Source organism: Coloeus monedula (assembly GCF_965178545.1).
Source record: "Coloeus monedula genome assembly, chromosome: W".
NCBI lineage: Eukaryota > Metazoa > Chordata > Aves > Passeriformes > Corvidae > Coloeus > Coloeus monedula.
In genome coordinates, this window is record NC_138821.1 from 27,490,602 (window position 1) to 27,562,690 (window position 72,089).

Here is a 72,089-nt window from a genome sequence, read left to right on the forward strand (position 1 = left end):
CTCTTCTCCATCTTATCTTCCATTCTCTGCACATGTGTTTCCACAGCTGGGTTTCTTGCATGTGTTGGGCCATGCACAGAGTCTGCATATGCTCGGAGCTGCACTGCCATATCCTGCATGGTCTCATTTGCGCCGTAGTTCGGTTTCATTATTGCTAAAGCAGAAGCGTATTCTTGTGGCCCAAGTTGTATGAGTTTTTGCCACATATATGGAATAACTCTGGCCCAGTCTGGACTCCTCAATCCTGGGTCATTTGCCAAGACAATCTCTACCACCCCTAGTTCTCTCAGGCGTTATATCCCTTGTTCTATGGTCTTCCACGGGGTTTGCTGCATGTAGAGATCATCTCCGTACGTATATCTTTCGCCCGCGCCTGTCAAGACCCATCACAAACACTGGCAGAGTCAGCATCCCTTATCATCGCTTGGTCGATCACTGGATCACATGACAGGGATCCCAAATGCCTCGCTTCAGCACTGTCCAGCATCACATCATCACCTGCAGCATCCCAAATACGGACCATCCAACTTATTATGGATTCATCAGACCGTCGGGTGTAATCCTTTCTTAGGCTGTGAAGGTCCTTTATGGACATGGACTCAGTAATGGTTTCTGTGCCTGAGTGCGTTGGTGGTTTTGAGGTTCCTTCCCCTGCATTATCCACATCTTTCACTGGACTATCAGTTTTGGTTGTGTGTTTTTTCCTCGTGACAGGAGCCACTGTCAGTGGCTTAGACTCTCCATCTGGTTTGGGCTTGCTGTCTGGTTTGGCTGCCCTCTGAGTGACTGCAGGGGTGTCTGCAGGCTTTGCTGATTTTTCTTCCTGCCCCTCTACCATTACCTGATGCAGTGTGCGATAGGCATATGCCAAAGACCAACATATTGCAAGGAGCTAGTTCGCATTAGAATTGTCACTGTATTTCTCTTTTAGATGTTTTGACACCTCAGCTGGTTTCTGAACTTGTTCAGGGGGAAAATTGAAAACCAGTGGGTTGATGCTATGAAGATTTTTGCCTTTTCTTTTATACCCCTGTTATACCTTTTACAACTTCTGTATTCCTAGTGCTTTTTGCCTACATTCTTGGACTTGTTTGTCAAGCTAAGAGACTAAACATTTTAGAAGCTTCGTAGCTAGGGATCAGTGTGCCTCAGACCCCAAGGTCCTCTCCAGAACATATTCTGTAAACCAAGATAGAACCATCCAGGGGAAGGTTCCTTGGGGAGGGGGGGCTCACTTGAGCCTCTCATTGGGGAATCTTTGATAGATATGCTAATTAGTAAAACCTATAATGTTATACCCAATGTTGGGGGGCAGGAAGAGAGACACGGACACAGAGATAGATTCGGCGGGGTGCATCTCGATGCATATGACCTAGACGTGTACACCTAAGGATCCTTAAAATAAATACCAAGGTAAAATCCCTTTTCCCCTTCTAACCGTGTATGCCTCTTGATTTTCAGACCACGAAAAGGCATCAGTTGCTGGCGACCACGAAGGGACCCTAAAGACCTTGAAACTCGCAGTCTTGGGTTGGAACACATCTTGCTTTGCCCCTCTCTTCACCAGCAAATTACAGAGGGGCCGGAGCAACAATCTAAGACTGTGACCAGGACTTTAGGACCCAGCACGGAAAGGCAGAAGCACGGAAAGAGGTGAGTGAAAAGGGGATCAGTACCAATGAGACTGTGCTAGCACTAGGGAAGGAGATCTCCGATGGTTTGGAAAGGCTGGGGGCATAAAAGCCCACAAAAGGGGAAAGCTTAAACTTTTCCCCTGCAAACTGTGGAAAGGAGGGGACGCCCTCCGTGGAGTCCACAGGAGCCCAGAGGCTGCACCCTACGCAGCCGCAGGAGTGGCTCAGAGGTTGTCTGGTGGATTGGTTGGTTGGTTGGTTGGTTCAGACGTCAGGAGTTGTGGGTTCGAATCCTGTTGAGACCAGATTTTCGCGCGTGCGCATTTACTGCTTGCTAAAACTAGTTGCTTTTTAGTATTTTAAAGTGCTGTTTTGAAGTGTTAGCGTAGTAACCTAGATAAACTGCCTGAGAAATCGTAATTCCAAGGCCAGATTGCAGGCTGAATTCCAGAGTTAAGAGCTTTCCCCTGGCAGAGTTTTCCTGTCTGTGAGAAAACATGGGTGGTGTGAATGAAAAAATCCCTCCTAACAGCCCGTTGGAGCTGATAATAAAACACTGGAAATGGCTGACAGGGCGAAAAACTACTTTAGACACCCGAGAATTGATTAGACTGTTCACACATGTTTGGCTGACTTTAAAATTAAGTCAAGGAAATTGGCCTCGCTATGGGAGTTTGGAAAATAACATCATTAATGACCTGATGGTAGAATTGAGATCATTATGTAGGTTTGATGAACGAAGATATGCAGAACTTTTTACTATGTATTTGAACAGGGAAGAAGCATATGTGGTAGACAAAAGTAATATGGAAATGACTTTGAGGAAGAGAAAGGGAAAGAAAAAGCCGCAGCAAGCTGACTCGTATGCTAATACGGACAGAGAAATTGATACGACAGATACAGATATGGTAGCACCAGCTTTGCGCAATGGGGGGGGGGGGGGGGTCTTCCCTCCCTGTTCAACCGCCGGGGCAGCCCGCACAGGAGGGGGTGGGGGATGGGGGAGTGGTGGCTCCCCCACCACCGCTGCCTCCGTCTCCGCCGCCGACTCCACCGCTGGGGCAGCCCACACAGGTGGGGGATGGGGGAGCAGTGGCTCCGCCGCCGCCGCCGCCGCCTCCGCTGTCCCCGCCACTGTCCGAGCGGGGGTAGGGTAAGGAGCAGGCGGCCAGCTCCAAGCCAGAGGAGCGGCGCTGGGCCCCACCACCCCCAGCCTCGTCAGGGGCGGAGGGTGGGCGCGGAGGCAGGGAAGGGGTGGATTGGCCACTGCCCCCTGACCGCCCCAGAAGCGGAGAAGGGGTGGATTGGCCACCGCCCCCTGGCCGGTCCAGAGGCAGAGAAGGTGCAGATTGGCCGCTGCCCCCTGACTTTTCCAGAGGCAGAGACGGGGAAGGGGGAAGGGAAGTTTCCGAGCCAGAGACAGGAGGAGCCGCTCGCTCTCCTCACCCTGCGGCATAGGCAATGTTAAAGCTGAGGGCAGATGAGATGGCCCCAACCCAGGCGGCTCTTACAGAGCTAGGGACGGGAGAACCTGCTTGTAGCCCCTGCCTCCCTACCCCTCCACTGCCGCAAAGAGCGAGATGGTTCCTGATCAATATTTGCCTGGAACAAGTTTTAAAACCAATGAACCAATTTCAATTAAAAGTGATTGGGATGATTTTGATACAGATGGTTCTCACGGGGAGGGAGATAGAAGGAGGGGCAGGATAGCCCGAGAAGCTATGAGAGCAGTCAGTCCTGTCGCTAAACACACAAGGTCCAAAGCAGGTAAAGGGGGGGAGGAAGAACTTGCATTAGAAGCACCTCTGAGACAGGCTGTGGGAAATCAAGGAGTCATTTATATAAAAGTACCATTTTCTCTCGGAGAATTACAGCAGTGGAAAAACTCAATTGGGAAGTACAGGGACAACCCAGAGAGAGTAGCTATGCGTGTAGAAATGGCCATAAAATCTCAAAACCCAGATTGGGGTGATCTAAATGTTATGCTAGATGAATTATTGGATAAAACAGAGAGGGAAATGGTCAACAAAGCTGCTATATCTGCTATAGAAACTCAAATTGCAACTGGGAGTCTTCAAGGGTCAGTTAATGACATCTATCCCCTAGCAAACCCTAACTGGGATCCTAATGTCCCAGAACAGATGGAAAAGCTGAAGCGATACCAAAAATGGGTGGTTGTTGGGTTAAAATGTGCCATTCCTAAAGCAGTGAATTGGGCTAAGTTATATGAAATTAAACAAAATCCAAATGAGACCCCCACAGAGTTTCTAAATAGGCTTAAAGAGGCTGCACAAAAATACACTACCTTAGACCCTGACTCACCTGAGCAGCAGATCCACCTGGCCTACCTGTTTATAGGTCAATCTGCTAATGACATCAAGAGAAAGCTGCAAAAGATAGATGGGCCACCGGACATAAGTAAATTGTTGACTGTAGCCTGGAAGGTATACCAGAACAGAGACTTAGCAGATGAACATCATAAACCCCACTACAAGAAGAGGTATGATAAGGAAAAGTCATCTGAGACATCAAAAAGGGGTCCCCCTTTTCCCCTTTCTGAGGACCAATGCGCAATTTGCAAAAAGCGGGGGCACTGGAAAAATGAGTGTCCATTGCGAGCAGAAAAGAAGCCCCCAGTTTCGGAACTAACTGTAAATACAGACTGACGGGGACCGAAGGTAACTACCCCAGCAGAACCTTCGGTTGTAGCTAAGCTGGGGAATGATGATGTTGAATTTCTGGTTGATACAGGGGCAACATATTCTGTGTTAAATACTTTAAAAGGTAAACTGAGTCAAGACAATGTGGATGTGATTGGAGCTACAGGGGTAAGTGAAACAAGGCCTTTTTTCCAACCTTTAAAATTTAAATTGGGAAAACACTGGGTCACTCACCATTTCCTGTATATGCCAAATTCCCCAATGCCGTTATTGGGCAGAGATTTATTGGAAAAGCTGGAAGCAGAAATTAAGTTTTCAAGGGAAGGGGGAGTGAAAGTTATAATCCCAGAATCTAAAATTATCAAAACAGCTGCTGTACTTGTACAGGAGTGCCATAAAAAAATTCCCAGAGAAGTTGAAGAGGCTGTCATTCAAATAGTGTGGGCCAATGATTCTCCTGGGAGATCCAAAAAAACTGAACCTGTGAGTATCACACTCAAAGCAAAGGCTACACCAGTAAGGCAAAGACAATATCCTCTGAAAATAGAAGCTCGTAAGGGATTAGTACCTGTGTTTGAAAAGTTTCTCAAATTTGGGTTGTTAGTGGCATATGAATCCAGGTACAACACATCAATCTTGCCAGTAAAGAAAGCTGATGGTAAAAGCTATAGGTTGGTACAGGATTTGAGGGAAATCAACAAGATAACAGAGGACATACACCCAGTGGTAGCAAATCCTTACACACTTTTGACAACACTAACAAATGAATTAGGGTAGTTCACTGTTTAGATCTCAAGGATGCCTTTTTCTGCATTCCTGTGCATAAGAATAGCCAAGAACTCTTTGCTTTTGAGTGGGAGAATCCTGAAACAGGGAGGAAGACCCAGCTCACCTGGACAGTTTTACCACAAGGATTCAAAAACAGCCCGACCATATTCGGAAACCAGCTGTCAAAGGAGCTTGAGGACTGGAGGAAACAAGAACCAGGAGGAGCAGTTCTCCAGTATGTTGATGACATCTTGATAGCGGCCAAGACACGAGATGACTGCATAGAGCTCACTGTAAGTCTGTTGAACTTCTTGGGCTAAAGTGGGTATCGGGTCTCGAAATAGAAGGCACAGTTTGCCAGGGAAACAGTAGTATACCTGGGCCTGGAAATTTTCCTTGGACATCGCCAACTCAGCAGAGAATGGAAGGAAGCCATCTGTCGACTTCCAGACCCCCATACCGTAAGGGAGATGCTGGCCTTCCTGGGAATGGTAGGTTGGTGTCACCTGTGGATATCAAACGATGGTATACTGGTGAGACCTTTATATGAGGTCCTTAAAGTAGCTGAAAAGGGGACAGTCATGTGGACAGAGAATGCCAGTGCTGCATTTAAACAGCTGAAACATTCCTTGATGTCAGCCCCAGCTCTGGGGCTGCCAGACTTGACTAAACCTTTTGAACTCTTTACACATGAGCGACTGAATGTTGCTCTGGGGGTACTGGCACAGCACCTTGGAGACCAGTGAAGAGCTGTGGCCTATTTTTCAAAACAACTAGACAATGTAGCCCAGGGTTGGCCAGGATGCTTGAAAGCTGTGGCAGCAACAGTCCTTCTGATACAGGAGGCCCGTAAATTCACCATTGGGCAGCACATTGTCGTGTATGTACCCCATGCAGTGATAAATGTGCAGGAGCAAAAGGGGAGACACTGGCTCTCCCCTAGCAGGATGCTCAAATACCAACCTGTGTTGTTAGAACAGGATGATGTTACTCTAAAGACAACTTCTGTGGTAAACCCTGCGATGTTTTTATCATCCACATTACTTGACAGTGTGCCTGAGCATGATTGTTTGCAGACAATAGAGGAAACTTATTCCAGCAGACCAGACCTGAAAGATGTTCCTTTGAAAGATCCAGACTGGGAACTGTACACTGATGGAAGCACCTTCATGAGAAACGGTAGGAGGATGACCGGTTTGACTGTAACCACCTCAGATAAAATCACTGAGGCAAAAGCCTTGCCTCCAGATGTATCATCACAGAAGGCTGAACTCATTGCACTAAAGAGAGCTCTAGAACTGAGTGAGAGGAAGAAGGTGAACATATGGACTGATTCCAAATATGCCTTCAGTGTTGTTCATTTCCATGGAGCTATTTGGAAGGAACGTGGCCTGTGGACTGCTCAAGGTAATGAAGTTAAGCATGCTAAACAGATTCTTGCACTTTTACAGAGCTTTTGAAAGCCTACGGAAGTGGCTATCGTATTGCAAGGGTCGTCAAAAAGGGAAAACAGCCCCCGAACTGGGAAATCGTTTTGCTGACAAAACAGCCAGGGGGATTGCAGAAAAAGGCATTTTTGCAGTGGTACCACAGAAAGAGATAGATTTGTCATCATTTACCCCAAAATACAATCAGAGGGATCACAAATTAATTAAGTTCCTTAAGGCTGAAATCAAAGAAGGTGGGTGGGCTGTTACCCCAGTAGGACAAGTCGTAGTTCCACCCCTGCTCCTCTGGGAAATAGCCCAATGAGAGCATGAAAGTACCCACTGGGAAACAGAAAATCTTTTAAAACATTTGAGGAAAGTAGTGATAGGGAAAGGAATGACTGATATTGTACAATCTGTAACAAGCAAGTGTGAAACCTGCTGTAAAAACAACCCTGACACAAGCAAGAGAGTTGTGTTAGGAGTCACAAAGACAGGAGATCTCCCAGGAGATTATTGACAAATAGATTTTGCTGAGATGCCACGCAAAGAGGGATGCAGGTATATACTGGTGCTGGTTGACACCTTCAGTGGATGGCCTGAGGCTTTCCCCTGTTGCACTAACACAGCAAAAGAAGTAGTGAAAGCTTTGCTCAATCATATAATACCAAGATTTGGGGTTCCTTTAGGAATGTCATCAGATAGGGGACCACATTTTGTTGCAACAGTGGTTGGAGAAGTTAGCAGGATTTTGGGACTTACCTGGGACCTGCACACACCATACAGGCCCCAGGCAAGTGGCAAAGTTGAACGCATGAATGGGACCCTCAAAACCCAGATTTGCAAGATTTGTCAAGAGACATCCATGACATAGTTTCAAGCCCTGCCTATAGCCTTGCTGAGAGTACGCATACAGCCAAGGCGAAGGGACAACATCAGTCCCTATGAAATATTATATGGCAGGCCATACCAGGTTCCACATATCCCAGGGGAAATTCATATGAGAGGTAAAAATGATTTGCAGAAATATTTAATGGCTCTGAGTTCCACTTTGCAGAAGCTCCAGAGATTCATCGTGTTATCCAAACCAATAGGATTGGACACACCTGCTCATCCATTCCAGCCTGGAGACTGGGTCTACATCAAGTGGTGGGACAGCGACCCCTTGCAAGCCAAGTGGAAGGGACCATTCCAAGTTTTGCTGACCACTTTTACTGCGGTCAAGGTTGCTGGCAAGGGACCGTGGATTCACTACTCCAGGGTGAAGAAAGCTTCTGCTCCTGAAATCACCAAGAAGACAGAGACTGATACAAATCAGAAAGATGCAGTCTAAACTGTTTTTTACATGTTTGCTGTTTGCCCAACTGGTAACCATGGTTCAGGGTTCACCCCATGATTTACATAAGACTGTGGTCCAAAATATGTCCAAAATTCTTAATAAGAGCGATTCCTGGATCTGTACTCAGTTACCGCCCCTAGATGGGAAGGGTCACTGGCCATTGATTGGCATTTTAATGGAAGAATTAAGAAAGATTTGGCTGAAATTTGGAAGGGAACTCAAATTCTACATGAAGTAGCTTCTAGAAATAACACCTTAAAATTTGATCATATTTTTGATACCCTCACCTCGTGGTTAGAAAACTGGGCCTGGGTAAAAGAAATATTCATCATAGCTGTAATTGTAGTTATTATCTGTGTAATTGCCTGTGGAGCAGCCGGTTGTGTAAACCAGTTCTGCGGGGAAAAAATAGAGTAGAGACTAGACAAGATAGAGTTTTGTTAGTCTCTAAAAGCAGGGAAATGATGCCATGAAGATTTTTGATTTTTCTTTTATACCCCTGTTATACCTTTTTACAACTTCTGTATTCCCAGTGCTTTTTGCCTACATTCTTGGTCTTGTTTGTCAAGCTAAGGGACTAAACATTTTAGAAGCTTCGTAGCTAGGGATCAGTGTGCCCCAGACCCCAAGGTCCTCTCCAGAACATATTCTGTAAACCAAGATAGAACCATCCAGGGGAAACGTGGGAACCAATTAATAGCACCCTTCTGCCTCCCATTACCCTGAGTGGCCTGGTAGAGTGTGCAAACTATAAGGTTCCTTGTGCAATTGTAAACACCACAGGAAAAGCTGTTCTTCCTTCATATTGTCATCAGATCTATTTCAGAGAAATAATAGACCCAAGAATTGCGGCCAAGATGAAATCGACAGGGTGGAGACTGCCTTAGCCGTTTGGGACAGGGTTGTATTGGATATGTGGTGATAAGGCCTGGAAAGTCATGCCCGTGAACAAAGACCAGGCTTGTGCTACTGGGGCTGTGGTCCCAAATATAACAATATTTGACCATCTTGAAAAACCAAATGAGAGGAGAAAAAGATCTCTTAATCCCCTCATTGAACGTCCCACAGTTTTTCATAGCATAATCAGAGCCCTTGTACCCGCTTATGGAGTAGTTGAACTGGAGAGAGCAATTGTAAACATCTCGGCTGTCATTGAACGTATTGAGCAGCATACTGCAGATGCAATTTCAGCCTTACAGGAGGAAGTTGACAGTCTGTCCCATGCAGTTATGCAAAACAGGATAGCTCTCAATTTCATACTTGCTGCACAAGGAGGTGTATGTGCTATTGTCAATACCTCTTGTTGTTCTTATGTGGACCAAAGTGGAAGAATTAAGAAAGATTTGGATGAAATTTGGAAGGGAACTCAAATTCTACATGAAGTGGCTTCTAGAAATAACACTTCAAAATTTGATCATATTTTTGATACCCTCACTTCTTGGTTACCAAACTGGGCCTGGGTAAAAGAAATATTCATAATAGTTGTAATTTGTGGGAGTGTGTCTTGTTTGGTTCAGTCTGGGTCTCCCCTTTGGGTTTCGTGTTAATGTACCTTCCCAGTTTATACCTTCCTGGTTTCGTGTTCATAACCCTGCTTTCTCTATTTGTCTCCTCCCAGACCCCTGCCAATCGCTCCAGCACCCCTCCCAAGCTTCTAGAAAGTTCTGGCAGGGGCGTCGAGTGATTGGTCTTGGGGGGAGGATCCCTCCCTTCCTACCCAAGATAGGTTCCCTTGTGTGTCCCTCATCCCGCAGACCCATCCTTCTCCTTCCCTGATTCGATGCCGTTGTCATCCCTCCCCTGTCGCCACCCCCCCATAAAACCCCTGGCAGGCGTGTTCAGGGTTGCTCATTGCTGGACAGCCCCGGGGGGCGAGGTCCCCTGTTCGGAGACACAATAAACCTTCCGGATTTCATCCACAATTGAGCCTGCCTCCTTCTTCCACCACCTGCCTCTATTGCCGCGGTCCTGTGGAAGGACCCACGAGCCAGAACACTGGTCTCCCAGATTCCGGAGGCTGGCCCCCGCAGCCTCCTGCGTCCAGAGCGGACCAGGCAAAGTGGGAACTGCTCCAAAAAGGACGCAGAGGCAGCTTGGCGCCAAATGTGGGGCCCCCGCTTCCACCAGACCCCACGGAAGGGACTTCCAAGTGCGTCCTTGGGACGTCAAGCTACCCCAGTTGTAGCAGGCTCCGTTTTAGTGAGCTGCGCTCCTGGGGAGGAGGACGGTAGCTCCGCCCGCGCCAGCAGAGTTGTCCTCGGTGGAAATCGGGACGCCTGGAGCTCACCTGGACACCAGCAGGTAAGTATTTCCCCGGGGGGGGGAACTTACCGTAAAGCCTTTCGAGGCAGTTCCCGCGTGCGGGCGGAGCCACACGAGCCGCAGTGTCGGCGGCGGAGCGAGGCGCGGCGGGAGCGGCGGGACCCGGCGGTGCCCGCCCGGCCGCGCGCAGCGCGTGGTGGACGACTTCGCACGGTCCGCGGCTTGTAGGAGCCCAGGGTAGGATGCGCAGCCCCGGGACGAGTGTGTTGCTTGCCTCCGGTTTGTTTCGGGGAATCGGTGTCCGAGTGTTGGTTTATTTTTAAAGCTCCAGACATCGTGCTGTGGATTATGGGCACAAAATTGTCCACAGCACAAAAGGGGGTATTTTTCCAAGTTGCGGGACTCCTGGAAGGGGGGGGGGGGGGGGGGGGAAACGTTTTTCTAAAGGGTGTTTAAAACGGTTTGTGCGGTGGCTGTTCCAGCACTTCCCTCAGTGCTCCCACAGTTCGGTTTTAAGCGATCCCTTTTGGAACGCCGTGGGAGCAAAAATAGCTCAGTCTCAATTGGCAAAAGAAAAAGATCTAGATAGATTTTCTTTATTATACCTACAAATTCGGGCTGCTTTAAATCAAAAAAGGGAGAGGGAAGGACTGCCTGCCCCCGGTTCCCCAGTTACCCCTAAGCCTTCTCCTAAACCCGTGTCCCCTAAACCGGGCGTCCTGAAGGAAACAAACCGCGATGCTGCGCAGGGTTGCCACCGACTCCCTGGCTCTCCTCGGGATTCTCGGCCCCCCCACCCAGACAGTCCTGGCCAGAATACCCGGGGCTTATCCCGTTCCCCAACTTCCCCAGCTGCTAGACCCCGGGTTCGCTTTAGTTATATTGAGAACTTAGAAAATGGATTCCCTGCCCGACGAGGACAAGATGTCGGGTGCCACATGGCAGAAACCCCCTCTTGCCCTCCCCCCGTTTCTTCATCCCAAAACCCCTTTCTCTCAAGTCCCAACCCCTTTCGTCATGACCCCTCCCAGTACCCTAACTCCTCCCACACCCAAGCTGGGTCCACCCCTGTTACCCCTCCCACCTGTCATCAGTGCACGCCCCCGTGCTCCGCCCCTAGAAGTTGTTGTAGGTCCTTGTCTGGTTGCCACCCGCTTCCTGCTTCCGGTTCCCACGCTTGGCCTTCCGGTTCCCACGGTGAGTGGCCGGAAGGGGAGGGGCCTGAGGACTGGAACCCGGAACTGGACTCCATTCCTTCGGCCGCTCCGTTTTTTTATCAAAGGTCCAGGAGAGGGGGAATGACCCACACCAACTGGGAACCCCTCTCCCACCAAACGATCAAAGAACTCTGCAAGGCACAGAAAGAGTTCGGGAGAGAAAGAGAATATTTTCGTGTCCTTTTAAAGGCAAATCTCTCCGGAGCAGTAATGACGCCTTTTGACCTGCGTCAGCTTTTCTCGTGCTTGCTTTCCTCGGCAGAGTTTCTGCTCTGGAGGGCGGCATGGGAAAAGGAGCTCTGCCGACTCCTTCCTGCGCTTCTGCAGAGCTCTGATACGGCTGTTGATGCTGACAACCAGGCATTAACTATGGACCATTTACGCGGCGAGGGAGAATGGGCATTGGCACCGAAGCAGGCCCAGAGTCTGCCCCTAGAGGTGCTGCAGCAGGTCAAGGAACTGGCCGGTAAGGCAATCCTTGGCCTGAGACCGGACATGCCCATGGAAAGTTACTCACGGGTCCGACAGCAGCCCTCGGAGTCGTTCCTCCGGTTTGTAGAGAGACTAACCCGAGCAGTAGAGTTGCAGGTCAGGCAGCCGGCGGACAGAGAGGAGGTCATAACAGAGATGGCAATGGCAAATGCTAATTCCCAATGCAAGATAGCTATCCTGAGCCTCCCACTGGACCCCCCACCAACAATCCAAGCCATGTTAGAAGTCTGTGCTGCGAAAGCACCACACCTGCAACCTGCCAGCTCGGACAAGCAATGGTCCCGAGGAGCGGTCTCGGTGGGAACAACAACACACCATCCTGCTCTAGACCAGAAGAGGACCACGGGCCGAAGCAGCGGACAACCTCCATCGAGGAACAGCCAGAAGCGGGCCCAACAGCAGACCCGAAACACCTGCTTCCTTTGTGACCAACCTGGGCACTGGACCAAAGACTGCCCGCTCAAGCGGCAATTTCATCAATTTAAACAGGAGCAAGGGTCTGGGGGATTAGGGAGCCAGTTACAAAAAAACTGAGTGGGGAGCGCGCACCCGACCCGCGTGATGATATAAAAAGGTCGGGCCGCGAGGGGGAGGGGGAACAGAAAGGGGCCAAAAAAGACTGTGCAAAATTACCAGATGTGACTTTTCAGCCTGACTTCACTTCTCCTGCTGATAGTTCTTTCAGGTTGCAGCTGTCGACACCACTCTTCCTGAAAACCAACGAGGGGCGCGCCACACCAGTAAGTGTCGGTGGTGAGCTGGGGACGTGGGACCCAAGCCCTAGCAGGTATGTCATTGTTGGAGATGTTAAATGCACACCACCAGAGATCGAAGTCGCTCCGGGACTCATGACATCCAGCCCCGAAGGACCCGTTCTCTGGCTGCACTGTGTCCGTCCACCTCTGTTTCTGCCTAGAGGGCAGATGGTCGCCCAGGCTATCCCTGCAGAAGGGCCACACCCGACGGTGTGTGCCACACATGTAATAGGAACAGGGAAACCGCGGGTAGACTGTAAGATCAACAGAGGGGAAGAAGTCCTACATTTCAAGGGGCTTCTGGACACAGGGGCAGATGTGACAATCATTCCCACACGGGAATGGCCGGCACATTGGGAATTGCAAAATGTGACAGGACACGTGCAGGGTGTTGGGGGCATCCAATTAGCAAAACAGTCCAAAAACGTCGTGCAAATTAAGGGGCCGAGTGGACAATTGGCGAACATACGTCTGTTGATATTGGATTACAAGGAACCCCTCTTGGGGAGAGACCTCATGCAACAATGGGGAGTCGCAATTGACATACCTGACCCCCCGATAAATTTTTGCGTGGTGGCCACTGAAGAGCACCCTACCCAAAAACTGAATTGGAAAACGGACCGGTCGGTGTGGGTAGAGCAGTGGCCGCTCTATAATGAGAAATTAGAGGCGCTCGAGAATCTTGTGGAAGAACAGCTTAAGAAGGGGAATATCGTGGAGACCAACAGCCCCTGGAATTCCCTGGTCTTTGTCATCAAAAAACCTAACAAAGACAAATGGCGGCTCCTCCAGGACCTTCGCCAAATTAATGACGTGATAGAGGACATGGGCTCTCTCCAACCGGGAATACCATCCCCAACGATGCTTCCCCAAAATTGGAACCTGGCAGTAATTGATATTAAAGATTGTTTTTTCCAAATTCCTCTGCACCCTGACGATGCCCCACGTTTCGCCTTCTCGGTTCCGGTTATCAACCGGGAAGCCCCGAGGAAGAGATACCATTGGAAAGTGCTGCCGCAGGGCATGAAGAACAGCCCAACCATCTGCCAATGGTATGTCTCTTCCTTGCTTGCCCCAGTTCGCGCGGCCGCAAAAGAGGCCATCATCTTTCATTACATGGATGATGTCCTTGTATGTGCCCCCGACAATGACATGCTTGCAAATGTGCTTGACCTGACAATCAGTGCATTGGTTGCTGCAGGGTTCGAGCTCCAAGAAGAGAAAATTCATAGGATGCCACCTTGGAAGTACCTGGGCCTGGAAATTACAAAGCGGACCATTGTGCCACAAAAATTGGCTATCAATACAAATATGAAGACCTTAGCAGATGTCCACCAACTGTGTGGGTCACTAAATTGGGTAAGGCCGTGGCTGGGTCTATCTAACGAAGACCTAGCCCCCCTTTTTGATTTACTAAAAGGGGGAGAGGAGCTTAGTTCTCCCCGGACACTTACCCCAGAGGCGCGGACAGCCCTGGAGAGGGTGCAACACCTGATGTCCACCAGGCAAGCAAGCAGGTATAGACCTGACTTGCCATTTAAGTTCATCATCCTGGGTAATCTGCCACACCTGCACGGGGGTTGTCTTCCAATGGGAGGACAAGAGGAAGAGTAAGGAAGACCAGTACCAGAGGGACCCCCTCTTGATAATAGAGTGGGTGTTTCTCAGTCATCATAGGTCCAAAAGAATGACACGGCCACAAGAGCTGATGGCTGAACTGATCCGGAAGGCTAGAGTCCGGATCAGGGAGTTATCAGGATGTGACTTTGACTGCATTCACGTACCAATCAGGACACAAACAGGCCAAATTACCAAGGCAATGTTGGAGAGCTTGCTTCATGATTGTGAAGCTTTGCAGTTCGCTCTGGAGGGCTACACAGGCCAAATTTCCTTACACAGGCCAGCCCACAAAATTTTTAATTTGGAAATCCAATTTGAATTAAGCACAAAGAGTGTTCGGAGCAAGGAGCCTTTAAAGGCCTTGACCGTTTTCACTGACGCGTCTGGGGCGTCCCACAAGTCAGTCATGACTTGGAAAGACCCCCAAACTCAGTGGTGGGAGGCTGATATTAAGGAGGTGGAAGGAACACCTCAAGTTGCTGAGTTAGACGCAGTCGTCAGGGCTTTTGAAAGATTCCCCGAACCCTTTAATTTGATAACTGACTCTGCATATGTAGCAGGGGTAGTCTCCAGAGCTGAACATGCCATATTGCGAGAGGTCTCCAACACAGCCTTGTATGAGTTGCTCTCAAAATTGGTTAGCCTAGTCTCCCACCGAGAGCAACCATTTTACATGATGCACGTCAGGTCACACATGGACCTGCCTGGGTTCATCGCGGAAGGCAACAGGAAGGCAGATGCCAGCCGTGATGGCCCCGATTCCAAATGTATTTGAGCAGGCCAAAATCAGCCATCAGTTGTTCCATCAGAATGCGCCTGCCCTGGTTCGGCAGTTCAACTTGAAGCACGACCAGGCCAGAGCGATCGTGGCAGCGTGTCCTGAATGTCACCAATTAACTCTTCCCGCCATTGGCACCGGCGCAAACCCCCGTGGCCTTAATAGTTGTGAGGTGTGGCAGATAGACGTGACACATGTCGCTTCTTTCGGCAGAATGAAGTATGTACATGTGTCAGTAGATATCTTCTCTGGAGCCGTCTTTGCCTCTGCCCACACAGGGGAAAGGGCTAGCGATGTCATAAGGCACCTAGTGCAGGCATTTGCTACCCTGGGCATCCCCAAAGTTATTAAAACTGATAACGGCCCAGCCTACACCTCCAAGGAGTTCAGGAGCTTCCTACAGCAATGGGGAATAGAGCACAAGACAGGCATCCCCTATTCCCCAACAGGTCAAACGATAGTCGAGAGGGCTCCCCAAAATATCAAGAGGATGCTACAAAGGCAAAGGTCCTCAAAGAAATTAGAATCCCCAGCTGTCAGGCTCTCAAGGGCACTGTTCACGCTAAACTTCCTCAACTGTGCCTTTGAGAACCTGAATCCACCGATCGTGCGGCACTTCGGGCGGTCTCAGCAGCTGCAAATGAAAGAAAGGCCTCCGGTGTTGGTTAAAGACCCGGAGACTCGGGAAATACAGGGCCCTCATGAACTAGTTACATGGGGGAAGGGATATGCATGCATATCCACCCCCAAGGGCCCCAGGTGGATCCCATCAAAATGTGTGAAACCGTGTATTTCCCAGCCCACCGGAGGAAGGAGTCAAGCACCCCCTAAAACCGGGGTGGGTTAATCCTACACCCCTTTGGACCCTAAGTTCGCCCCCAGGTATTCTTCCCAATTTTGATATTCTTCCTTTTGAGTTTGTACTAGTTTGGAGACATCGGAGATGAGTCCTGCCTCGTCCGTCCGAGCCATCGCCAGAAGCCTGCAGCTTGTCATCATCCTGCGGCTGCTCCCATGGCCTGCGTCGCCATGGATAGTTCCCCAACCGGCAGCAAAGGTGTGGTCAGTCCTGGCGCAAACCATGGGCCAAGACCACATATGTTTATCTACAGCCACGGCCCAAAACCCTATGGCCACGTGTCTGGTGGGGATCCCTCTTGAGCAAGAGGAGTATGCTTCTCTTTTCGAAAGGCTCAAGCCCATGCAGGCTTCGACTACGTCTGCCCAAAATACCAAATCATCTGAAATGGGTAAGGCCCCTGTCGTCAAGCCGCCTGTCAGCTCGTACCATCCCCAGGTGCCCTATCAGGGACGGCCCCCATTTGGCTGGCACCGCAGGGGGAAACGCGACTTTGACAACCCCCTTGAGAAATGGCTGCCCCAACTCCCGAAGACTAGTAGTGAGCCCCAGGAGCTGGATCTCTTGGGATCGTACCCAGCTCACTACTGTGTCCAATTCCAATTCGGGTTGTCCCCGGATCGGGAGTTCTTTAAGAACACAGCTCCAAGCCACCGAGAGTATAAGGCAGCCAAATGGTGCCTGACCGTCAGTAAGGTGACCACTGAAAATCCCCATAGGTCACGTCCAAAAGGGTTACCCAGGGGACTGTTTCTCATCTGCGGTGACAGGGCGTGGGCAGGCATCCCCTCTCGCCTGTTAGGAGGCCCTTGCACCATAGGCCGCTGGACGCTGTTGAAGCCCAACCAAACCTTAGTTAATAATTGAGAGAGAAAAAGAAATAGGACTTCCAAATTGGCCATCCAGAAACGCGAGCTCTCTGATTTGGATCAAAATTGCGACTCGGAAGTCATTCATTGGTCGAGACCAAAAGGGGTTGCAGTCACCGTGCTTTTGCCGTGGGTGGCGGCAGCCAAAGCACTAGGGGAATTGGGCCATTTAGAATGTTGGGTTGTGAAACAAGCAAATCTTACCTCAAGCGCCCTAAGCGACCTCCTAAAAGACGAGGAACTGACCAGGCAGGCCACTCTGCAAAATAGGGCCACAATCGACTTCCTACTCCTACTCCACGACCACCGGTGTGAGGAGTTCAAAGGGCTGTGCTGCCTTAACTTAACATCAAGGGTGGAGAACATCCATAGAACCATCGACAAGATGCAGGCCATGGTGATGCAAATTCGGAAAGAAACTGGTGACTGGCTCGGCGACATCTTCAGCAAACGGGGACTATCAGGATGGGCAGGATCTATTTTCCGATCTGGACTGATTTTTCTTTTTGTTTTGTTGGTTGCCCTAATTTTGTTTGGACTCCTCAAGAGAATGTTAGTAAAGTTGATTACAAGCTCCCCCTCCCCTACGGATATTGACCGAGCCGAGGTACTCCCGGATGCAGAGACCCTGCAAGAACCGGAGCTCGAACCTACGGCTCCTGAGCTGCAAGAGTTCGAGGTCTTTTATCCGGACTCTGAATATTACCCCCAGCCGAACTTTAAACCATCTTAAAAAACAAAAAAGGGGGAGATGTGGGAGTGTGTCTTGTTTGGTTCAGTCTGGGTCTCCCCTTTGGGTTTCGTGTTAATGTACCATCCCAGTTTATACCTTCCTGGTTTCGTGTTCATAACCCTGCTTTCTCTATTTGTCTCCTCCCAGACCCCTGCCAATCGCTCCAGCACCCCTCCCAAGCTTCTAGAAAGTTCTGGCAGGGGTGTCGTGTGATTGGTCTTGGGGGGAGGATCCCTCCCTTCCTTTCCCAAGATAGGTTCTCTTGTGTGTCCCTCATCCCGCAGACCCATCCTTCTCCTTCCCTGATTCGATGCCATTGTCATCCCTCCCCTGTCGCCACCCCCCCATAAAACCCCTGGCAGGTGCGTTCAGGGTTGCTCATTGCTGGACAGCCCCGGGGGGCGAGGTCCCCTGTTCGGAGACACAATAAACCTTCCGGATTTCATCCACAATTGAGCCTGCCTCCTTCTTCCACCACCTGCCTCTATTGCCGCGGTCCTGTGGAAGGACCCACGAGCCAGAACACTGGTCTCCCAGATTTGGGAGGCTGGCCCCCGCAGCCTCCTGCGTCCAGAGTGGACCAGGAAAAGTGGGAACTGCTCCAAAAAGGACGCAGAGGCAGTAATTGTAGTTATTATCTATGTAATTTCCTGTGGAGCAGCGAGTTGTGTAAACCGGTTCTGCGGGTAGAAAAGTAGAGTAGAGACTAGACAAGATAGAGTTTTGTTAGTCTCTAAAAGGGGGGAAATGATGCCATGAAGATTTTTGCCTTTTCTTTTATACCCCTGTTATACCTTTTACAACTTCTGTATTCCTAGTGCTTTTTGCCTACATTCTTGGACTTGTTTGTCAAGCTAAGAGACTAAACATTTTAGAAGCTTCGTAGCTAGGGATCAGTGTGCCTCAGACCCCAAGGTCCTCTCCAGAACATATTCTATAAACCAAGATGGAACCATCCAGGGGAAGGTTCCTTGGGGAGAGGGGGCTCACTTGAGCCTCTCATTGGGGAATCTTTGATAGATATGCTAATTAGTAAAACCTATAATATTATACCCAATGTTGGGGGGCAGGAAGAGAGACACAGAGATAGATTCGGTGGGGTGCATTTTGATGCATATGACCTAGACGTGTACACCTAAGGATCCTTAAAATAAATACCAAGGTAAAATCCCTTTTCCCCTTCTAACCGTGTATGACTCTTGATTTTAAGACCAGGAAAAGGCATCAGGGTCAGAGAATTTCTTCAGGATTTGGCCTATATCCTCCCATTCCCCACACCACTCAGGATTTTCCACCTCTGGGTCAGGTGTCTCGGCAGTCGCCCGGGAAATCTGGGCTCTCATTCTAGACAAGCTGCGAACCACATAGAGGAAGCTTACCAGATAAAATACCAGGAAGGTGGTCTCTTTAACATCCAGGGGAAACCGAACACTCTCAAAAGATAACCTATCAAATTTAAAGGGAAGGGAAACCCCGTCTCCTCCTCCTCTAACAATCTGGGTGCAATTACTAATAAATTCCCAAAACAGGCTACTGAAGCTAGGACGGGGGTTAGGACGGAGAAACCATTTATCATATACACTTCGAACAGCTGCCTGTACCTCTGTTAACTTCTTATAAATCATTATTACTGAGCACAGGAAGATAGAAATCCGAATTCGTCTCCCTTCTCTGTAAAATTTACATATCAGGGAAAAGATTGAAGCAAGTTGTGGATAGGCAAACAACCCTAGGGACCAAAAAAGCACTAGTACCTCAATGAAGCCTAAGGACCAGAAAGACATGAGTACATCAAGCCAGAGAGACATTATGAACTCAACCAGCATGGTGACTACTTTACCCCAACACAGAATAAGTAAATTCAAACCAAAATGTAATTACTACAGGTTTTTTCACGTTCCTTCGAGCCACGTAGTTGGGGACCACTAAATTTGTTCCGGTTTGGCCAAATTTAGAAATATATCCTCTGAGAGATGGCACAACCACCCCTCCCCCACCAGGTTCGGGAAAAAAAAATATAAATTCCTTGAAGGAAAGTGAAAGAGATAAAAACTATTTATTTAACAAACACACCGGAAAAGGAAAATAATGCAAAATAATAAAAATCTCTCGCTGTGGAGAAAAACCTGGGACAAGTGTTAGAGTCCTCCCTTTGGTCTCCTTGGAGCTGGGGCTTGGCCCAGGGCCAGGCCCTCTGCGCTGGGTGGAAAGTCCTCCCAATGTGTTCTAATATTGTAGCAGTCCAGTGGAAAAGGGAGAAAATCCAAAATTCCAGGGAAGGGAAAAAAAATTCAACTCTCAGTCTCTCTCCGGAGAAGAAGAAGCTGAACCACTGGCCAAAAGCTGACTCAAAAAAACCAGCAAGCCGGGTACCTCCTCCCTCCCCTGCCACAGCTGGAATAAAACTGCTATCTCTGTGTGACCTTGAACAAGCTGCAAACTGCTTTGAAAAAGTTTTGCTCAGTTTTTTCCTTCCCTCTCTCAGGCTCAATTTAGAGGCATAGAAAGGCACAAAAATTAATTTCTGGGCATAGGCAGCGATATGGGATACACATCATAAGGTCACCCCAAGACACTCCCAGAGATAGTCCTAATGATGAAGTTGAGGAAGACCCTTTGCTCCCAGGGAAGGAGAAGGGCCTCTATTCTTAGAGATGAAATGCTCCCAGAGATAGCTGCAGAGAACTTTTGTTTCTGGACGGCTCAACCTTAAAATTGCACCCCAGTAGCTCAAGACTGGACCCTCGAAAGCAGTTGTGGGAAAAGCTGGAAGTTGTGGGAGGGGGACTCTCACATGTTAGCAAAGAACCAACCCGGGCGGCTGTCTCATTGTGATAATGTTTTCATAGCATGGGCGGGAGAGACTCCTCTTCCTAAATGGACTGAACAAGGTTATTATGGAAGTGGTAAACAGACTGAACATCTCAAGGGTTGTCTTTTTACATTGTCAGTGGGAGAAGGGAGAAAGATGGGGGGAAGGAGAAGTGTTCTGAAGGTGTGGTATGATTTTTTTTTTTCCCCCTTCTTTTAGGTCTGTTAATAAACTTCTTTATATTCTTTCAAGTTTGGTGCCTGCTTTGCGTTTCTCCTAATTCTTATCTCACAGAAGGTAAATAGTAATGAGTATTTTAGACCAAACCACTACACTAAATTGGTGTTTCCGCCCGGTTACAAACCAAACCTGCTACATAAAGTTACCCCAAGACAATCCACAAGAAAGACAAAGCAGAGATTGTTCCCTGGCTGAGTTTCAGGTGGAGAGACCACAGCCCACGGAAGCCAGGTTTACACAGACTCCCACCCGAAACAAAGGGGGATGGAAATAAGTGATGTATATTTAAAACAATATGCGGCCAAGATACTGTCTCTTGTGAAATCTCTTCAACAGGAAACTCAGCTGGCACAGACCCTGCCTTTGGACTTAGCTGTTCATAACATCCAACCAGGAGATGGGGTCCTAGTTAAAGGGTAGAAAGAAGCACCATTGGTGGCGAAGTGGCATGGGCCATTGCAAGTGTTACTGACCACAGAAACAGCTGCCCAGACAGCTGAACATGGGTGGACCCATCGCACTCGGGTCAAGGTCTCTGAGGCCTCAGAGATTTGGACATCTCAGCTGGAGGAGAAGGACAGGAGGCTGTGACTGCAGTAGCCAGTGCGTCAACATCGGGGGAAGCCTCGTGTGCCTACCCACAGACTGTCTGCTGGAATAGTCTGTATAGGCATCCCTCCTTTTGAATGCCCAGTCATTGGGGGGCTAATCCTTGCTGTCACTGTTTTCTTTATGTTAAGCTGTTTCTGTGCCTTCACTCACCACAGGTGGTGTGGAACACAATGTGAGAATTAGATTAGGTGATTAGATTACACCATTAGAATGGTTTTCTCAATAATCTTACCTTTATATTGTCAGTTAAGTTCAGGCCAAAAGTGGGAGAATCATATCTTTGATCCTAAGGGAAGAAGTAGCAAAAACCTTCAACCTTAACAGTTGTTGAATCTGCAGAGGGCCAAGAAAATCTGAGGACTGGTCATGGGTTGCCAGCCCAGTCGAACCTAAATGGTGGGTCAGCACCCTGAGTGAGGTCCATAATAAAACAGAATTTTGGAGTGAAGAAGAAAGTCCATGGCTACTTCATTCTTCTGAAAGAGGCATTTATTGTCTAAATAGAACAGGAGGTGTATACATGGAAAAATTGTTTGTGACTGGACTTTATCTTTGAGTTTATCTATTATCAGAAGTAGGAAGAGTATGTACAGTTATAAATACAAGCTGTTGCAGTCATACTGATTTAAATAAGTGAATAGAAACAGATTTGCAGACAATTCTGGACAAAATGCAAACATTGCATCAGATTACCTTAGATGACACTTCTTGGGGGTTGAAAGAGATATGGGATAAACTTACAGCATGGTTACCCAACTTATCCTGGCTTAAACAATTGTTTGTAATAGTTATTTGTGTTATTACATTGTTATTTACTGTTTGTATTAGTAGTTATTTTTGTATGATATTATGTACTTAGAAACATGATGCTTGTGCTCAATGGCTGTCTTGGGGTGACTTTATGATGTTGTATCCCCTATCGCCGCTCTATGCCCAGACATGAATCTTGTGCCTTTCTGTGCCTTTAAAACTGGGTGCGCGAGAGAGAAAAAAAGCCAGATGAACTTTTCAAAGCAGTTTTGTGCTCCAAGGTCACACTATCTACTACTCGGTGTGCTTCTGCAGCAGCAAGAGCAGAGGAAGCATTCTGCTTGCTTTTCAGCCAGCTTTTGGCTCGGTTTTCTCCAGAGAGAGACAGAGAGTTCCTTTTTTCCCTGGGACTTTGGCTTTTCCCTCTTCTCTTCTGGAACTGTTTGGCAACACCAAAACATATCCAGGAGACCTTAAATCTCTGGCCCAGAGGGGGCTATGCCGAAAACCCAGCTCCAAAGAGGAGGAGAGAGACCACGCCCACAGAAAGGACTATAAATCTTCCCAGGTTTCTCTCCATAGCGAGAGGTTTAATTATTTAGCACTATCATTCTTTTCCTGTGTGTTTGTTAAATAAATAGTTTTTTTCCCTATTCACTTTCCTCCAAGGAATTTTTTTTCCCCAAACCTGGTGGGGGAGGGATGGCTATAACCTGCCTTCTATCAGAGGATATTTTCCTCTGAATTTGTCTCAAACCTGCACAATCGCAAAAGCACAAACTTAAAAGCAAGATAGAGAAGGGTACTTACTTTCAAGATATGTAAGATTTGTAAAGAATTAAAAATAAAATGATCAGAGAAAAGGGGGGGGTTGAGAAAGGGGTTGATCAATAGTTAACTCGTTGTAGCGGGTTGAGTTTGAAACTGGGCAGAAACACCAATTAAATGTAGTGGTTTTGGTTCAAAATATTCATTACTTACTTATTTTCCTTCTGTGAGATAAGAATTAGGAGAAAAGCAAAGCAGGCACAAACCTTAAACAGTTGCAGTACAATGAAAGAGCTTTATTACTAATAGAATTAAAAGTAAAGAGAAAATAACAAAACAAAATTAAAGCAAATCCCCCCCCCCCTTTTCCAGCACTTCTCTCCTTTTACCCAGCTCACACAAGGATAACAGAACATGGGATGTTAGTCAGTGTTACAGTTCTTGGAAAGTCTCTCTCTTATGCTTAAGGAAAAAAGGGTTTTCCTTCAGTTGCACGTGGTTCCTAAACTGCTACTAACAGCAGACCCGCCTGGAAACAAACAATCTGCTGTGTGTAGAACATCTCTTCCATGAAAAATCTCACAGCTCCTTCACACTGCAAAACGTGGGCCATCACATGGGGTTATTAATCTTTTTAAGGATAAGTTCTTTTGGCCTGCACGCAAAGGCTTTTCTTCGCCACAAGTCTCTAGCAGCCTCTTACTACTTCTACATAGCCTGGCATAGGCACTCTTCACAATCTTCACAGGCCACACGAGGATTCTCCATCCCCCCATGTTCTTCAAATGGATTAAAGAGACAAACAGTTTGTGGTATTACAGTTTCTTACCACGGCATGCAAGAAGGTTTTTTAAGCTGCGCGCCAGAATCGCGCCCTCTTTTCTCCCGTCGCCATGCTCAGCTCCGTCTCACGTGACTCACTTTCTCTTTCTCTCTGACTCTGAAGCCGCCATGTTGAAGAGTGTTCTTGTTCAGGCTTTACGGTGGGGAAAGCCTCGCTCCCTCTGTGCTGCTGGCTGCATGGTGTCTTCTTCAGTTCAGCATGAAATGTGCTGGCTGCAGACAGGAGGCTCTGCCGGCTCCCGTTGACTCCGCCGGCTCCGCATGGAGAGGAGACGGACCCGCCTGTCCCCAGAAGCCGTGCTAGATGGGTTTAGCTGTGAGCAGTCCATGGCTGGTTTTAGCTGCCTGCGGCTCTGGGACAATCCCCCCGCAGCGACCCAGGGTCCGTGCCGCAGCGTTGGGAAAGGGGGAAAGGGGCAGTGGCCCCGGCCCGGCCCGGTGGGGCCGGGAGGCTCGGAGCCCCCCCCACCTTCCAGCAGGCGAGCTCCGACAAAAAGGGGCAGTCGCGCCTTTCTGTGCGGTTTAAATATGTAAATTTTGAGAAGCATAATTGGTCTTAATGACTGTCCATCAACTCAGGGTCAACCCAATACACTCGTGTAAGCACAGTTAACTATTAAGAGACAGCAAATGTTAATCACAAAACCTAAGAAGCAGGATTCGCCTTAATCTTGTCAAGATAAGAGGAACAGGATCTGTTGAAAACCAGCACAGAAACCGCTGAATCATCCAACGAAGGACTGCGCATGCTCCAGAAAGAAAGGTGAAAAATGCATTGTGATGATGACTACTAATCTTCATCAGAAGGACCCCTGAGGAAGGAGCCTTCCTCAGTGCGGCCACCAGGATACACAGCGCATGCGAGGCACGTATGCTAATGATATTAATGACTCCCGAGAAGCAATTTGTATAACCACTCCTATCCCAAGGAATGTGATGAATATTCATCAATTTTACCCATAATACTGTGTTGTAGGAAGTGCCAGGGTGTGTGTTAGGAGGAATGATCTCCCATACACCCAGTGCCGAATAAAGCAAATACCCCCTTCTCTGACTCTGTCTCTGAAGTGTCTCTTGGCATGGTTTGGGGTGATTCAGGGGGATGGGGATGGGACAGGGAGAGCCACAGGGATTAGGCAGAAACACATCACCCTTCCATGGATCCCAACAATGTCTCGTTGATCCCCTCCATCTGGTCTTCTTGGTGGTGAGGGTCCCCAGCCACCATGCTGCTGAAAAAGTATATAATTGAAGTAAAGAAATTCAGCCAAATTAAATTTAATAAAGAAATAGATTTTATTCCGTGACTGAAAGATCTGTCACACAGAAAGCCACGATCGAGAAAAGCAGCTCCGAGCCTGGGGTCGGAGCTGGGTGAACACACATAGATCTGATCTCTATCGCACCAGACCTCCCAAGTTCATGAATGCTGCTTCGGCTGGTCCCTTCTTATACAGTTTTTGGACAGAGTCCGAATTAATTCTATTCTTGTAGTAATTTTAGCCTATTCATGAAGTTTTCTTCTCCCGGAGTTGGGCTGCACAAAGCCTTTCCTGGGTCTGATGAATTGTCCATCCTGGGTGATGAGTGGGCCATTTCTGGTGATGGAAGGGCCATCTCTGATGATGAATGGGCCATCTCTGGTTCCTGGAACAGTTTTTTTTAGTTCCCGGAATGTCCTATTCCTTATCAGATGAGATGTAGATATCAGAGTGTGGTAATCAAGTCGTCATGGTGCAAATGTCCTGGTGATAAGATCCAACCCCACCTAGGTGGAATCCTCACTTATTGTGAGACAACTTCTTTTAGTACTTATTGTGAGACAACTTCTTTTAGTGTTGTGAAATTTTTCTCTCAGCCAGGCTGGTGGAGGGATTTTGAAACTGTCTCTACATGGTCTGATTACATTCCAGTTTTATACATAATAGCACGAATTACATACTTTATTTATAACAGAATCCAATGGATTACTATATGTTTGGGCCAGGTGGGTGTCTTGGGGTGACTTGATATTGTATTCCCTATCGCTGCACAATGCCCAGAAATTGGTATATATGCCTTTCTATGCCTTTAAATTGAGCCTGAGAGGGGAGAGAGAAAAGTGTACTTTTTCAAAGCAGTTTGCTTTCATGTTCCAAGGACACAGAGATAAAACCTGTCTGCTTCTTCAGAGCGAGGGTGGGGAAGCAGCCTGCTTGCTTTTCCAGCCAGCTTTCGGCCAGTTTTTCAGCTCCTTTTCCTACGAAGAGTTGAACTTTTGTTTTCCTGGGACTTCATTTCTTTCCCCTTTTTCTCTGCTGGACTGTTTCAACATCAGAATACATTGGGAGGAATTTCCACTGAGGCCTGGGCCCTGGAGGGGGGCCCACCACCCCATCCCAGCTCCAAGGAGGGGGAGAGAGAGACTACGGAAGGACTCTGAAATTTTCCCAGGTTTTTTCTCTCCACAGCAAGAGGTTTTATTATTTAGCATTATTATTCTTTTCCTGTGTGTTTGTTAAATAAATAGTTTTTATCTCTTTCACTTTCCTTTGAGGAAAATTCAATTTTTCCTGAACCTGGTGGGGGAGGGGTGGTTTGTGGCCTGCTTCTCTCAGAGGATATATTTCTAAATTTGGCCAAACCGGCACAGTGGGAATGCCCAGGTGCCTCCCCTGGGGAGGGCAAGTTTGACACTGTCCCTTGCAACACTGGATTTACTGCATCATGTTTGCAGTGCTCTGGTGCAGGGACCCCTTTGGGGAGGGCCTTTGATGGGCCATGACACCCCCTCTGCTGTCCTTCACATGGATGCGGCTTTTTCCCAAGATGAAGGGGCCCCACAGTTGAGCTGGTCTGCACAGCCGAGGATGTGTGTTAACTGCCTCTGACCAGAGGCTTTTTCACTACACACCCAGAACCTCTCCTTCCCCTACCCTTTGGTGTGAGGGTCTGTTCAAGCCTGGCAGCTGATAGCCCTTGGGCTGCAGTCTCCACCCTGAAGGTGCTAAGCTTGATCCCTCTGTGAATGTATTCTTCACCCCCATCCCAGACCTGAGTCACTTAATCTTACCTCCATCAACTTGAAGTCCAGGGCCTCAGTCAGGAGGCCCATTCAGGGTGTGGTGGTTTTTCATGCAGCTTTTGTTATGCAGTTTTGCTATTGATGCCATGATGATTTTTGCCTTTTCTTTTATACCCCTGTTATACCTTTTTACAACTTCTGTATTCCTAGTGCTTTTTGCCTACATTCTTGGACTTGTTTGTCAAGCTAAGAGACTAAACATTTTAGAAGCTTCGTAGCTAGAGATCAGTGTGCCCCAGACCCCAAGGTCCTCTGCATAACACATTCTGTAAACCAAGACAGACCCCTCCAAGGGAAGGTTCCTTGGGGAGGGGGCTCACTTGAGCCTCTCATTGGGGAATCTTTGATAGATATGCTAATTAGTAAAACCTAAAATGTTATACCCAATGTTGGGGGTCACACACACACACACAGAGACTCGGCGGGGTGCATCTCGATGCATATGACCTGGACGTATGCACCTAAGGATCCTTAAAATAAATACCAAGGTAAAATTCCTTTTCCCCTTCTAACCGTGTATGACTCTTGATTTTAAGACCAGGAAAAGGCATCAGTTGCTGGCGACCACGAAGGGACCCTAAAGACCTCGAAAATCACAGTCTTGGGTTGGAACACATCTTGCTTTGCCCCTCTCTTTGCCGGCAAATTACAGAGGGGCCAGAGCAATAATCTAAGACTGTGACCAGGACTTTAGGACCCAGGACGGAAAGGCAGAAGCACGGAAAGAGGTGAGTGAAAAGGGGGCTGATACTACCAAGACTGTGCTAGCATTAGGGAAGGAGATCTCCGAGGGGTTTGGAAAGGTTGGGGGCATAGAAGCCCACAAAAGGGGAAAGCCTAAACTTTTCCCCTGCAAACTGTGGAAAGGAGGGGACGCCCTCCGTGGAGTCCACAGGAGCCCAGAGGCTGCACCCTACGCAGCTGCAGGAGTGGCTCAGAGGTTGGCTGGTGGGTTGGTTGGTTGGTTGGGATGCTGGGAAGCTGTGGGTTCGAATCCTTTTGAGACTAGATTTTGGCGCGCGCGCATTTACTGCTTGCTAAAACTAGTTGCTTTTTAGTATTTTAAAGTGCTGTTTTGAAGTGTTTGTGTAGTAACCTAGATAAACTGCCTGGGAAATCGGAATTCCAAGGCCAGATTGCAGGCTGAATTCCGAAGAGCTTTCCTCTGGCAAAGTTTTCCTGTCTGTGAGCAAACATGGGTGGTGTGAATGAAAAAATCCCTCCTAACAGCCCGTTGGAGCTGATAATAAAACACTGGAGATGGCTGACAGGGCGAAAAACTACTTTGGACACCCGAGAATTGATCAGGCTGTCCACACGGGTTTGGCCGACTTTAAAATTAAGTCAAGGAAATTGGCCTCGTTATGGGAATTTGGAAAGTAACATCATTACTGACCCGATGGTAGAATTGAGATCATTATGTAGGTTTGATGAACGAAGATATGCAGAACTTTTTACTATGTGTCTGAACAGGGCATTGGTAGTAGACAAAAGTAATATGGAAATGACTTTGAGGAGGAGAAAGGGAAAGAAAAAGCTGCAGCAACCTATCTCGTATACTAATACGGACAGAAAAATCAATATGGCAGATACAGATATGGTAGCACCAGCTTTGCGCAATGGGGGGGGGGGGGGGGGGGGGTGTCTCCCCACCCCGTTCAACCGCTGGGGCAGCCCGCACAAGTGGGGGTGGGGGCGGCTCCGCCGCCGCCGCCGCCACCGCCTCCGACAATGTCTGAGCGGGGGCAGGGGAAGGGGCGAGCGGCCAGCTCCAAGCCAGAGGAGCGGCGCAGGGCCTCCCTGCCCCCAGCCTCGTCAAAGGCGGAGGGCGAGCACAGAGGTGGGAGAGATGGGGGTATGCCACCACCCCCTGACTGCCCCAGAGGCAGAGAAGGGGCAGGTATGCCACTGCCCCCTGACTTTTCCAGAGGCAGAGACAGGGAAGGGGGAGGGGAAGGGGCAGGCTGGCCGCCTTTCCCCGAGTACCCTGAACACAGACGTAAAGGCAGAAATGGACACAGGCAATTGTGGCGGCATTCCCCAATACAGACAACTGCAAGTTTACAAGCCAGAGACAGGAGGAGCCGCTCGCTCTCCTCACCCTGCGGCGTGGCCAATGTTAAAGCTGAGGGCAGATGAGATGGCCCCGACCCAGGCGGCTCTTGCAGAGCTAGGGACGGGAGAACCTGCTTGCACCCCCTGCCTCCCTACCCCTCCACTGCTGCAAAGAGCGAGATGGTTCCTGATCAATATTCGCCTGGAACAAGTTTTAAAACCAATGAACCAATTTCAATTAAAAGCGAATGAGATGATTTTGATACAGATGGTTCTCACAGGGAGGGAGGAAGAAGAAGGGGCAGGATAGCCTTAGAAGCTATGAGAGCAGTCAGTCCCATCGCTAAACACACAAGGTCCAAAGCAGGTAAAGGGGAGGAGGAAGAACTTGCATTAGAAGCACCTCTGAGACAGGCTGTGGGAAGTCAAGGAGTCATTTATATAAAGACACCATTTTTCCTCAGAGAATTACAGCAGTGGAAAAACTCAATTGGGAAGTACAGCAACAACCTGGCGAGAGTAGCTATGCGTGTAGAAATGGCCATAAAATCTCAAAACCCAGATTGGGGTGATCTAAATGTTATGCTAGATGAATTATTGGATAAAACAGAGAGGGAAATGGTCAACAAAGCTGCTATATCTGCTATAGAAACTCAAATTGCAACTGGGAGTCTCCAAGGGTCAGTTAATGACATCTATCCCCTAGCAAACCCTGGCTGGGATCCCAATGTCCCAGAACAGATGGAAAAGCTGAAGCGATACCAGAAATGAGTGGTTGTTGAGTTAATAACATATTCTGTATAAAATACTTTAAAAGAGAAACTAAGTCAAAACACTGTAAATGTGATCAGAGTGTCATACATGAAATCCCTATTTGTGCTTGGTCTTTGCATATTAAGTGCTTTAAATAATTAATTTTGAGTTAATTATTTTTAAATTGAATGTTACAATTAACCCATCAGCCCAGGTACAAAAATCCAGTTCCATTATCAGTGTTTCTATTTGTTTAAAGTTTATTAATAGAGTTGCACCCTTCCCAGTTAAAATTTTCCCAGTTAAAAATCACAAACTTGCCCCTTTTCAAGCTACAAACCACTGGTACACCATAAGAGTTACCTTTCCTGTGTTTACTGTATACTTTTACAAGTGTTCTGAGGTGTGTTGGATGTATTTTAATACTTTTTGTAGGTGTTTCACTTGCATTTTGATTCCAAGGCCAAAACCCCCCCACCCAGTCTTAATAGCCAGCAGCTATTTCTAGCTACAGAGCCATTACTCTGCAGGCAAGTTCCATGGCAACCTGAATACCTGAATTTTAATGAAGGTATTGTATTCCCTTATCTTTAACTGATACCACCCCCCCTTGACAACGATGAGCCATTGGTGGACGGAGATGATCCATCAAAGGGAAAGCACCAATCGCCTTGGACCGAAGGGGCGGGCTGTGGGCGGATTGGGGGCGGAGCAAAAACTATAAAAAGGACGAAGCCGAGAGGCGGTCTCTCTTCTTTCTTCTCTCTTCCCCTCTTGCTCTCTCCAGACTAGCTGTGGGAGACATCGGTGCTGGGCATTAAAAGCCTTACCCCTTTTAAGGGGCTTTTAGTAATTTTTTTAAGTCAACCCAGCACTGCAAGTTTTTTTCTCTATCTGAGGTCTAGTGCTGTCTCAGCCAGAAGATCTCAAATCCCTGCGCTCCTGGGGCATACCATCTACCGAGCCATAGGATCCCAAATTTTTATATTTTTCTGATTTCTGTAATTTTTCAATTTTTTCTGTTTTCAATAAATTAATCTTTTAAAGACTTGTCTCATTTCTCACAAGAGCTACAGGGATAAGTGAAACAAGGCCTTTTCTCCAACCTTTAAAATTTAAATTGGGAAAACACTGGGTCACTCACCAATTCCTGTATATGCCAAATTCTCCAATGCCATTATTGGGCAGAGATTTATTGGAAAAGCTGGAAGCAGAAATTAAGTTTTCAAAGGAAGGGGGAGTGAAAGTTATAATCCCAGAATCTAAAATTATCGAAACAGCTGCTATACTTGTACAGGAGTGCCATAAAAAAATTCCCAGAGAAGTTGAAGAGGCTGTCATTCAAATAGTGTGGGCCAATGATTCTCCTGGGAGATCCAAAAAAACTGAACCTGTGAGTATCACACTCAAAGCAAAGGCTACACCAGTAAGGCAAAGACAATATCCTCTGAAAATAGAAGCTCGTAAGGGATTAGTACCTGTGTTTGAAAAGTTTCTCAAATTTGGGTTGTTAGTGGCATATGAATCCAGGTACAACACATCAATCTTGCCAGTAAAGAAAGCTGATGGTAAAAGCTATAGGTTGGTACAGGATTTGAGGGAAATCAACAAGATAACAGAGGACATACACCCAGTGGTAGCAAATCCTTACACACTTTTGACAACACTAACAAATGAATTAGGGTGGTTCACTGTTTAGATCTCAAGGATGCCTTTTCTGCATTCCTGTGCATAAGAATAGCCAAGAACTCTTTGCTTTTGAGTGGGAGAATCCTGAAACAGGGAGGAAGACCCAGCTCACCTGGACAGTTTTACCACAAGGATTCAAAAACAGCCCGACCATATTCGGAAAACAGCTGTCAAAAGAGCTTGAGGACTGAAAGAAACAAGAACCAGGAGGAGCAGTTTCCAGTATGCTGATGACATCTTGATAGCGGCCAAGACACGAGATGACTGCATAAAGCTCACTGTAAGTCTGTTGAACTTTTTGGGCCAAAGTGAGTATCGAGTCTCAAAAGAGAAGGCACAGGTTGCCAGGGAAACAGTAGTATACCTGGGCCTGGAAATTTCCCGTGGACATCGCCAACTCAGCAGAGAACGGAAGGAAGCCATCTGTCAACTTCCAGACCCCCATACCGTAAGGAAGATGCTGGCCTTCCTAGGAATGGTAGGTTGGTGTCACCTGTGGATATCAAACGATGGTATACTGGTGAGACCTTTATATGAGGTCCTTAAGGCAGCTGAAAAGGGGACAGTCATGTGGACAGAGAATGCCAGTGCTGCATTTAAACAGCTGAAACATTCCTTGATGTCAGCCCCAGCTCTGGGGCTGCCAGACTTGACTAAACCTTTTGAACTCTTTACACATGAGCGACTGAATGTTGCTCTGGGGGTACTAGCACAGCACCTTGGAGACCAGCGAAGAGCTGTGGCCTATTTTTCAAAACAACTAGACAATGTAGCCCAGGGTTGGCCAGGATGCTTGAAAGCTGTGGCAGCAACAGTCCTTCTGATACAGGAGGCCCGTAAATTCACCATTGGGCAGCACATTGTCGTGTATGTACCCCATGCAGTGATAAATGTGCAGGAGCAAAAGGGGAGACACTGGCTCTCCCCTAGCAGGATGCTCAAATACCAACCTGTGTTGTTAGAACAGGATGATGTTACTCTAAAGACAACTTCTGTGGTAAACCCTGCGATGTTTTTATCATCCTCGTTACTTGACAGTGTGCCTGAGCATGATTGTTTGCAGACAATAGAGGAAACTTATTCCAGCAGACCAGACCTGAAAGATGTTCCTTTGAAAGATCCAGACTGGGAACTGTACACTGATGGAAGCACCTTCATGAGAAACGGTAGGAGGATGACCGGTTTGACTGTAACCACCTCAGATAAAATCACTGAGGCAAAAGCCTTGCCTCCAGATGTATCATCACAGAAGGCTGAACTCATTGCACTAAAGAGAGCTCTAGAACTGAGTGAGAGGAAGAAGGTGAACATATGGACTGATTCCAAATATGCCTTCAGTGTTGTTCATGCCCATGGACCTATTTGGAAGGAACGTGGCCTGCGGACTGCGCAAGGTAACGAAGTTAAGCATGCTAAACAAATTCTTGCACTTTTACAGAGCATTTGGAAGCCTGCGGAAGTGGCAATCATGCATTGCAAGGGTCAGCAAAAAGGGAAAACAGCCCCCGAACTGGGAAATCGTTTTGCTGACGAAACAGCCAGGGAGATTGCAGAAAAAGGCATTTTTGCAGTGGTACCACAGAAAGATATAGATTTGTCATCATTTACCCCAAAATACAATCAGAGGGATCACAAACTAATTAAGTTCCTTTAAGGCTGAAATCAAAGAAGGTGCGTGGGCTGTTACCGCAGTAGGACAAGTCGTAGTTCCACCCCTGATCCTTCGGGAAATAGCCCAACGAGAGCATGAAAGTACCCACTGGGAAACAGAAAATCTTTTAAAACATTTGAGGAAAGTAGTGATAGGGAAAGGAATGACTGATACTGTATAATCTGCCACAAGCAAGTGTGAAACCTGCTGTAAAAACAGTCCTGACACAAGCAAGAGAGTTGTGTTAGGAGTCACAAAGACAGGAGATCTCCCAGGAGATTATTGGCAAATAGATTTTGCTGAGATGCCATGCAAAGAGGGATGCAGGTATATACTGGTGCTGGTTGACACCTTCAGTGGATGGCCTGAGGCTTTCCCCTGTCGCACTAACACAGCAAAAGAAGTAGTGAAAGCTTTGCTCAATCATATAATACCAAGATTTGGGGATCCTTTGGGAATGTCATCAGATAGGGGACCACATTTTGTTGCAACAGTGGTTGGGGAAGTTATCAGGATTTTAGGACTTATCTGGGACCTGCACACACCATACAGGCCCCAGGCAAGTGGCAAAGTTGAACGCATGAATGGGACTCTCAAAACCCAGATTTGCAAGATTTGTCAAGGGACATCCATGACGTGGGTTCAAGCCCTGCCTATAGCCTTGCTGAGAGTCTGCGTACAGCCAAGGTGAAGGGACAACATCAGTCCCTATGAAATATTATATGGCAGGCCATACCAGGTTCCACATATCCCAGGGGAAATTCATATGAGAGGTAAAAATGATTTGCAGAAATATTTAATGGCTCTGAGTTCCACTTTGCAGAAGCTCCAGAGATTCATCGTGTTATCCAAACCAATAGGATTGGACACACCTGCTCATCCATTCCAGCCTGGAGACTGGGTCTACATCAAGTGGTGGGACAGCGACCCCTTGCAAGCCAAGTGGAAGGGACCATTCCAAGTTTTGCTGACCACTTTTACTGCGGTCAAGGTTGCTGGCAAGGGACCGTGGATTCACTACTCCAGGGTGAAGAAAGCTTCTGCTCCTGAAATCACCAAGAGGACAGAGACTGATACAAATCAGAAAGATGCAGTCTAAACTGTTTTTTACATGTTTGCTGTTTGCCCAACTGGTAACCATGGTTCAGGGTTCACCCCATGATTTGCATAGGACTGTGGTCCAAAATGTTTCCAAAATTCTTAATAAGAGCGATTGCTGAATCTGTACTCAGTTACCGCCCCTAGATGGGAAGGGTCACTGGCCATTGATTGGCATTTTAATGGAAGAATTAAGAAAGATTTGGCTGAAATTTGGAAGGGAACTCAAATTCTACATGAAGTAGCTTCTAGAAATAACACCTTAAAATTTGATCATATTTTTGATACCCTCACCTCGTGGTTAGAAAACTGGGCCTGAGTAAAAGAAATATTCATCATAGCTGTAATTGTAGTTATTATCTGTATAATTGCCTGTGGAGCAGCCGGTTGTGTAAACCAGTTCTGCGGGGAAAAAATAGAGTAGAGACTAGACAAGATAGAGTTTTGTTAGTCTCTAAAAGCGGGGAAATGATGCCATGAAGATTTTTGATTTTTCTTTTATACCCCTGTTATACCTTTTTACAACTTCTGTATTCCCAGTGCTTTTTGCCTACATTCTTGGTCTTGTTTGTCAAGCTAAGAGACTAAACATTTTAGAAGCTTCGTAGCTAGGGATCAGTGTGCCCCAGACCCCAAGGTCCTCTCCAGAACATATTCTGTAAACCAAGATAGAACCATCCAGGGGAAGGTTCCTTGGGGGGCTCACTTGAGCCTCTCATTGGGGAATCTTTGATAGATATGCTAATTAGTAAAGCCTATAATGTTATACCCAATGTTGGGGGGGAGGAAGAGAGACACAGAAATAGATTCGGCGGGGTGCATCTCGATGCATATGACCCAGACATGTACACCTAAGGATCCTTAAAATAAATACCAAGGTAAAATCCCTTTTCCCCTTCTAACCGTGTATGACTCTTGATTTTAAGACCAGGAAAAGGCATCACTATAGGTGGCATCAAGGGCCCATCGAGCTCAGAACAACTCTCCTTTATGTTGCCAATCCAAGTCTACTGGGACACCTCTATTTTTGTAGTCTGATCTACCTGTTTGTTGTTATGATGTTCTTCATTAGCCCAACTCTTAGGGACATGAGCATCTACATGACGGACTTTCACAGGTAGCTTGTCTACCAGAGTGGCAATGCCTTTCCACTCTTCAGCAGCCCAGATTGGTTTTCCTCTGTGCTGCCAGTTGGCCTTCTTCCACCCTTCCAGCCAACCCCACAGAGCATTGGCTACCATCCATGAATCAGTGTAGAGGTAGAGCTTTGGACACCTCCCTTTCAGGAATGTCCAGAGCTAATTGGACGGCTTTGAGTTCAGAAAATTGGCTCAATCCACCTTCTCCTTCAGTAGCCTCTGCAACTTGTCGTGTGGGGCTCCATACAGCGGCTTTCCATTTCCGGTTAGTGTCGAGGGATTCCTTGTGGAACAGGGACATATGATACCCCTGCAAAGATTGGACAACCCAGGGTTGCTGAGGAAAAACCCCTGAACTTGCCCCTGGCTGCAGGCAAGCCTGGAAGACACCTGGCTGCAGACAGCCTTGAAAGTCCTTGGCAAAGTTATACACTGGTCAGCTCCCCAGCGGATAAGGGGCCGTCTAGAGGGACTGGGAGTGAACCTTTGCAAAAGTAGATATAAGCTTGTATAGGTAAACAATAAAGCAGAGAATGATGCTCAAATCGTATCGGTGTATGTGTCGTTTATCTGGCCAGCTCTTCAGCACTTGGGACCCCCCCCCCCCCCCCCCCCCCCCCCGGCAAAACCTGGCTCCTGAGCAGGGACTTGAGCGATTTTTCTCTTAAATGCGTTTCACTTAGATGTGGTTTGTTTTTTGCTTGAATGCGTTTCGCTTAGATGCGGTAAGACTCCAAATCATTGCACTGGTGAGGAGCCTGGAGAGCTGGAGCGGGAGTGTCCCGGCAACAAAGTTGAGTGGAGCCGGAGACTGGAGCTCACGCGGCCGAGCGATCCCCCGCAGGTAAGAAGCTATGGAATAGGAGGCTGGCAATCGTCTCCTAGCCAGTATCCTCTCTAAGAGAGGCGAGACTGTAAAAGATCGAGATCTTTATGCCCTAATTACGTGGGCCCGGGTACAAGGGTTTTTGAAATGCACTTCGCTTTTGTTCTCGACCGAAGAGTGGTGGGAAGTTGGAAAAAAACTGTGGCTGTCCACGATTGAGGGTGTAAAGGAAGGTAAAGAAGCAAAAGCTCTTGGATTACCATCAAGAGCTGTGACTAATACCCTCACAGAAATGAAAGCAGAGAGGAAGACTTGCTGACTTTGGTGGGGGAAGACATGCAGACAATCAATGTGATTGATAAAGCAAGCTTCGTTTATTGGCAATACAGAGGCACTTATATAGTGTAAGTGTACATGCTTATCAGTTCTTTAATTGGTTTAAACTTACGAAAGCTCATTCTTACTTCTACATAATTGGGTTAGATAAAAGGCTACATTTGGCAAGCTTCTATTATTTATGTTTTGACTTGAGAAATCAAAGTTCTCCCTCCCTTCTCATGGTCAGTACATCTTATCAGCACAGCACTGTACCTCCTTAAAACTCCCTTTTGGTTCTCAGGCCTGTTTCTCACGCAGGCAATTTCTCATGCAGGCATTTTCTCATGCAGGCCTTTGCTTGTGCAGGCCTTTGCTTGCACAGCTCTTTTATTGATCTGTCTTTATCAATGATCCATGTCCCTGATCCTCTAACCATTCTCCAACAAGGAAGGTGGCCGTGGCAGCCATGGAAGCCCTGGGGGGTGGCGGCCCCAGAAAGGAAAGAGACGGGGGTCTCATGGAGGGGCGGCCGGAGGGCAGGGCGGAGTCTAGGGTTGCGTGATTCTGCAGGCTGACCACGGGTCTACCGATGAAGGGAACAGCAGCACCCGTACGCTCGCTCCGGGAGCTGCTGGACTCAATGGGGAAGGAAGTTACCCCGCAGATGCCTGAGGGAGAAATGGCTGCAAAGGCGGAAGTTCAGGCTCCCGACCCTGGGGGCGGGGCGCAGGCGAGCAGAGGAGAAACGAGCGGTCCTAGCTGCCCACCGAAAATGGTAGCGTGCCACCCCCCTCTGCCAGACAGCGGATCATCGTCCAACTGCAAAGCAGCCTCTACGGCTTTGTTGCAGGCAGAGACAGAGCCAGCCAGGGCTGCCGGGGGTCAGCCCCAAGAGGAGGAGAACCACCGAGAGATGATGCATGAAGTAATCAAGAAACTTGCTGAATTGTCTACGCATCAGGACGCGCTGGAGTCTAGGGCTTGCAAAACCACACCATCAGCACCGTGGCGTCCCATGGACCCACCGGTCAAGACAGCCACCAGAACTCCTACGTTCCCATCAGGATGAACCGGGCACAGTGCCTACGGCCCCTCCCTTCCCGCAAGAGGAGGTGCAGCCATTGCCTCCATCAGCCCCGACGGTGAGGACTGATCCATTGCAAAGGAGATGGAATGGAGCTGTCCATAACTCAATTATTGAAGGAGATTGGCAAGCTGTAGATGCCCTAGCCTGCCCTGTACTGATACAAGGGGACACCGCAAAGTGGGAACCCCATGACTGGAAGATCTTGCAGCAAGCAAAGCAAGCGGTCACCATGCATGGCCTACGGTCTGAAGCTACATGGAGCATCCTGCAGTTTACAGCAGATGTCCTGTGTCCTAATGATTGCATCAGCATCGCACAATTGATGTTAACCCCTTCACAGTTCCTGCTCTGGGAGCGAACGTGGAAGCGGCTAGCACAAGAAGAAGCTAGCAAACACCAAGGTGATACACGAGACCCACTGTATGTGATCCAAGCCGACATGCTACCTGGGAGTGGGGCTTTGGGAGCGACCGTGACGCAACTGACCATGCCTACAATCATTCATCAGTTGTCCCAGACTCTTGCCCATAAAGCCTTGTTGTCAGTACCTAAAAAGAAGTCTCCTCCATATGCAGCAGTCCAACAGGGGCTGTCGGAGCCATATGGTCAGTTCATTGACCGTCTGTCAGCAGCATTGAAAGACGGAACTGAGCTCTCCAAAGAGCTCCAAGAGCAAATGTTCCAGACCCTTGCCTTTGAAAATGCTAATAGGCAAACTAAGACAATTATTGCCACACTGCCCCAGGGAGCAGGAGTAGACGAGATGCTCGTGCGTGCTAGCCGTGCGGAGCAGTCGTCTCAAACAGCTGCATTCACTGCAACGCTGCAGAATGTCCTGCAACAACAGGGACAAGTCATCGCCGCAGCCCTGACCAGAGGGGTGCAAAGAAAAAAGAGGGCGAAGGCCGCTGGCCCACCTCCTGGTCCCCAGACAGGCAGAGTAGCCTGTTTCTGATGTGGTGAAGGGGGCCACCTGAGGCGCACTTGCTGGAAAACAATGTGGTGCCACAACTGCAATTCTGGCACCCATGCCACCATAGCATGCCGCCCTGCGGGAAATGGCCAGTGCAGCGCAGTGGGGCCACGTGCCAGGACACAAGTGAGCGCCCCAAAGAGCCAAGAGTCCAGTGCAACCCCGGTGGTTTCCTTCAGCAGAACCAGCCAGCCACCCGAGGGAGCCTCGGAGTGGACGTGGCAACCTCAATAGAAATCACACTGACGAACCACCAGGTCACCCTGATCCCAACCACAGCCAAGGACCCCCTGTCATCAGACAGCCCTCGTCTGGGTGGCCTACTTGTGGGGCGGTCATAACCAGCCGGCAGGGAGTAGTGGTGCTCCCTGGAGACATCGACGCCGACTACACTGGCGAAATTAAGATCATGGCCTACGCCCTGCAACCACCTGCAACTATCCTGCAGGGCAGTCGCATTGCCCAAATTGTCCCCATTCCCCTAATGACCAACGGGGGAACCAGCAACAACAGTGTCTGCGGAGACCACGCTTTTGGGTCGTCCGGGTTCGATGTGTTTTGGACATTGAACCTGGCCCAAAGACCTCAGCGGCAAGTGATCCTGCGAAGGAGGCAGAAGCCATCAAAATACAGCCGCTGTTCCACACAGGGGCTGACGTTACCATAATTAACCAGGTGGTACAGCCACCTGGTTGGGGACTGGAAAAACCAGCAGCCATGCTGGTAGGGGTAGGGGGAACACAAATCCCCCAAGTAAGTGAAACCCCAATTGCCCTAGAGTTTGAGGACAATCAAACCATTGTGTGTCGCCCCTATGTTATGAAGCTGCCTCAGACTCTGCAAGGCCTGCTTGGACGTGACATCCTTGCACAGCTAGGCCTCGTGCTCACCACAGACCAGCATTTATGCTGATGGCCGCTGCTGATCAGCTGCCCATATGGGCTCTCACCTGGTTAACAGATGACCCTGTCTGGGTTGAGCAGTGGCTGGTTGTTGGGGTGACCCAGCCCCCTGCGGGGCTGGGGCAACTAGATGCCAGTCAATCCCAGCCCCTCCCCTGGATTGAGTTCCCTGAAGAGGCAGATTCAGAGGTCGATGGGCGGCTCAGAAGCCTTAGCCGCACCCCCTGGGCGGTGCCCGGGTACAAGCTGCCTCCCCCGGTTCAGGAAAATTCTCGGTTACTTGGTTGTTTATTGGTTCTCTGTTATAACTCCCACCTCTCGGTTTCCCCCAGTGGTTCTTGTTACATTGTATCCTCCCCCTGGCTTGTAACTCATTGGTTGTTTTCCCCTTTCTCCGGGGTTTTCAAATTCCCTATAAAACGGAGCGAAAAGCCTCAGTATCCTATCCCATCACATCCCATCGCATACACTCCCATCACATCGGATTCCAGCCTTCTGAGCTTGTTCGGGTTGCGAAACTTCTAACAATAAGCCTGTTAGAAGGCAGACCTGAACAGCCTCTCTCTTCCTTTGTCTCCGAGCTAACGTGAGCCAACATCTTAGGCTCCTGCCGTGTTCCCTCTGCAAAGAAGCCAGCTAGGTAGCCCAGCAAGCAGCCCTTTTCCTGATGCCGAAGTTGCTTCTGCGACGGGCAGAAGTAACGCAGCTGGACTCTCTCTGACCTGGGGCACGCCAGAGCTTGTGCTTCGGGCACCAAATCCTGCGTTAGCCGGTAACAGACGAAAGGCTGAAGATAGTAGAACAGCTTGTTGCAGAACAGCTAGCGGCAGGACACATCAAGCCTTCGGTCAGCCCATGGAACACCCCCATCTTTGTGATCCCAAAGAAGTCAGGAAAATGGTGCCTCCTTCGTAACCTTCGACAAGTGAACGCATGCATGCAAACTATGGGGGCGCTGCAACCTGAGCTATCGGCTCCTACAATCATCCCAGCGGGATGGCAAATCACTGTAATTGACTTAAAAGACTGCTTTTTCACAATCCCACTGCATCCAAAGGACACAGAACATTTTGCCTTTACAGTGCCCACAAAGAATTGCAGTGAGCCTACTAAGCGCTATGAGTGGATTATCCTACCCCAGGGGATGAAAAATTCCCCCATGCTGTGTCAGCTATATGTTGACTGGGTGCTACGTCCGATTCGACAACGCTTCGCAGAAGCACTCATCTACCATTACATGGATGACATCCTGATAGCTACTGCTAAAGAGTTCCCAGATAAAGAGATGCAATTGGTCAGAGAGCAACTGCATGAGCCTGGATTAGAGATCGCCCCCAAGAAGATCCAGCGGACTGCACCATGGAAGTACCTGGGCTGGCTCATATCAGAATCACAAATTAGGCCCCAAAAGATCGAGCTAAACACAGAAATCTCCAAGCTCCATGGTTCGCAACGGCTGCTAGGAGATCTGCAATGGGTCCGCGTAGTCGCGGTAATCACGAATGCCGACCTTGCCCCCTTCCTGCCATGGCTGCACGGGACAAACACTGCCGAACCTCGAGAATGCTCCCCGGAACAAGCAGCAGCTCTCGCCAAGGTTACAGATAAGCTGCAGCACGCATGGGTGTCGCACAGAGAAGAAGGAGTCCCACTCACCATCCTCATCACCCTGATTGGCGCAGCAGGTTCACATGTCATCATCCACCAAGGGCAAAAGAAAAAGGAGGAGGACCTCCGGATCCTTGAATGGATCTTCCTGCCGACTCAGCCATGCTTCAGACTGCAGTCCAGGGTAGAGATGGTGACGCTTTTAATCCGAAAGAGTCGCGACCAAGTGGTGGAGTTGGACGGCAGGGAGGCAGAGGACATCAGTATACCGGTCCGGACAGGGGACTTGGAGTGGATGCTATATCATGCGGAGGCACTGCAAGAAGCTCTGCTCGGATTCACCGGCATGGTCCATAACAGACGCCCATAGGGAAGGCTGGACCGCCTGCTGAATGTAGAATGGCCAGTACTAGGGCACACAGTGTTCACGGATGCGGGGAGGAAGATGAAGCGAGCCGCCTGTGCGTGGAAGGAGAACGACCACTGGAAGACTCGTCATAGCAGGAGAACCGGCCAACAGCTTGCAAACACTAGAACTGCTTGCCATCATATGGGCCTTACAACAGTGGTTGAAGGAACCGGTGAATGTAGTCAGCGATTCCCTATATGTCGTTGGAATAGCCCAACGGATCCATGATGCAGAAGTCCTGCATACTAACAACGAACATCTGGGCAGACTGCTTATCACATTGCGGCATACCCTGTAACAATGGACACACCCCTACTGTATCCTGCACGTTCGGAGCCACCAGTGGAACATTGGGCTGGGAGAGGGCAATGCCCGTGCATGAGGCGGTGACCCGTGCCCCCATAGTGCATCTCCTGCCCGTGAGCATTTTTGAGCAAGCCAGATGTAGCCATGATTTGTTCCACCAAAACGCAAAATCCCTGCAGAGACAGTTTAGGATCCCGCTGATAGAAGCAAAAGGCATAGTGCGGGCTTGTCCCTGCTGTAGCCATCACGGCCCTGGGTTGGGTGTGGGAGTTAACCCCAAGGGTTTGAAAGTCCTCGAGCTCTGGCAAATGGACGTCACTCATGTCCCTGAGTTCAGCCGACAGCGCTACGTCCATGTAACAATTGACACTTTTTCACACTTCCTGTGGGCTACCGCTCAGACAGGAGACAAGACATTGCATGTGGAGTGGCATCTGCTCTCTTGCTTCGCAGTAATGGGGGTACCCAAAAAGATCAAAACGGACAATAGGCCAGCATACACCAGCGGTCGCCTAGACAGATTTATGCAGCAGTGGGGGGTAGAACATATCACGGGGATCCCACACTCACTCACCGGTCAGGCAGTGGTAGAGAGAGCCCATCGTACACCAAAAGAATATCTGGGCCGACAGAAAGGGGAAGAGATGGAACCAAGTAAACGGCTAAGCAAAGTGCTGTTTCCATTGAACTTCCTCTCTCTGGCCGGGGATAGGGAGGAGCCTCCAGTGGCAATCCATCATCAGAAAGTTTGTAGGAGAATCGAGCAGGCTCTTCCAGGAATAAGTGTTTTGTACCGTAACCCTCGAACGGGGTTGTGGGAAGGACCCAGCCCAGTGCTATTTAACGGTCGAGGATATATGTGTGTTTCCTCCCCAGAGGGACTGCTGTGGGTGCCCAGCAAGTGGTGCAGGACCTCGAAGCGAGAAGGCGCAGTCAGCATCAGCTCCTGAGGAAAGTAATGCCACTACTACAACAGCTGGAACACTGGAACCCCCGTCCCGAGAAGCCTTGGGAGAGGCTGCAGACGTGGCTGAGTGAGGGGGCTGAGAACTTGCCAGGTCCACCACTCTCTGTAGTGGGGGAAATAGCAAGACCCTGCGGTGAATGTAACAGCTGCCCTGAGTGGTTGCTAGTGATTTGCGGTGGTTGTCGGGGGACCCTCTGGATACACAAGCTAACGTTAGAAAGCGGATGGTATACGTGCCCGCCTTGTGCGGACTGTGATCGAAGGCGGAACCAAGAAGGCGAGTTGCGTAAATTCTTGGGTATAGCACCAGACACAGAGGTAGAGCGGGACATTGTTTTTGACTGTCTTGAGACAAGGGCATTGGTGGACATCTTCGATCGGCTATCCACCCATTTAGACCCAGTGAAGGCAGTACAGAGTGTGGCAGTGTTAGGGTGAGAGTGTAGCACACAGGTTCAAGTCCCGTGGCAGCATGTGGTGGCCCCTGAGCGCTGGGAAGCGACAAAGCACCGCTGGGCCCTCAAACATTCTGAGAGGTTTGCTTCTCGTAAGCATCCTAACCGAGTCCCATACAATGTTGACAGCAATACAAAAGAGACAAAACATGTGGGTCACCCTAGCTAATTTAACGGGGCAAGACTCTATGTGTCTGAGCCTAGCCACGCCAGGGGACCCATTTCGCACCTGCTTAATTGGGATCCCATATTTTAACCCGCGAGACTTCCAAGGGATGCTAGACAACAGCTCCCTGATAGGGAATGCCACAAGCAATGGCAATTGTTCAGGGCTGATCGGAGTCAAGCCTGCACAGCAGCGTGCCTGCTGGCAAGCTGCATTCTTGAAAAGCATCAATGTCACTATGGGGACACCAGAAGAGTTAGATCTACTGGGTTCCACAAACCAAACTGGGGATGGTTACATGACATTCGAGCCTCCCACGACCAGTCAATTAAATGTTAATAAGCACATTTTGGCCACTGTTGACCCTCTTGCAGACTGGTTTCTGAGAAACTATGAGTCCGAAGCAATTTACCACGGAATCAACCTCACGGGTCAAGCCCCGAAACGCCTCCCCAGTGGTACGTTCTTAATATGCGGGGACTGCGCGTGGAATTGGGTTCCCGCCAGCCCACATGGGGGACTGTGCTACTTAGGGAAACTCAACCTGTTCCACCCAAACCTGCGTCAACTCTTAAATATCACCCACCACACCGAAACCAGGGTGCAGGGTTCAGTCCATGAGCTCAAATGTAAAAGGACTGAAGAGCCCATCTTTTGGAGTTGTAGTACAATTTGGCTAGCATCTATGTTTTTACCTGGTGCTTCAGCAGCTAGGGCACACGCAACATTACATAAACTTGCTTGCTGGGCGAGGGATAAGCTAAACATAACTTTGCAGATGCTTGACAAGCTAAGCGCAGATGTTACTAGTGTTAGGCATGCAGTATTACAAAATAGGGCAGCCACTGATTTTCTATTAGCCCACGGCCACGGCTGTGAAGATTTCCAAGGTATGTGCTGTATGAATCTTTCTGATCACTCTGTCTCAATTCACAAGCACCTCTCTGACCTCCAGAGGGGCCTGCACCACCTTCGGGAGACAGACGACCCTATTGGAGATTGGCTTAAGGGTCTGGGTATCACCGGATGGCTGTGTACCTTGGTAGTAGAAGGCTGCCGATTGCTATTTGTAGTTATATTAGGCTTAATAATATTTGGGTGCATTTTTTCTTGCATTAAAGCGGGGCTGCGAAAGATCATTGACCAGGCCTGGGGTACCCAAAAAGAAAATGGGGGATGTGTAGAGGGATTCCTTGTGGAACAGGGACATATGATACCCCTGCAAAGATTGGACAACCCAGGGTTGCTGAGGAAAAACCCCTGAACTTGCCCCTGGCTGCAGGCAAGCCTGGAAGACACCTGGCTGCAGACAGCCTTGAAAGTCCTTGGCAAAGTTATACACTGATCAGCTCCCCCACAGATCAGGGGCTGCCTAGAGGGACTGGGCGTGAATCTTTGGAAAAGTAGATATAAGCTTGTATAGGTAAACAATAAAGTGGAGAACGATGCTCAAATCGTATCAGTGCATGGGTTTATCTGGCCAGCTCTTCAACACTCGGGGGACCCCCTCCCCCGCAAAAGGTTAGCGCCTACAATTCGGCAGGAACCATCAGTGAAGAGGGCATATTCTCTTTCAGTCTCTGGTAGCTTGTTATGTGGTGGGACTTCCTTGGCATGTGTCACTTGCTCCTCTTCTTCTTCAGAAGATAACCCAAGAGTCTCACCTTCACGCCAACTCATAATTATTTCCAAGATCCCAGGGCGACTTGGGTTTCTAATTCGGGGGCGCTGCGTGATGAGGGCAATCCATTTGCTCCAAGTAGCGTCAGTGGTGTGATGCATGGAGGGAACCTTTCCTTTGAATATCCACCCCAGCACCGGTAGTCGGGGTGCCAGGAGCAGTTGTGCCTCTGTGCTGATTACTTCTGATGCAGCTTGGATTCCTTCATAAGCTCCCAAGATTTCTTTCTCTGTTGGGGTGTAGTTGGCTTCAGACCCTCTGTAGCTTTGGCTCCAAAATCCCAGTGGTCGGCCCCGAATCTCACCAGGCACCTTCTGCCAAAGGCTCCAGGACAGACCACGGCTCCCAGCTGCAGAGTAGAGCACGTTCTTCACCTCTGGTCCTGTCATGACTGGGCCAAGGGCTACTGCATGAGCAATCTCCTGCTTGATCTGGGTGAAGGCTTGTTGCTGTTCAGGGCCCCAGTGGAAATCGTTCTTCTTGCGGGTAATCAGGTAGAGAGGGCTCACGATCTGGCTGTACTCGGGAATATGCATCCTCCAAAAACCCATGACACCTAGGAAAGCTTGTGTTTCCTTCTTGTTGGTTGGTGGAGACATTGCTGTGATCTTATTGATGACCTCAGTGGGAATCTGACGTCGTCCATCTTGCCACTTTACTCCCAGGAACTGGATCTCTTGGGCAGGTCCCTTGACTTTGCTCTTCTTGACGGCAAAGCCAGCTTCCAGGAGAATCTGGATGATTTTCTCTCCTTTCTTATATACCTCCATTACTTTGTTCCCCCGCACAATGATGTCATCAGTGTACTGCAAATGTTCTGGAGCCTCACCCTTTTCCAGTGCAGCCTGGATCAGTCCATGACAAATGGTTGGACTGTGCTTCCACCCCTGGGGCAGTCGGTTCCAGGTGTACTGCACACCCCTCCAGGTGAAGGCAAACTGAGGCCTGCACTCTGCTGCCAGAGGAATGGAGACAAAGGCGTTAGCAGTGTCAATAGTGGTGTAACACTTTGCTGCTTTGGACTCCAGCTCATACTGGAGCTCCAACATGTCCGGCACAGCAGCGCTCAATGGTGGAGTCACTTCATTCAAGGCACGATAGTCCACAGTCAATCTCCATTCTCCTTCAGACTTGCGCACAGGCCAAATGGGGCTGTTGAAGGGTGAGTGGGTCTTGCTGACCATCCCTTGGCTCTCCAGCTCACGGATCATCTTGTGGATGGGAATCACGGCATCTGGATTCATCCGATACTGACGGCGGTGCACTGTCAAGGTGGCAATTGGCACTCGTTCTTCCATTTTCAGGAGCCCAACTGCAGAAGGATTCTCTGATAGTCCAGGCAGGGTGTTCAATTGCCTAATGCATTCTGCCTCCACAGCAGCTATTCCAAATGCCCACCTGAGTCCTTTTGGGTCTTTGTAATAGCCGTTCCTGTCGCTGTCATACCGAGAACCGTCGAGAAATGACACAATCCAAGTTCAGGGAGAAATGGAATTATTTTATTAATTACAAGCTAGGTTATATACCTTTGTACGTAAGGGTGGCAGGAGGTCACTGGTCCTTTGACCAGCCACCCCTTAGAAGGATTGGCTGAGCTTCTCTAACACCCATTCAAAATATTTTTTCCATATACAAAAACAAGACTTGGAAAACAAATTGCAGGTGTGCAATAAAGCCCTGGTTTACAAAAAGCTAAAACTGTTTCTCAGCTACCTTGTATGGGAAAAGAAAAACTTCATAGAATTGTGCAGCCGCTAGAAAATTTCTCTGCCCCTAGTTTTTTAGCACCCACACATTCCATGGGAAGTCTATGCCCAGGCTACATGGGCCTCTGTGCCGGTCACGATCGGATGCTTTTGCCACTCCTTCCCAGTCAGGCTCACCTCAGCTTCCAAAAGGGTCAACTGCTGTGATCCCCTGGTCACCCCAGCGATGGATACAGGTTCTGCCCCCACATGTCCCGATGGCATTTAAGTACACTGTGCACCAGTGTCAACCAATGCATCATATTTTTGTGGCTCTGATGTGCGAGGCCATCGGATCCACACCGTCCAGAAAACCCAGTTCTCCCGTGTCTCTTCTGGGCTAGAGGCAGGGCTCCTCTAGCCCTAGTTATCATTGCCTCCCTGGGCATACATGCTAGAGGTTCCTTCAAGGGGATCCGACATATCATCCTCCCTTCTGTTATACCTGGCAGCTTGGTCACAGGAGGCTGAGGCTACTTTCACCTTAGCGGAACACCCTCAGTTAGTGTTTCCCTCCTTGAGTTCACGTACCCGCACAGCCAGGACAGAAGTGGGTTTCCCATCCCACCTTCTCATGTCTTCCACATGGTCATAGAAAAAACCACAGCTCATCTCGTGGCGTGTACCCTCTCTCTATAGCTGGGGGACGTCGGGCTCTGACTTGGGGGCCTGTGACTCGCACTGGTGCCATACTGATCTTCCTCAACTCCTCCCTCATCCCCCTAATCTCCTCTTTAAATTCCTCTTTGAGGTCCTGGACCACAGCAGAGACATGAGCTTTCAGAGGGCCATTGACCATACTCTCATAATTTCTGAGCTTGTTGGTGGCAGAAGCCACTGTTTCTCGGTTGTCCTTGGCATTAATCATTGCAATGAAGGTGGTCTATTGCTGTGGCCCTAGCTTTGCCAAGTTCCACAACTGTCTGTTGAGAGTCTTTCTGAAGAATGGCTAAAAAGCAAAGGTCATGATAACACAGGAGGCTTAGAAAAGATGCAGACACTGAGTCCTTGAGCAAGAAGTTGCATAGATAACAGAATGTGCATTCAGATAAGAAAGAAGACAGAAACCATATGGAAGAGAAAGATAAGACCACCGTGTTTGTAGATCCCACGGAATAGCTCCCACCAATGAGGAGCTCAACTTTTGCAATATGTATGAGCTAATTAAAGGTACTATAAGTAAGTGTAGTTTTGAAAAATAAATCGAGACTTGCTGAACATCATGCCTTGAGTGCTTGTCTCCCGCGACTCCACCCAACAACTGTCCTGTGCACTTGACCTGGTCGGGGTCATTATCATGCTGTCCATCCTTCCCAAAGAGTACCTCTAATACCACCACTTCTCTCAGCTGTTGGATCCCTTCCTCAAGTGTCTTCCATTGCATTCTATGATGATACTCCTGCATTCTTTCCTTGTGAACAAACCTCTCTCTCACACTCATTAAAAGCCTCTCCTAGAGAGAAAGGGATCCTGGCTCCCTCACAAATATCTGGTCCACACCCAGGTCCTGGGTCAAGGATCCCAAATACCTTGCCTTGCTGCTATCCAGTTGCACACCTGTACCCATAAGGTCCCAAACCCCAAGTAACCATGTTATATAAGCCTCACGCCCCCGCCACACAATGTCTTTTCGCATACTATGGAGACTATCGTACAGCAGGGACTCAGTGATGATTTCAGGTTCTGACTCACCTGCTGGTTGTGAGGGCCCTGGTTCCCCATCATCATTAACTGGGTGTACTGATTTGGTCTTATACTTCTTCCTCTGCACAGGGGCAACTGCTGCTGGCTGTGATTGCCCTTGTGGTTCAGCTGGAACCTGGACGGTTGTAACATCCATGGGTTCCGCTGCTGCATTATCAGACTGTCCCCCTTCGGGGCAGGGAGAATGTTTCCCACTAGCTGGGGAGATGTATTCCCTCAGCAGCACCTGGCACATCTCAAGCATCTCCTTCACCAGTGTCCCCACTAAATCTGGGTGGTTCATTTCTGAGGTGGGCTGTTAGGCAGTATCAGGCTGTGGGACAGGATCTCTAGTCTCTGTGGCCATGTCAGGTTCTGGGGCAGCATTCCTAGCCTCTGGGGTGGGTGTCTGGGTAGTTATCCAAACCAATCTCACCTTTTCTCTGAATGCTAAATAGAGTAGGCCTATCAGCACCAGTTGGTTAGCACCCAGAGGAAATCTAAACCCTTCGAAAATTGGTGGGGTGGGCCCAAAGAACTGGTTGAGGGGTTGAGAGAAAACTTCCCCTGGTGTCATTTCCTCACAGAAGGTACCATTTTTAATATAACCCCAAGAACATGCCCTTAGTGTGTGATAGCCCTTTATCCATGTGCCCACATGACAGAGGAAGTTAAAAGCCCATTAATTCCTCACCTTCTTGACCCATAGTGCAAACTGGATAACAGCAATGGTAGCCTTAGTCAGAGGACCCATGTTTAGGTAAGGAGCTGCAAAGGGGAAGAATATAGCCACAACCACGTGCCACCAGAACCAGGGTAAGCTAGACCACATAGTACTGCCTAAAAAGGTTTCCATATTCAGCACACAAAATTGTTACCCAGGAACTATTATTCCTTTTTCACCCCTTTCTCTTGATGCCCTCAGGCCCCACCTGGGGTGTCAAGATCTGTATTGGTTTGAAGGACAGGTGTCTTCCAAGGAAGGCAGGAGCCTCCATTGAAATGGAAAATGCAACCCCCTTCCCTCTGAATTATTATAATTTTTAAATTAAGGGGCTTTCAGGCAAAGATACAAGGAATAGGAATAACTGTTCTTTACTTATATATATATATATATGTATAACAAGGCAAACAAGCAACAATAACTATGGCAGTAAAAACAAAAAGAACCACAAACCCCATGACAGCCTCCTCGGCTGTCAGGCCCTTTCCCACTTGGTGCAGTTCTGGTTGCAGCCAGCAGGGTCTCTGGCAGCTTTTGATAAGCAGGGCAGGTGTAATGATTCCCCCACAGCTGCAGGGGGCGCTCTGGAGTGAGCTAGGGGAGCATGTGGTAATGGCATCTTGGGATCCTGGGAAAGGATGGAAGAAAAGCTTCACAAACCCCCTGGGCAGCCCATCCCGGTGTCCGGCCGAACCCTCGGGAACAGCAGGCTAGAACAGCAGGGACGAGCACAAATCCCGGGTGGCAGACGAGATGTATGAAATTCCGGAGCTGCAGTGGAAAACCACGGGAGGTCTCGGCAGGCAAGGCGTGTGGAGCTACAGCATAGCAAAGGCTCGAAGCAACGGCCGGGGCAGAGCGGCCATGGCCCGGCTCCCAGCGGGGCAGGGAAGGCGGGCTTGGGATCCCGGGGTTTTCCCTGTGGCACCCCAGCAGATGGTGAAAAGGTCCCTCTTTTAGTGAGATGGGGTGTTAGGGTCCCAGTGCAACAGCTGCTCCAGTGAGCAAGCTCCACTCACAGTAGAAGGAAGGCAGCTGAAAAGCAGAAGCCTGCAGCGCTGACAAACTCCCTCCACAATGACATCAGCCTCTCTCCCTCCGAATGCCCAGAGAAAACCAGCCCCCAGGGGCTGTAGGCAACCCCTTTTTCCCAGTTCAAATCTTGTGGCATCCCCAGCCCTACACGAGAAAACCCCAGGAGAAAGGGAGTAGCTAGTTGGACCCCTCCTTCTGTGGCCAGGTCTTTTGTTTTTCTTAAGCATCCAGTAATTTGTCCCCCTGGCAACATGTATGGGGAAAATTCTTTAAGAGAAAAAGAAAACAGAAGGAGAACTCCTAAAACTCCAACAGTACAGTATTTAGGCAGTTGATGTATCTTTATAAATCACTATCCTTTCTCACATGTGCTAATGATTACATGTATTACTTTGCTTATTTTTACTCGATGTGAGGTTATTGTTTTATTACATGTATTGTTTTACTTTTGCATTGCCCTAATGTTCACAGTAAGAGAAGTGCATGTTATAAAAAAACAAAAAAAAAGGAAAAATGGCTCCTCAAGAACAATTAGATAATGCAATATTTACACTAAATTTTTTGAATGCAGATCATCAATTTTGATCCCAGGCAGAGTGATACTACTCTGAAGATTTGCGTGCATGGAACCAATTTCTAAAAGTTTTACGTAAGGATCCACAATTGGGTGTGCAATAGCAAGGCCTAGCTGATTTATTAACCTAGGGGAGAAGGTACACGTGTTTTATTGCCAACGGGTCTAAGGTGGTTACCTGCTCAACTGGACAAACATCAATTGCCCCCTAGGATGGACAGATACCAATACCACGTGCATTTCTATGTCAACTCCCAGTGATCCCTTTCGCACATGCCTGGTAGGAGTGCCCATCGACAAGAAGCATTTTGGTAAGCTGTACAATGAAAGCATGCGGCAAAACTGCACTGCACCAGGTACATTGCAGCCCAGGTGGTGGTGCCAGGACACCTGGCGAAAGACTGCAGGATTGGATAAGACGTGGTACAAAGATCTGAGAAGGATGCATGAATTTCCAGCTTTGCCCTCACAGCCACAAGAACTAGATATGCTAGGGACTTTGTGTGCTTCGCTATGCTTTTACATTAATCATATGTCTGGGATTTATATGAACAGTGCTAACTGATGTGTCTGCTAAAGTTATTTTTAGCAACGCTTCCTTGTGGTGTAATTGGACCTTGGAAAGTCAACTAACACCTGGCATCAGTGCTATCGCTCTCCCTTCAGACTTGTTCTTAATATGTGGAGAGCATGTCTGGAAAGGCATACCAGGCAGGGCTGTTGGTGGACCATGCATCATTGGCCAACTAACCTTGTTTCACCCAAGTTGGACTGCTCTAATTATTGCGGCGCAGTGTCAGGTTAGGTGTAGCAAACATGTTCTTAATGAAAAGTGTGATCCAAAGGTAACCTTTTGGAATACTGAAGAACGCATCTCTGGCAGCATAATACCATCAGTAGGTATTGCTCACGCTTTGGCTTCCTTAAACAAACTTGGCTGCTGGCATGCAAAGGAAGCTAATGCTACTAGTGCTGCTCTCTCAGCAATGCTAATTGACATTAACTCAGCGCAACATGCAACACTGCAAAACAGGGCAGCCATTGACTTCTTGCTGTTGGCTCAAGGCCACGGATGCAAAGAATTTGACAGCATGTACCTTTTAATTTCAAATAGTTGGCTAATATTCACCCCTGGGCCCAATGTTCCAGGTTTCTTGGATTTATCCTCAATTTGGCAGAATTAAGCCCGGATTTCTTGGAATTTTAATCCTCAGTCCGGCAGTCTCAAAACCTAAATCTCTTGGATTCAGTCCTCAACCTGGCAAATCTTAAGGGGCTCTTTTACTTTTTGTCTCGTTTCCTCGTGGTTTGTACTAGGAAACTCTTGACTCCTCTCCTTCAAGGAGTCCAATCCCTCCCCTGAAACCCAGTCCCAGTTAGACCGGGGGTTCTCTCACTCCTTTTATCTTTCGCTTTGCCTCTTTACTGACTGCTTCCCTCACGGGAGAGCAGAACTGCAGCCTCAGAGGCTCCACACTCGCTTTGCAGGTCTGGGAGTAACCAGCCCGCATCTCATACACACATTTTCATCTCCCATTTTCCCCCCCAAAAAAGAGGAAAGAAAAAATACTCACCTTTCTCCGAGTCTTCGTGCACAAGATTTTATGTGTTTAACTGCCGCGGGATCTTAGGGAGCTCTTTCTTTCCTTTCTTTTTGCTTTATTGTCTCCTTTTTCATCCTCCGGGTGTTTGACCTCCAAACCCCCCTGACCACGTTGGGAAACACAAAGCGGGACAGCCAAAAGCTGGCGGAGACGCCCCACCGCTCTGGGTTCCCCCGGAGATCTCAGAGGTGAGGCCTTTTCCCCGTACAGGCCACCAAATTGTGAAAAACAAGGTTCACTCTTTGAAAAATTTTAAGAAAAGTTTAATAAAAGGGACAATTAGGAGACAACAGCAAAAAAAAGTATTACGGCTGGGTGCTTTGGCAGAGATCCAAAGGCACACCTCTACATCCAAAAGATCGTCTTTAAAAGTACATCGCTTATTGCATATTCATTATCATCATGCATAATTCATGAATTCTTTGGAGTTGCTAAGTATCATCCCATCAGCCTAATCCTTCTCCTTGGCTCCATTCTGTCTGGTTTTGGGTCTTCTTCTCTGATAAGATCCTCCAGGAATGTGAAGACTTTTCTCTGCCTATCTTTTCTAAATTGAATACCTAAGCAATAGACGTTCTATTTCATATAGTACATTACAGAACCTAGGTAAAGTTTTTGTAACATTAAGTAACATGCAAAAAGCCAATATCACAATATATTTACAACAGTTATGTAACATGAGAAAAGCCAACATCACAATACATTTATAACAATGATAATATCTTGGGGCGATTTTATGATGATACTCTATTCCTGATTGTCTGCTTTATACCCAGAAATGGTTGCTGCAACTTTAAGTTGGGTCTGGGGTTTTTGGGTGCAGCACGGACTGGACATTACTTTGTTGCTTAGGTAGCTTGGTTTTTTGTTAGCTAAAGCAAGAAGTTTCTTTTTTCCCCTTTCCCTGGCCTGGAGAGACTGCAGCAGCAATCCTTAGGCAGCTTTTGGGTTTTTTTCTTGATCTGTTTGGTTGGTTTTGGTACGAGATCAGGCAATCGCCAGGAGCTGATCAGCTGGGACCACAGGAGCCTCTCTGCCTGGCCTGAGACCTTGGGAAAAGCTGAACCAACAAGAGAAAGGACACCAAAATCCACCAGCTTCATCTGCTGTGAGGAGACCAACACCAGAGGTTCAACAGGTTCCCATCTGTTTTGCCTGAGCTGCTGCGTGAACTTTTTTTTCCTTCCCTGAGACAAAAAAGCTGGCGCCATTATGTTCACCCTGCCACGCAACTGGTCAGTTTGTTTCTTCCCCTGGCATTTTGGGATTTTTGTTCTGCAGTGGGTGGGGGGTGTGTGTGGGGGGTAAGGTTCTGACGGTTCAATATCTAGCATTTATTCAATTTTTTTCCCATGCCCTGCTGAGTCAAGGTTCTAAAAGGTTAAAATTTTAGCTAAGAGTTAGAAGAAATTTGTATTGATTAAGATACAAAGTAGAAAAACAAGATAAGCTAATGATTAGTAGATGCCTAAGCTAGAACTAAGTGATATATTATTTGCTGTTGGAAAAAAGGGGGGTCCGTGGACTCCGGCAGGGGGAGAAATTGCAGTCCAAGCCAATATGGTTGATAAAAGCAAGCTCCGTTTATTAGCAATCCAGAGGCACTTATATAGTATACCAGCTTGTTAACTCTTAAGTGGCTTAAAACTTATCAAAGCACATTTCTACTTCTACATAATTGGACTTACATTGGCAAGCTTCTACAGCTATGTTATGATTAAAAGAACTCAGAGTTCAGCCTCCCTTCTCTCCTGGTTAGCACATCTTATCAGCACAGCTGCATCACTTCAAAACTCCCTCTTTGTTTCCCAGGCCTGTTTCTCACACAGGGATTTTTCTCATGCAGACAGTTTTTCTCACACAGGCCTTTTTCTTGCAGGCTCTTGCTTGTACAGTTCTTTTATTGATCCCATAATTCTATCAATGATCCATGCCCCTGATCCTCTAACCATATCCCAACAATTTGCCGTTATATTTTTGTTTTAAGTTTTGTTTATAGAAGGAAACAAAATAAATGAACTGTCATCAAAACAAATTGAAACTAATAGAACCAAGAACAGCACCTGGGTTTCATAATAATTAATCAAAAGTAGATCTTGGGCTGCACCAAGAGGTCATGAAAGCCTGCCAACAGCAAGAAAGTAAAAAGGTCACTCTGAGGAAGACATTCCTGACTTCATCTTTCAGGACCACTGACCCAATTCAAGAGAGAAACTGCACATGCGTGAAAGACTAATGATCTCATTTTAATACAAAGCGGAGGATGGGAGGTGCTGGGGTCATACATATGTAGAAGATGTAAAACTTTGAATAATAAATAGGGAACGAAAAACCTTGTACTTTGCTGGCATGTCTTTAGGAGGCTACTCCCATGCCGTCCGCCGGTGTCTGAATAAGCATACCACTTTCTAACTTTAATTAGTTAGAGGGTCTTTTGTCTGTGGATATCGGGATTTAATGAATCATTCTGGCAAGCCAGCCAGGAGAAAGTTCTGTTTGGATGTGAGACCAGCTCAGGTTGGTGGACCCCTCGGGGCGCCCCCGGGATATTCCTGGAGAGAGGGCTCCGCTGTCTGGATTGTTCATCCAGCAACAGACAAGGACTCCTAACTACTAGAACTCTGAACCATATGGTATGTTTAAAGAAAATACTTGAGCATTGGAACAGTGACCTGTAAGGCGTACGCGTGGTCATGAAAGGCCATTGGTAAGTTGGAGGGAGACGTCCCACGCACAACTCGTGCCTGTATAGTGTGCTTGCGAGCTGCAGTGGTGTCTAGTGGCCGGCAAAAAGCTGTGGAGCCGCGGTGCCGGGCCAGGGAGGCTCAGGCATTGCCTGTTGTCAGAGGGGATTTTGCCGTTTGTTGTGCCGTAGAGGGCTTGGTTTTGGTCTGCTAGCAATTCGGGGCTAGCAGTTTTAAAGGCAAATCCTTGTTTGTTGTGTCGTAGAGGGCATGGTTGTTTATGCTGTTGTGAGTGTTCTAAGTTTGCTGTGCCGTAGAAGGCTTGTTTGCTAGCAATTTGGGGCTAGCAGTTGTTAAGGTAAATCCTTGTTTGTAGTGCCGTAGAGGGCACGGGTTGTCAGCAGGGGCTAGAGGTTGTTGTGCCGTAGAGGGCATGGTTTTTTATGTTGCTGTGAGTGCTGTAGAGGGCACAGGCTGTCAGCAGGGGCTAGCAGCTGTTGTGCCATAGAGGGCACGGTTGCTTATGTTGTGAGTGTGTTTTAACTGTGTGATCAGCTGTGTGAGGGTTTGTTGAGACATGCTTAGCACGGAGCAAGAGAGGAGTTTAGACCCACAACGAGGCGGCCGGAGAAAGATGAAGTGTGTATGGTGAATATTTGACAGTGAACGCTGTGGGCTGTGTTTTATTATTGTAATTGTAGTGTGTATATTTGGTTATGAGGGGACAGTATTGGCTGTAACACCTGGTGTTCACGATAAAAGGGCCCGGACCCTAAGAAGCAGTAGAGACAGCATTTGCTGTCTGAGGTGTATTTTAAAGGTAATACCGCCATCCTGTGTGAAAAGTTATAATTGCAGCCTAAGCAAAAAAGTAAGTTTAGATATGAGTTGTGTTGGTAAATTGCCCAAGTTATAACAAAAGTGAGTTTTGTACCAGACGTTATTGTTGTTTTGTAACCCAGTGCAGAAAGTGTAGTCAGTATTGACAGCCCCTTTAAGTTGATTTTAACCTGAGCTGTGGACTGTGCAGAAAGGGCTGTAAGAGAAAGTAATGGGAACCAGCCAAAGTAAAGAGATCCCTCAAACTAGTCCTTTAGGATGTATTTTGACACACTGGAAAGAATTAGTGGGTTGCCATGGTACAGAGAACAAAGACTCTTATCAAGTTTTGCACACAATGGTGGCCACTTTATAACCTCGAAGAAAATGTTAGATGGCCACCAGCTGGATCTGTAGATTATGAGACCCTATTACAGCTTATGCTTTTTTTGAGACGAGAACAGAGATGGGAAGAAGTAACCTATGCTGATCTATTTTTTTCCCTCCAAAACCACCCCGAGTGGCAGAGAGACTGTAGAATTAAGCCCCCTTCTGATCCCTTAGTATTGGCCCTAGAAAAGGATAATAAAATTAATAAGGGAAAGCCTAAACAATGTTGCAGTACCTGTTCAATAAACCAACACTGCACATACCCTGATAAAGTGTATCCAGCTGTCTCGCTGGAGCAAGAGCTGGGGGATTTGTTTCAACCACCCCCTAAAAGACGCGGGGAATTGACTCCTACGTCACCCCCCACCTCATTTTCCAGGGGACCAACTCCTATCCCAGCTCCTATTTCACTTCCCACTTCAATTTCAATCCCAACTCCAGTTTATGTTCCATCCCCCACTCCAATTAAAGCTATTGCCATCTCAACTCCAGCTCCAGCTATAAGTACAGCTGAATCAAATCCAGTTTCAACTTCAGCTTCTGTTACAGCGCGGATACTGTAACACGCGTATATCAAACCAGGAGTCCCGTGGAAAAGCGATATATATGGACAGATTCTTGGTAGATGTTTCAGAGAGATGTTTATTTCTCCAGCCGCATGGCCGGGATCTCTGCTGAGGAACTCCTCCAATCACGGGACCAAGGGTCCTTGCCCGCGCAGGGAAACAAAAAACAACCAATGGGAACGAGGCTGACCAGGGGCTCGGGAAACCCCGTGTGTCTCCCAGGGCTCCTCTCCCAGGTCTACATGGCGGGGGGAAGGGACCCCGACAAGCTTCCACTTAAATTTCCACTTCATCCATACCCTCTTGGAAAAAGACCCCTAAAGCTTTATTATTGCCCAGCAGTGACAGTGAAGGGGAAAAGCTGCTTTCCCCAGAGGGCCCTGTAGCGTCCCAGACCCAGAAACAAACTAAAGAAATCATACAAGCACCTTTGAGAGAGGCAGTAAATCCTGAAGGAAAACCAGCGTTAGTTAAAATTCCTTTTTCTACAGTGGATTTAGAGGCTTGGGAAAAGATTGCTAAACCTTTTCGAAGCGATCCAATAGGTGTTGCAAAGAAATTTAGATTCATGATTAAACAACATAAATCTGACTGATTAGATCTTCAACTGTTGTTAGATGCCCTCACAGAGACAGAAAAACGACTAGTTTTGAAAGCAGCAGGGAGTTTAGCAGAGGACGCTTGCAAAATAACACAAATGAGAGTTAAGGATTGAAGTAAAGAAATTCAGCCAAATTAAATTTAATAAAGAAATAGATTTTCTTCCACAGCCGAAAGATCGGTCACACAGAAAGCCACGATTGAGAAAAGCAGCCCCAAGCCCGGGGTCGGAGCTGGGTGAACATGCATAGATCTGACCTCTATCGCATCAGACCTCCCAAGTTCACGGGTGCTGCTCCGGCTGGTTCCTTCTTATACAGTTTTTGGGCAGAGTCCGAATTAATTCTATTCTTCTCGTAATTTTAGCATATTCATGATGTTTTCTTGTCCCGAAGTTGGGCTGCACAAAGCCTTTCCTGGGTCTGAGGAATTTTTCGTCCTAGATGATGAATGGGCCATCTCTGATGATGGATGGGCCATCTCCGGTTCCTGGAACAGTTATTTTTAGTTCCCAGAATGTCCGATTCCTTATCAGCTGAGATGTAGATATCAGAAGGTAGTGATCAAGTTGTCATGGTGTCAATGTCCTGGTGATAAGATCCAACCCCACCTGGGTGGAATCCTCACTTATTGATTACATCTGTGAGAGAACTTCTTTTAGTGTTGTGAAATTTTCCTCTCAGCCAGGCTGGTGGAGGGATTTTGAAACTGTCTCTGCATGGTCTTATTACCTTTCAGTTTTATACATAATAGCACGAATTACATATTTTATTTATAACAAGGATGTTTTTCCTCTCCAAGATCCACAGTGAGATCCTAATGATGACAGCGACATGGAAAGATTAGAGGATTACCAAGATTTCATAGCAAAGGGACTGGAGAGGGCAATTCCTAAAACCATAAACTGGTCAGCCCTATATGCAATTAAGCAAGGTCCCTCTGAAACACCCTCTGAATTTTTAGAACATTTGCGAGACGCAATGCATCGTCATATGACATTAGACCTCGAATCTGAGGAAAGGACACAACAGCTGGTGAGCTTATTTTTAGGACAATCTACAGGGGATGTTCGACACTGTTGGGGTTTTAGTTTAGTCTTAGTTTTTTTCCTGTTAAAGGAATTTTCTCCCATATGCATGTTGCTAGGGGACAAATAGCTGTACTTAAGAAAGACAAAAAGGGAGTGGGGCGGGCCTGGCTACTCCTTTTGTCTACACCTGGGTGTGGGGTCAGTTTGCTCTGAGCGTCTGGAGAGAGAAGCTGCAGAGAAAGGAGCTGCTTCTTCTTTCTTTTTGGCCGTTCTTCTCTTCCTGCTGGAAACAACGCCGGGAACCCAAAAGCCGCTTTCCCTGCCCTGCTGGAGGCCGAGCTGTGGCTGCCCTGCCCCGCTGCTGCTGCTTTGAGCTTTTGCTACGCTGTAGCCCTGCTCGCCCTGCCTGCCTGGGCATCCGTGGGGTTCTCCCATCTGGATACATCTCGCCTGCCACCCGGGATTTGCGTTTGTCCCTGCCGCTCCAGCCTGCCGCTCTAGCCTGCCGTTCTATCCTGCCGTTCCAGCCTGCTGTTCCAGCCTGCCGTTCCAGCCTGCTGTTCCTGAGAGTCCGGGATCAGCTGCCCAGGGGTTTGTGAAGCCTTTGTTCCTTCCCTTCCCGGGATCCCAGGGCACCAGTGCCGCGTGTTTCCCGAGCTCGTCCGGAGCGCCCCCTGCAGCCGCAGGGGAACCATCGCACCTGCCCTGCTCACCGGGAGCCGCCAGCGCTCCTGCCGGCTGCGAGCGGAACTACACCCGAGGGGAAAGGGCCTGACAGCCGAGAAGGCTGGGACTGGGTTTGTGTGTGCTGTTACTGCCATAGTTGTTGTTGTTTTGTTTGACTGGTTATATACATATACATATATATATATATATAGTAAAGAACTGTTATTCCTATTTCCCACATCTTTGCCTAAAGGCCCTTGATTTCAAAATATAATAACTTGGAGGGAAAAGGGGTTATATCTGCCACTTCAAGGGGGGCTTCTGCCTTCCTTAGCAGACACCTGTCTTTCAAAACCGAGACAGACACAAACTTCAGAAAATATGGGGCCCAACAGCACGAGATTTAGAGACTTTGCTAGAAGAAGCATGGAGAGTTTTTAGCAATAAAGAAGGATGTAAGCAAGGGATGAGGAAATTAATAGTAATAGTAAAAGAAAAAGACGGAGGGGGACATGGGCAAGGACCACCCTGGTTAGGGAGAAATCAGTGCGCTTTTTGCAGGAAAATCGGACATTGCAAGAATCAATGCCCAGAACGAAGGAAAGGCGATCATCAAAGAAGGGAAGACCAAAAGAGGGAGGGGGTGGCTGCTCGTGCTAAAGAAGACTGAAGGGGACCGGAGGTTCCCACCCTAGGGGACCCTCTGGTTATAATTAAACTAGGGAGCCAAGAAAAATAAATGGAGTTTTTAATAGACATAGGGGCAACATACTCAGTGCTAAATAAAGCTTTAATGCCAATAACAAATGATTATGTTGTAGTGAGTGGAGCAACTGGTCAATCTGAAAGAGCATACTTTTGCAAACCATTGAAATATAAACTTGAGAAACAATGGGGAATTCATAGGTTTTTATACATGCCTAATGCTCCATCGGCACTTTTGAGAAGAGATTTACTGGAGCAACTAGCGGCAAAAATAGTATTTAAAAATTGAGAAGTTACTTTGGAGGTTAAAGATCAACAATACATAGAATTGTTAAGTCTGATGCTGATAGCAAATGAAACCAAAGTTGAAAATGAAGAAGAGACTCGCAAGAAAATAATAGATCAAGTATTCCCTGGGGTATGGGCTTCTAACATACCAGGGAGAGCAAAGAATGCACTCCCTGTACAAGTTAAGCTTAAGGAAGGAAAACAACCAGTTAGTTAAACAGTATCCTTTGAAGAAGGAAGACAGGGAAGGAATTAGCCCCATAATTGAAAACTTTCGGCAGATAGGACTTTTAAAAGAGTGCCAATCTGAATTCAATACTCCCATTTTACCTGCCAAAAAGCCTGATGGATCATACCGAATAGCACAGGATTTAAGAGCTGTTAATAAAATAACCAAGGACTTATACCCAGTGGTTGCCAACCCTTATACTTTATTAACCTGTTTAACACCTGAACTAACTTGGTTTACCCTTTTAGATTTGAAGGATGCTTTCTTTTGCCTTCCTCTTCATGAGGCTAGCCAGAAAAGTTTTGCATTTGAAGAAGAATCCCAAGACTGGACACAAAGCTCAGCTCACATGGTCTGTACTACCCCAAGGATTTAAAAACTCCCCCACAATATTTGGAGAACAGCTTGCAAAAGATCTAGAATGTTGAGAAGCCCCATCAGAAGAAAGACAGCTGTTACAATATGTAGACGACCTCCTGATTGCTACTAAAACACAAGAGACATGCGTGGAGTGGACAGTAAGCCTTATAAACTTTTTGGGTTTACAGGGGTATCGAGTATCCCAGAAGAAAGCCCAAATGGTGAGGCAAACAGTTATTTATCTGGGCTACAAGGTCAGTGCCGGACTGAGGCGGCTGGTGTGGGGTCTGTAGTTCAGACCCAGGAAGCTGTGACCAGTCCGGAGAGACGGTCCCGTGAGGAACTGTCTTCTCGGGGCCCAGTGTCTTCCCTCAGCCGTAGCCAGAGTGCCTTTGCAGAGAGGCTATCAGCTCTTTAGTGATTCTCAGCTTGTGATTTCAGCTCTTGCTCTGCAGGGCAATCTCCAGGCCAGACCAAGAGGAGAGAGACGAAGAGACCCGTATAGCAGTTCCGCATGGGGCAGCTTTATTAGTCCACACCCCATGAAGGGGAGGCCAGGGACGAGCTCTCTCTGCTCTCACAGGGGCAGAGGGCTAGATCTTATAGGGATACAGGGGGTGGGTGTCAGAGGGTAAAAGCCAATGGGTTACAAAGGATCCGCATAGGGTCTCCTAAAGGATTCTGGGTCTGTCTTCTTCTCACCATAACTGAAAAGTGATTGCCTTTACAGGGGAGTTCTGCTGGGAGGTTATGCAATCTCCTTATCTCAGCAGGCCTCCCTCCAGGGCAGAGGCTGGGCATACCCCACACCGGACAAAGAACCTTAGGGCAAGATCACAAAGAAGCAATATGCCAAACTCCAAAACTGCAAAACCCCAGACAGTAAAAGAACTGAGTACCTTTCTGGGCATGACGGGGTGGTGTAGACTGTGGATTTACAATTATGGGCTGTTGGTTAAATCTTTATATGCCTCGGTTGCGGAAGGAAACAGATACCTTCAATGGACGAAAGAAGCAACACAAGCTTTTAACCAACTAAAGAAGGCCCTCATGTCAGCCCCAGCCCTGGGACTTCCAGATGTGAGTAAACCATTCTTTTTGTTTTCTCACGAAAAGCAGGGCATTGCATTGGGAATACTAGCACAAGACTTAGGCCCATATCCCAGGGCAGTCACCTACCTCTCTAAGCAGCTGGATGCAATGGCTAAGGGATGGCCAGGGTGTCTCAGAGCTATTGCAGCAGTGGCAGTGAACATCCAAGAAGCACGCAAATGCACCCTGGGCCAGAAAATGACTGTGCTAGTGTCCCACACAGTGTCAACAGTCCTGGAGGTAAAGGGCGGACACTGGCTTTCCCCACAAAGGTTCTTGAAATACCAAGCTATAATGGTAGAACAAGATGATGTAGAAATTGTGGTAACTAATATTGTGAATCCAGCTTCCTTCCTCAGTGGCAGTACAGGAGAACCAGTGATCCATGATTGCCTGGAGACCATCAAAGCCACCTACTCCAGTCGCGCAGATCTAAAAGACACTCCTCTCAAGGGCACCGAAACCTGGTTCACTGATGGAAGCAGTTATGTCATTGATGCCTTTTTCCTGGTCTTAAAATCAAGAGTCAGACATGGTTAGAAGGGGAAAAGGGATTTTATCTTGGTATTTATTTTAAGGATCCTTAGGTGCACACGTCCAGGTCATATGCATCAAAATGCACCCCACCGAATATGCCCCAAAAGATTGGGTATAACATTATAGGTTTTACTAATTAGCATATCTATCAAAGATTCCCCAATGAGAGGCTCGAGTGAGCCCCCCTCCCCAAGGAGCCTTCCCCTGGATGGTTCTATCTTAGTTTACAGAATGTGTTCTGGAGAGGACCTTGGGGTCTGGGGCACACTGAACCCTAGCTACGAAGCTTCTAAAATGTTTAGTCTCTTAGCTTGACAAACAAGTCCAAGAATGTAGGGAAAAAGCACTAGGAATACAGAAGTTGTAAAAAAGGAATAACAGGAGTATAAAAGAAAAGGCAAAAATCATCATGGCATCATTTCCCCCCTTTTAGAGACTAACAAAACTCTACATAGTCTAGTCTCTACTCCAAGCAAAACTTGGAATGGTCTTTTCCACGTGGCTTGCAAGGGGTCACTGTCCCACCACTTGATGTAGACCCAGTCTCCAGGCTGGAATGGATGAGCAGGTGTGTCCAATCCTATTGGTTTGGAGAACATGACGAATCTCTGGAGATTTTGCAAAGTGGAACTCTGAGCCATTAAATACTTTTGCAAATCATTTTTACTTCTCATATGAATTTCCCCCGGGATATGTGGAATCTGGTATGGCCTGCCATATAATATTTCATAGGGACTGATGTTGTCCCTTCGCCTTGGCTGTACGCAGACTCTCAGCAAGGCTATAGGCAGGGCTTGAACCTATGTCATGGATGTCTCTTGACAAATCTTGCAAATCTGGGTTTTGAGAGTCCCGTTCATACATTCAGCTTTGCCCCTTGCCTGGGGCCTGTATGGTGTGTGCAGGTCCCAGGTAAGCCCCGAACTCTTGCTAACTTCCCCAACCACTGTTGCAACAAAGTGTGACCCCCTATCTGATGACATTCCTAAAGGAACCCCAAATCTTGGTATTATATGATTAAGCAAAGCTTTCACTACTTCTTTTGCTGTGTTGGTGCGACAGGGGAACGCCTCAGGCCATCCACTGAAGGTGTCAACCAGTACCAGTATATACTTGCATCCCTCTTTGCATGGCATCTCAGCAAAATCTATTTGCCAATAATCTCCTGGGAGATCTCTTGTTTTTGTGACTTCTAACACAACTCTCTTGCTTGTGTCAGGGTTGTTTTTATAGCAGGTTTCATATTTGCTTGTTACAGATTGTACAATATCAGTTATCCTCCCTATCCCTACTTTCTTTAAATGTTTTAAAAGATTTTCTGTTTCCCAATGGGTACTTTCATGTTTTCGTTGGGCTATTTCTTGAAGGATCAGGGGTGGAACTACGACTTGTCCTACTGGGGTAACAGCCCACCCACCTTCTTTGATTTCAGCCTTAAAGGAACTTAATTAATTTGTGATCCCTCTGATTGTATTTTGGGGTAAATGATGACAAATCTATCTCTTTCTGTGGTACCACTGCAAAAATGCCTTTTTCTGCAATCTCCCTGGCTGTTTCATCAGCAAAACAATTTCTCAGTTCAGGGGCTGTTTTCCCTTTTTGATGACTTTTGCAATGTATGATAGCTAGTCTTGTAGGCTTCCAAATGCTCTGTAAACATGCAAGAATCTGTTTAGCATGCTTAACCTCATTACCTTGAGCAGTCAGCAGGCCACGTTCCTTCCAAATAGCTCCGTGGGCATGCACAAAACTGAAGGCATATTTGGAATTAGTTCATATGTTCATCTTCTTCCCTTTGCTCAGTTCTAGAGCTCTCGTTAGTGCAATGAGTTCAGCCTTCTGTGATGATACATCTGGAGGCAAGGCTTTTGCTTCAGTGATTTTATCTGAGGTAGTTAAGGCGTAACCGATCATCCTCCTACCGTTTCTCATGAAGCTGCTCTCATCAGTGTACAATTCCCAGTCTGGATCTTTCAAAGGAACATCTTTCAGGTCTGGTCTGCTGGAATAAGTTTCCTCTATTGTCTGCAAACAATCATGCTCAGGCACACTGTCAAGTAATGTGGATGATAAAAACATCGCAGGGTTTACCACAGAAGTTGTCTTTAGAGTAACATCATCCTGTTCTAACAACATAGATTGGTATTTGAGCATCCTGCTAGGGGAGAGCCAGTGTCTCCCCTTTTGCTCCACACATTTATCACTGCATGGGGTACATACACGACAATGTGCTGCCCAAGGGTGAATTTACAGGCCTCTTGTATCAGAAGGACTGTTGCTGCCACAGCTTTCAAGTATTTTGGCTAATCCTGGGCCACAGTGTTTAGTTGTTTTGAAAAAATAGGCAACAACTCTTCGCTGGTCTCTAAGGTGCTGTGCTAGTACCTTCAGAGCAACATTCAGTCGCTCATGTGTAAAAAGTTCAAAAGGTTTAGTCAAGTCTGGCAGCCCCAGAGCTGGGGCTGACATCAAGGAATGTTTCAGTTGTTTAAACGCAGCCCTGGCATTCTCTGTCCACATGATTGTCCCCTTTTCAGCTGCTTTAAGGACCTCTGTCTTGGTTTTGAAAGACAGGTGTCTGCTAAGGAAGGCAGAAGTCTCCCTTGAAGTGGCAGATATAACCCCTTTCCCTCTGAGTTATTATAATTTTGAAAATCAAGGGCCTTTAGGCAAAGATGTGGGAAATAGGAATAACAGTTCTTTACTATTATGTATATAACCAGTCAAACAAAACAGCAATAACTATGGCAGTAACAGCAAACACAAACCCAGTCCCAGCCTTCTTGGGTGTCAGGCCCTTTCCCCTTGGGTGCAGTTCTACTTGCAGCCGGCAGGGGCGCTGGCGGCTCCCGGTGAGCAGGGCAGGTGCGATGGTTTCCCCGCGGCTGCAGGGGACGCTCCGGAGTGAGCTCGGGGAGCACGCGGCTCGGGTGCCCTGGGATCCCGGGGAGGGATGGAACAAAGGCTTCACAAACCGCTGGGCAGCTGATCCCGGACTCTCGGGAACAGCAGGCTGGAACGGCAGGCTGGAACGGCAGGGACGAGCACAAATCCCGGGTGGCAGACGAGATGTATCCAGATGGGGAACCCCCCGGAGGTCTGAGCAGGCAGGGTGAGCACGGCTACAGAGTAGCGAAAGCTCGAAGCAGCAGCGGGGCAGGGCGGCCACAGCCCGGCCTCCAGCAGGGCAGGGAAAGTGGCTTTGGGATCCCGGTGTTGTTTCCAGCAGAAAAAGAAAAAAAACCTGCCGAGACGAGGAACCAGCAGCTCCTTTCTCTGCAGCTCCTCTCTCCAGATGCTCAGAGCGAACTGAACCCACACCCCGGTGAAACAAAAAGGTGGCCAGACCCTTTTGTCTTTTCTTAAGTACCCGGCGATTTATCGTCTTAGTAACAGAATGGGGGAAAATTCCTTTAACAGGAAAAAAACTAGGTCTCTTAAAAACCCCAACAACCTCATATAAAGGTCTCACCAGTATACCGTCGTTTGATATCCACAGGCGACACCAACCTACCATCCACAGGAAAGCCTGCATCTCCCTTACGGTATGGGGCTCTGGAAGTCGACAGATGGCTTCCTTCTGTTTTCTGCTGAGTTGGCGATGTCCACGGGAAATTTCCAGGCCCAGGTATACTACTGTTTCCCTGGCAACCTGTGCCTTCTCTTTTGAGACTCGATACTCACTTTGGCCCAAAAAGTTCAACAGACTTACAGTGAGCTTTATGCAGTCATCTCGTGTCTTGGCTGCTATCAAGATGTCATCAGCATACTGGAAACTGCTCCTCCTGGTTCTTGTTTCCTCCAGTCCTCAAGCTCCTTTGACAGCTGGTTTCCGAATATGGTCGGGCTGTTTTTGAATCCTTGTGGTAAAACTGTCCAGGTGAGCTGGGTCTTCCTCCCTGTTTCAGGATTCTCCCACTCAAAAGCAAAGAGTTCTTGGCTATTCTTATGCACAGGAATGCAGAAAAGGCATCCTTGAGATCTAAACAGTGAACCACCCTAATTCATTTGTTAGTGTTGTCAAAAGTGTGTAAGGATTTGCTACCACTGGGTGTATGTCCTCTGTTATCTTGTTGATTTCCCTCAAATCCTGTACCAACCTGTAGCTTTTACCATCAGCTTTCTTTACTGGCAAGATTGGTGTGTTGTACCTGGATTCATATGCCACTAACAACCCAAATTTGAGAAACTTTTCAATCACAGGTACTAATCTCTTTTGAGCTTCTAATTTCAGAGGATATTGTCTTTGCTTTACTGATGTAACCCCTGCTTTGAGTGTGATACTCACAGGTTCATTTTTTTTTGATCTCCCAGGAGAATCATTGGCCCACACTATTTGAATGACAGCCTCTTCAACTTCTTTGGGAATTTTTCCATGGCACTCCTGTACAAGTATAGCAGCTGTTTCGATAATTTTAGATTCTGGGATTATAACTTTCACTCCCCCTTCCTTTGAAAACTTAATTTCTGCTTCCAGCTTTTCCAATAAATCTCTGCCCGATAATGGCATTGGGGAATTTGGCATGTACAGGAACTGGTGAGTGACTCAGTGTTTTCCCAATTTAAATTTTAAAGGTTGGAGAAAAGGCCTTGTTTCACTTATCCCTGTAGCTCTGATCACATTTACAGTGTTTTGACTTAGTTTCTCTTTTAAAGTATTTAATACAGAATATGTTGTTAACTCAACAACCACTCATTTCTTGTATCGCTTCAGCTTTTCCATCTGTTCTGGGACATTGGGATCCCAGCCAGGGTTCGCTAGGGGACAGATGTCATTAACTGACCCTTGGAGACTCCTAGTTGCAATTTGAGTTTCTATAGCAGATATAGCAGCTTTGTTGACCATTTCTCTCTCTGTTTTATCCAATAATTCATCTAGCATAACATTTAGATCACCCCAATCTGGGTTTTGGGATTTTATGGCCATTTGTACACGCACAGCTACTCTTTCTGGGTTGTCGTTGTACTTCCTAATTGAGTTTTTCCACTGCTGTAATTCTCTGAGGGAAAACTGTGTCTTTATATAAATGACTCTTTGACTTCCCACAGCCTGTCTCAGAGGTGCTTCTAATGCAAGTTTTTCCTCCTCCCCTTTACCTGCTTTGGACCTTGTGTGTTTAGCGACGGGACTGACTGTTCTCATAGCTTCTCGGGCTATCTTGCCCCTTCTTCTACCACCCTCCCCGTGAGAAGTATTTGTATCGGAATCATCTCATTCCCTTTTGATTTAAATTGCTTCATTGGTTTTAAAGATTGTTCCAGGCGAATGTTGATCAGGAATTGTCTCGCTTTTTGTGGCAGTGGAGGGGTAGGGAGGCAGGGCCTGCAAGCAGCTTCTCTCATCCCTAGCTCTGCAAGAGCCGCCTGGGTCGGGGCCATCCCATCTGCCCTTAACTTTAACATTGGCCGCGCTGCAGGGTGGGGAGAGCGAGCGGCTCCTCCTGTCTTTGGCTCGGAAACTTGCAGTTCTCTGTATTGGGGAATGCCACTGCAATTGCCCGGGTCCATTTCTGCCTTCACTTCCGTGTTCGGGGTACTCAGGGAAAGGTGGCCAGCCCGCACTTTCCCCTCCCCCTTCCCCATCTCTGCCTCTGGAAAAGTCAGGGGGCGGTGGCATACCTGCCTCTTCTCCACCTTTGGGGCGGTCAGGGGGTGGTGGCATACCCGCATCTTTCCCACCTCCGCGCCCGCCCTCCGCCCCTGATGAGGCTGGGGGCGGGGAGGCTCCGCACCGCTCCTCTGGCTTGGAGCTGGACACTCGCTCCTCCTTCTGCCCTCACTCGGACAGCGGTGGAAACAGCGGAGGCGGTGGCGGAGGCGGAGGCGGTGGCGGAGGCGGAGCTACTCTTTCCCCACTTTCCGCCCCCACTCCCACTTGTGCGGGCTGCCCTGACGTTAGCACAGGCGGCAGCGGTGGCGGCAGTGGAGCCACTGCTCCCCCGCCCCCCGCCCCCACCTGTGTGGGCTGCCCCAGCGGTTGAATAGGGGGGGGGAGACCCTCCCCCATTGCACAAAGCTGGTGTTACCATATCTGTATCTGTCATATAGATTTCTCTGTCTGTATTAGTATGCGAGTCAGCTTGCTGTGGCTTTTTCTTTCCTTTTCTCATCCTCAAAGTCATTTCTATATTACTTTTGTCTACTACATATGTTTTTTCCCTGTTCAGATACAAAGTTCTGCATATCTTAGTTCATCAAACTTACGTAATGATCTCAATTCTACTATCAGGTTAGTAATGATCTTACTTTCCAAACTCCTATAGTGAGGCCAATTTCTTTGACTTAAAGTCAGCCAAACCCATGTGGACAGTCTGATCAATTCTCAGGTGTCTAAAGTAGTTTTTCGCCCTGTCAGCTATTTCTAGTGTTTTATTATCAACTCTAATGGGCTGTTAGGAGGGATTTTTTCATTTTCATCTGAAAAAACACTACCCATGTTTGCTCACAGACAGAAAAACTCTGCCAGAGGGAAGCTCTTAAGTCTGGAATTCAGCCTGCAATCTGGCCTCGGAATTCCAATTTTCTGGGCAACTTATCAAGCTTACTACACAAACACTTCAAATCAGCACTTTAAAATACTAAAAAGCAACTAGTTTTAGCAAACAGTAAATGCGCGTGCGCGAAAATCTGGTCTCAACAGGATTTGAACTCACAACTTCCCGACGTCCCAACCAACCAACTAACCAACCAACTTCTGAGCCACTCCTGCAGCTGCGTAAGGTGCAGCCTCTGGGCTCTTGTGAACTCCACAGAGGGCGTCCCCCTCTTTTCTACAGTTTGCAGGGAAAAGTTTAAGCTTTCCCCTTTCATGGGCTTCTCTGTCTCTAACCTTTCTAACTCCTTTTGAGATCTCCTTCCTTAGTGCTAGCACAATCTTGGTAATATCGATCTCCTTTTCACTTACCTCTTTTTGTGCTTCTGACTTTCTGTGCTGGGTCCTAAAGTCCTGGTCACAGTCTTAGATTGTGGTCCCGGCCCCTCTGTAATTTGCCGGCAAAGAGAGGGGCAAAGCAAGATGTGTTCCAACCCAAGACTGCAAGTTTCAAGGTCTTTAGGGTCCCATCTGGGTTGCCAGCAACTGATGCCTTTTCCTGGTCTTAAAATCAAGAGTCATACACGGTTAGAAGGGGAAAAGGGATTTTATCTTGGTATTTATTTTAAGGATCCTTAGGTGCACACGTCCAGGTCATATGCATCAAAATGCACCCCACCGAATATGCCCCAAAAGATCGGGTATAACATTATAGGTTTTACTAATTAGCATATCTATCAAAGATTCCCCAATGAGAGGCTCGAGTGAGCCCCCCTCCCCAAGGAGCCTTCCCCTGGATGGTTCTATCTTAGTTTACAGAATGTGTTCTGGAGAGGACCTTGGGGTCTGGGGCACACTGATCCCTAGCTACGAAGCTTCTAAAATGTTTAGTCTCTTAGCTTGACAAACAAGTCCAAGAATGTAGGCAAAAAGCACTAGGAATACAGAAGTTGTAAAAAAGGAATAACAGGAGTATAAAAGAAAAGGCAAAAATCTTCATGGCATCATCATCAGTGGAAAAAGACATGCTGGATATGCAGTCACCACAAGCAAAGAAGTCATAGAATCTGGGCCATTACCAACCAACACCTCTGCACAAAATGCTGAAATAATTGCCTTAACCCGAGCTTTGGAATTAGTAAAAAGAAAGAAAATCAATATTTATACAGACTCAAGGTATGCATTTGGGGTGGTTCATGCACAGGGAGCCATCTGGAAAGAAGTGGTCCAATTACCTGAGGAAGTGGCCATCATGCACATCAAAGCACACCAAAAAGTGAGCTCTGAATTGGAAGAAGGGAATGAACTAGCAGACAGAAAGGCAAAAGAAGCAGCTAAAAGTGAGGTAATTATAAAGACAGTAGAAGCAACCTTAATTCTAGATGGACAGATTTTTATTGAAGGTAAGCCAAAGTATAATAAAAAAGACAAGAGACTTATTAAACAGGAAAATGGGAGTTATAATCAGGAAGAGTGGGCTATCACAGATGAAGGGAAAGGAAGACTTGTAATTCCCTCCTACATGTTATAGTCATTAGTGAAAAAAGAACATGAAAAAATGCATTGGGGGATAGACGCTTTGTATAACTACTTGAAAGACAGAATTATGGCCAGAAATTTGCAAGGTACAGTAATTCAAGTAACTCATCAATGTAGTCTTTGCCTCCAAACTAACCCCAAAAATATTCCTAAACCAAAACTCGGACAAATTGGAAAAGGTTATGGGCCTGGGCAGCAATGGCAAATTGATTTTTCAGAGTTTCCCAGGAAAGGGGGATATTGGTACCTGATGGTGCTAACAGATACTTTTTCAGGATGGCCAGAAGCTTTCCCCACCAGAACTTCTAAAGCACGAGAGGTAATCAAAGTATTGTTACAAGAAATAATACCATGTTTTGGAGCTCCAGCCACAATATCTTCAGATAGAGAGCCACGCTTTATTTCAAAAATTGTACAGCAAATTAGCCACCACTTAGGCGTAGATTGGGAACTTCACACTCCATATCATCCTCAGTCAAGTGGCCAAGTAGAGAAAATGAACCATTTGATTAAGCAGCAAATTACAAGATTAAGACAAGATACAAAATTACCTTGGCCTCAGGTTCTTCCACTGGCATTATTACGAATTTGAACTAAGTCAAGAGTAAAAGAAAAATTGAGTCCTTTTGAAATATTGTACGGGAGGCCATACGGGGTCCAAGAAGGCATAAGCCCCACCTAAGTAGGGGAGGAAACCCTACACAAATACATGATGGTCCTAAACAAACAGCTCAGAGAAATTGAAAAACATGTGGCTGGGGCTCGAAACAGAGAATTAGACGGACCAGTACACTATATACAACCTGGGGATTATGTATATGTTAAGTCTTTTGCAGAAAAGACCCTAGAACCACAGTGGGAAGGACCATTCCAGGTGCTCCTGACCACCTTCACTGCAATCAAGATCAAAGACTGACACTGAACCATGCTGTAAATTAAGTCCCTCCTGATGGGAGAGGGTTTTGAATTTCTTGCCAGAAGTTAGCACGAGAGACAAATGGAGACTTTTCCTGGAGTTTCACTGCTGCCAGATAGTTGCTTATTAAGTCTTATCAGAGAAACAGAGTCACTAGCATGACCCAGGCATAACACAGAGCAGAGAATGCAGGAGAAAAGTCTAATTATCAAGATTTACACAGCCTTTTAAAGATAATTTAACCAATGGTTACTAAAAACGTATATTATTTTCACTTTCCTACCAATTATTCAGTAACACGGCCGGGAACTGTGGAATTCTCTATCCAATAATTCCACATTACTTTTACTGCAGAATATGGAGTAGTAGAAGAAGAAGAAGAAGGTTTGGAGAACAACAACAATCCTCCATTTTGATGGTTTTTGCTCTTATCTATTTACTACAAAGAGAAGCCTAAAACCTCTAAATTTTTCACCCTGTGACAATCTTACATAGTAGTCTATCACCTTATTCACACCATTGTATTTTCTAGTTCTTGTCTGATCATAGGCAGTTTTTTCCAAGGTTGGAGGTCAAAACAGTTTTATTCAGGGGGGTAAGAACCCTTCAAAACAGGCAGAGAAATATTCTCGGCACTCTGGGTTCCTACAAAAGACCAAACTGCCTGGATTCATCATACCCGAGTGAAGAAGGCTCCTGAAGGATTCTGGAAAGTCACGCCGAGTGACAATGAACTGAAATTAAAACTTACTCAGGAAAGTAAATAGAGTGTGAGTGAAATGTTAGCATAGCTTAACACCTTTTAAAACGAATAGTCAAATGAGCATAATTTGGAAAATTGTAATTTTTGTGATTATTGTTATAGCTATAGCTACTGAAGGAAATGTAACATTGCATGCATATAAGGTGACTGGTGTACATAAATGTCAAAGGAAAGCTTATGACTTTCACTCTCGTCAGTCCCTGAATCAGATGTTAAGAATTACAAATGCAACTGTTTGGGAATGAAGGATCATTTGGGGATGTGAATATGCATTCGTTCAAGATGGATTCCATTGGGCTCACCAAGAACCCATAGAATTTACTCGAATTGGCCCTGAATGCTGTGACAAATGTTTAGCCAACTGCCCGGAGTTTAGGCTTAAAATAAAGAGATGTGCAGTCAAAGATTTTAAATTTGATTATA